This window comes from Phytophthora sojae, assembly GCF_000149755.1.
Source record: "Phytophthora sojae unplaced genomic scaffold PHYSOscaffold_3, whole genome shotgun sequence".
NCBI classification, from domain to species: Eukaryota; Oomycota; class Peronosporomycetes; order Peronosporales; family Peronosporaceae; genus Phytophthora; species Phytophthora sojae.
Genome location: NW_009258117.1, coordinates 4,096,755 through 4,166,425, shown reverse-complemented (window position 1 = coordinate 4,166,425; position 69,671 = coordinate 4,096,755). Strand labels below are relative to the sequence as shown.

Here is a 69,671-nt window from a genome sequence, read left to right as displayed (position 1 = left end):
GGTGGCTCAAAATGTTCATCTACGAGATGGAGGGAATCAACACCCCGCGAGACCACTGGTGCGAGCCGTTCCAACTCCTAATGGAGAGCGGAGCCAGCAACTGGGTTCGCCAACTCCCGAAAAAGACGCGCAACAAGTGGTCCCTGCTGTGCGAGGCGTTCATGGCGTACTACTGCTCGCAGCATGACCAATCTGCCGAAGACCGATATTACACCGCCACGCGGGACGAGGGGGGGGGCGCATCTGCGACTACCTGCTGCGCCTGAATGGGTACGCTCGCTTGGCGAAGATCTTGTACGAAGCGGACAGCACCGTCGGCGCGAGGCACGTGAAGCGTTTCCACGACACTTGTGACTATGAGATCGGGAAATGACTGCGGCCGGGCAGGTCCCGGCCGAAGTCTAACTGCCTTGAGCTTGCGAGTGATGGATGACTGAGGGCTCTGATTGGTCGGTCACATTCCCCGCGCTGTAGTGCCAGGAAGATTGATAGTGACAAGAGTGTCTCGGCGGGTCAAAATAAACCGCCTGCCGAGGCCTCCGAAGTTTCATAGTGGGTACACTTTATGCCCAGTAGGAGTTCGGATTTAGGACGAAGTTTCGATCAGCCCGAAAGCTCCGTCCACACTTGATATTTGTATAGACATTAGGGATTGGTTATAGGCGAGGCCTGACGGCCTCTAACCATTAAAGAGAGCAGTATTTCCCCCCAAGCCACACAAGGGTCAAGTCCGTCTACGGTAAGTCGCTAAGCTTAGCGTAGGGTCTGGAAACACTCGGCTGCACGGGGTATGTCTGCCGGTGAGCATAAGGTGCATTGACCTAGTGTTCATCCTGGTAAGGCCAAGAGTGAGTAGGTGGCCGAGTGTTGGGAGGTATTAGATACCTCTGTGTACAGTTGTACGTTTGACTGGGTGTTAGGCAAGCCCCCCCCCCCCCCCCCGTGTAGTTGACTTCTAGCCGAGGCTTCGCCCCGGCGCCCCTGTAAGAGGCTTCAATTGGCCTGGCACCCTTCCTTTCTGAGGGACCACAGAGGTTTAGTGCGAAAGCACGACATTGCACATTGCACCCTAGTCTTAGCTCGTGGCTAAGGGTGCTCTTATACTTTACGTAAGGGTAAACCTACCTGACCCGCAACACACAGGGAGGCACATTCCAGCCCGTATAAGGGATGGGGCCTGGTCTTCAGGTTTATTATCCCGACAATCTATCGCCGACCTTTCGGGGTAGGCGTGTGTTGTTGGTAGAGCTCGTCCTAAAGACTTCGGTTGATAGGGCGAGGACTCGTAAACTCGTGTTTTCCTACACGATAACTGGTGCTGCGACCCGGGACTGGTGTGACCGATTGTGTGGTCTGTGTAGGTTTTGTCCAACGAGCATTGAGGAGAAAAGAAGAAGAAGTGAAGAAGAGGAGAAGAAACAAGAACAAGAACAAGAACAAGATGGCGAAAGGGTCCAAGCCAGCGGTACCAGCTACGCCGGTGAAGTCGGGACGAGGATCGGCCGAAGGTTCGTCAACGATCGCGTGTGGCTTAACGTTTCGGTTGTCGACGATCTCCGAAAGGTCGGTCAGTTTCGAAGAGTCGGTCGACGAAGATTCGGACGCCAAGGATGACATGATGATGGACTATGATGACCTGGAGAAGAAGACTCCAGCGCCGACGCAGGAGTTCGGAGATGAAGATGCGATGCTGTCCGCGGGACGTAGCGGAGGCTCGCGTTCCTTGTCCCGGAACCTCGTCGAGGAATTTGATGAAGTGGCGAAACCCGACCATGCGGACGACGACTTTGAGGATGGCACCGATACCTCGGCTTCGAGGCTCTGGTGCAGGTTACTAAGGGTCCTCAAGAATCCCGCGGAAGTCGGTCCGCTATGAACAGCAGTCCTCCAGCTGCGAACAAGGTGTTCGGCAGAATGCTCGAGCAGATGATGGAGTCGAGCGAGTGGATCTGGCAGTTCAATCCCGAGATGACGCGTCAAGCGACTTGGGCTGAGCTGAAGGAGGAATTGCAACACCCCGTTGAGTCGACCTCGGTCACCCAGGTGGCCGAGGGCACGGTGTCCCTCCTACGAGCGATGGACTGTGAGCCAATAACTCGTCCGTCCAAGGTCTCGATCAAGGGTTGGACGCCGGGTCTCGCCGGCAAGTAGCTGCATAAGTGGTAAAGGAAGCTTCGTCTGAGCTTCGGTGAGTCAGACCTGACTTTGGGACCCCCCCGAGTCCTCGCCCCGCAAGAGAGCAAGCTGATCCTTCGAATATCCCACTGCCGCAGACACCCAAGAAGTCTGCCGAGCGGTCAAACCGAAGTCAAGCGACGGACGGAGTGTTCTCCGCCAAGACCGAAGGTTCGCCGTCCTTCCAAGACTCGCACATGGTGACTCCAAGGTCGGCGAGTCGAGCGGACCGCATTGCGCGTGAGTCCGAAGGTTCGCGACGCGAACAGAGCACGCAACGAAGCTCCACGCGACGCTCGAGCCGCCGGTTTACGCCGCGCGATGACTCCTCGTCCGACGAGGACGACAATGACAACACCGACTATGAGGATGGGTTTGACAACCCGAGCGATGAGTTGGCCCGTCAAGTGCGTGAAGTGAGTGAGATGGAGCGACTGAATTCGACTCCTCGGCTCGAGATCGCTACGCACCGGTCGCTCGCGCAGATCAAGAACTTCTCGGGAGCCCGCAATCGGAGTGAAAACTCTATGCAGTGGCTCCGAGCGTTCGTCTACGAGATGAAGGGAACGCACACTCCGCCAAACGAGGGGTGCATGGCTTTCGAGCTGAGCCTTCAGGACGGTGCCCTTCACTGGTACCGTCAACTCCCGAAGAGGACTAAGCGACAGTGGAAGCGACTCAGCGATGCGTTCATCAAGTATTACTGCTCGCAGGTTAGCCAGTCTGCGAAGGCTCGCTACTACTCTGCGAAGCGCGAGTCCTCGGAACACCTTTGTGACTACCTCAACCGACTGAATGGTTACGCTCGCAACGCTGGTCTTCAGTTCGAGAGCGGTGGTTGCGATGCGAAGGACCATGTGCAGCGGTTCCTCGAGACGTGTGGTCGAACGCCGGCTTTGCCACGTTCGGGTGAAGGACATTCACGAACTCGAGGACATAATCAACGACATCTTGAAGTCTGAAGAGCGTGGACGGTCGCGCGAGACCTCGTCTCACCACTTGCGCAGTCGAGACCAACCGCGCCGTCGTGATGACCGTCGCCACGAAGCTTCGCGTGACAGCTACCATCGCGACCGCGACCGCGACCGTGGTTGCGAACGTAGCCGCGAAGACTCTCGGCGCCGCGATGACTCGCGTTACGTTCCACGCATTTCGCTAGCTGAAGCTTCGTTGTCAGACCTGGTCGCTGAATTGCAGGTCCGAGATACCAAGGGTGGTAGAGCCGAGCGCTCGTCACCACGTCGTGCCTCGTACAGCGACAGCGATAGTGATGCCAGTGGTTACCCATAGTCTGAGAGTGATCGGAGTGAGGGTGGCTACAGTGACGTTAGCAGCTCGGGAGATGAAGGAGCTCATATTGCTGCTGCCAACGAGCGCGAACGACGTGAAGCAGCTGAAGGAACGTACGCACGACCTGACCAACGTCAACGCAGGGGTGGTGAGCCCGGCCGAGGATTCGACCGGAGTAACCACCACTCTGGCCGAGATAACCGGGATGGACGTCCGCGTCAGTACGGACCGATTCGGCTCACTACTGCTACCGCCGCTGCCGACTGTGCCAGCAGGTGCATGACATCGGCAAGTGCGAAGCACTTCAAGCCCTCACTTCGTTCATCAAAACGAAGGCCGAGAAGAAGGACCTCTCGCCAGAGCTCCAAAGCCTAGTCTTCGGTGGCAATTTAAACTAGGCAGGCCGCCAACTGAAACTGGGTTGGTCCCAATCGGGCTGCCACAGTTAGCTGAGCCCGCGAGAGATGCAGACTGTGGCTACGCATTCGTGGGCGAAAGCAAACGGCCGAACGACACGGACAAGGAATGTGTGAAAACGACGGAAAATGAAAAGGAGGGAGGGGTAACCCTCGTGTAACAAGTGAAATGAATGATGATGAAGATGATGAAGATGGCACCGAGGCTTGGTTCTTAAGTGCGGTGCAAGAAGGACGCCCTGGCCGAATGCCCAGTGGGGTGACGAAGTTACTCCCAGGCGAGAGGCTGGGGTGGTGGTCCGCGCAGAAGTTCGCCAAGAGGGCTCGAATGAGAGCTCTGGTCAAGGGCGCGGTGGATGACACGCGAACGAGGATTCTATTGGACACTGGCGCGAATGTTAGTGTGGTCTCCGAGAGGTTCGCGAAGCAGTTGCGTCTCCGTGATATCCAAGGTCACGGTCGCTGCATGGAAGTTAAGGGTTTTACGAAAGGAACCATGACAACCGAGAGACGAACCCTCGTGAAGGTAACCCTCGGCTGGAGCAGAGTGTACGAATTCGAATTGTGGATCATGGATCATGGTGCTGGCGTGAACGTAGTTCTTGGCACCGACTTCATGATTCCTGCAGGAGTGCGTTTCGATTCGTTCCATGCGACCGCGAGGTTGCCGGACGAGGTGAGCATTCCGCTCATCAAGACGCTGAACATGCTGAATGACCAAGGTGAAGGCCCACACGTCAACGGTGGTCCGTCCGAAGACTTAACCATTGAGAGCCGAGAGTTCGCGGAGAACAGAGTGCCGAGGCGTCAACCACCTCTAGATACACACGAGGTGCGGGTGCGCCGCACGAAGGCTCTGTTGCCTACGGTGACGAAGTTTCGGCGAGGCAAGGTCGATAGAGTGCGGCTGACGAACGTGTCAAAACGTTTTACGGTTTGCCGTGCTCACTCACCTATGATAATGTGGGTACCGATCGGGGATCTCCCGAAGACTGTAGGCTATGTTCGACTCAGTTCGGAACGATACGAGGACTGGAAGAAGCTAGCTTATGACGGAAGTCGGGATGAAACGGTGTTCAAGCGTGAATGCGATGCGTATGCCGATTGGCTGGCCTTCGGCTGTGGAGCGACCGGAATATGAGTCGCCGGCCGGAGTGCTACCCCAGCCACCCGACGCTTCCCGGACGCACGGCCGCCAGCTAAGCTGTGCCGAGCAGTGGGAATGTGAAATCGCTAAGCGTGAGGAGCAACTCACCACCGACGGCTCACCAGTGGGTGATGATCCGGTGGCGCTCCCTCCCGTGCTAGTAGAAGCCGATGACACTAGTACCGAAGATTCGATTGAGTCCGAGCGTAATGGAGATTCGACTGTCAGCATCGATGAAGACACCTCGGACCTAGAGGTGATAGCGAGCCAAGTGCCAGCCGAAGCGTCGGATGAAACAGAAGACGATTCAGACTGGGGTGACAGTGAACAGTTTCCCGGTTCCGAAGACTCAGTCTAAGATGAAGATTCGGCTGACATGCAATTACCTGTTGGCCGCTGCAGCTGTTGAAGTTGAGGATGGAGAAGTCGGCGTCGAGACTGACAACGGTCGAGCTGAACATTTGCCTAACGAGATCAACTTGGAGGATTACGCTCATGAACTAGCTTATCTGCCCGACCTTACAGAAGCATCGGTCACGGAACTGGACTACTCGGCTGAGAATGTCCGGCATACGGAGCTGAGTAGAGGACGGCAGGATCGCTTAGTGAAGGTTCTGAGGGAAAGCGAAAAGATCATGATCTCCAGTGGGAACGCGCTTCCACCGCCGGCATACGGCGTGGTGTGCGACACTGATGTACAGGGCCATGCGCCTATCAAGCAACGAGCACGGAGGATTCCCCTCCGACACCTCAAGAAGCTTGACGAGCTCTTGTGAGGCTTGCTCAAGGCCGGTCTGATCGCGTTCTCCAACAGCCCATGGTCGTCACCGATCGTGATTGTGCTGAAGAAGAATGGCGTAGATATCAGACTGTGCATTGATTACAAGATGATGAACGCAGTCACCGCTATCATGGAGTATGCAATGCCCATTGTGGATGATCTGCTCACAAACCTGGAGTAGTATCTGTGATACTGCTCGCTTGATGCGGCGAGTGGGTTCTGGGCGATCATGATGACGCAGAGGGCTCGCCAGATCTCTGCGTTCGTGTGTGCATTGGGTCACTTCGAGTGGCTCAGAATGCCCTTCGGGCTTAAAAGTGCACCTACGATATACCAACGAATGCTCGACAACGCTCTGTGGGGCTTTGTTCAACCGAAGGGTGGCTGGAAGCATTACGCGCAGCTAATGACAGAAGCTGAAACGTGCGACCGCGAACTCGCCAACGCCTCGACCGAACAGTCACCTGAAGAGTCGTCTGACCCGGATCAGTCGCCTACAAAGTTTGAGGCGGGACTTGAAATCGGATCGAGCGAAAGCTCGGTCTCAGAGCTGGTCAACAGTCCTATTGCGGACATGTTTGCGAATGGAGAGCCCGACGAGTCTTCGTTGGTGCCGGCCTTCGAACGGCGATCGTTCGTTGACGATATTTGCTTTGGTGGCGAGTCTTTCGATGCATGTCTTGCGACGATCGATCGACTCCTCGCCCGGTTCGAGGAATATCGGGGCAGCGTGAGTTTCACCAAAAGCATCTTCGTGCAGCTCAAGGTGGACTTCCTGTCCCACGAAGTGTCCCGGAGTGGCATTAGAGCGAACCCTAAGAAGTTGAAGGCTATCACCGAGCTGTCCTTCCCAAGGTCCAAGAAGGGAGTGCAAGCTTTCCTTGGCGCTCTGAACTACTACAGTCGCTTCATACAGGACTTTGCTGTCTATGATGCCGCGCTCTACCAGCTGCGAGACGAAGACTTCGCACCAGGGGTGACCTCTCTGCAGCCAAGCGAAGCTTCGCGGCATTGCAACGAAAGGTCGGTGAGGCACCTGTCCTCCGACACGTCGACCGTGACCGAGAGGTCCATGTGACGCTGTTTGCAAATGAATGGGCAGTGAGCACCACGCTCATGCAGGAGCACGATGGGCTGATCCACCCGGTCCGCTTCTGCGGCCGAGTGCTCAAGGACGCCGAGATGAACTACCACCCGGCGGAAAAGGAGGTACTGGCTTTGCTGCAGCTGTTGAAGGTGTGTTACACCCAGCTTGCAGGTCGGACCATACATGTCTACACGCGGTTTTCGACGCTCGACTGGGTCCACAAGTCGAAGACACTCTTCGGACGTGCAACACAATTTGCCGTCTTACTGTCCCCGTGGAGTCTAGTGGTGCAACGAGTCTAGGAAAAGGACTGCGCCTTCGCGCAGCTCTTGCAGTCGACGATACAAGTTTCGTTGACCTCGAAGACTCGTTGGCACCGGTGACCCCTCGAGCTAAAGGCTCGCCGAGTGTTCGGATGGATCCGCATTTGCTTTATGCACGATTGCCACGCACCTACAGTGGTTACGTACTTTCGTTTGATGATTCGGCGAAGACCGAGAAGCATGGTGGTTACGGCAGTTGCGCCTGGATATTATGGCGACTCCCTGAAGGGAGTGTAGTGATCGCTGCGAGTGCATATCTCGAGACCACGACTGTAAACCTCGCTGAGTACACCGGAATGGACAACGGGGTCTCTGCATCCCTAGAACATGGGGCCGAGGGCTTAGTCATCGTCGGGGAGGGGACTCGAGACTCGCAATCCAGCAATCCCTAGGGGTGATCGCTTGCCGTAAGGAGTCGCTGATGGCACAACTGAACAAGCACAAAGAACTGACCACGAGACTTCGGTCCGTGAAGTATCTACATGCCATCCGTGAGTTCAATGCAGCTGCAGACTCTTTGGCGAGCGAAACCTTGGAGAAGAAGGTGTCGATGGCAGTGATCAGCGAAGACCGGAAACGAGAGTTGATGAAATTGAATCGGATCCGAGAAGTGCTCTATGAACCGTCAGCCGAAGCCTCTGAAGCTTCTGGAGAGGTTGTAACGCGTCATGTGAACTCGATATGTGTGATGGATATGCGTGACAGTGACCGTAGTAAGAATTTTTTCGATTTTGTACGGGAAACGGGACATGTAGCCGCGGCAACGAGGCAACAATTCCGCGCGCGTGCGAAACATGTACGCTTTGCGATGAGACTTTGGGCGATGGGCCAGAAGAGAGAACCGGAGGAGACAAAGCTAATGACGTCGCAACGAAGAGTCTAACGAACTTCCAGGCCAACCGAGGCCTGACGCAACGGTGGTCCATGAGCCGAGTGCTGACGACATCGACCCGCTAGTTGTGCAGGAAGAATGGCGCAAGCGCATCAGCAAAGCTCAGGATGAGGAACTCCGGTGGTCGAACCTCAAGACGGTGCTAAAGAGAGAAGAAGCGAAGCTTGCCTACAAAGCTGCACGCGAAGCCTGGAAGATGGCTGACAAGTTCGTGTTAAGTAAGGATGGCTTGCTGTACTTCCTTGGTGGGAATCGTCGGTGGGGTCGCAACCGGACCGAGGAGACAACTCTACGCCTAGTGGTGCCAACGACGATGGTTCAGGAGATCCTACAGAACTGTCATGACTCGTTGGAAGGCGGTCACCACGGCATCGTCCGAACTTACCACCGAGTCAAGGCTGACTACTATTGGATTCGCTTATTCGCCGATGTCAAGAAGCACGTACGCTCGTGTCCGGACTGTAGCTCAAGCACGAGTCGCCCGCAACTACGTGTGTACTCGCTGGGCAACATCCTGGCCGAGCGTCCGCTACAAATTGTCTGGATGGATTTTGTGATACCCCTACCGAAGACTCGGTGGGGCAATACCGCACTGTTACTGTTTCAGTGGATTCGTCATGGGCAAGGCGATGACGGACACGTCTGCACTCTGTGTAGCGCAAGCGTTCGAGGAGTGCGTGTACCGAAGGTTCGGAGCGCCGTCTCTGATCAGGCATGACCGAGACCCGCGCTTATGAGTGAGGTCTTGCAAACCTGCGCCGAGATGATGCAGTCGAGATCTAGAGCTACGTTGACTATCGGCCGCAGGCTAATAGCCAGCAGGAACGCTCGGTCAAGATCGTAATGTGATTGGTGCGAGTGTACGCGGAGGACCCGCTGCAACAAGATTGTGGAGAAGTTGATCTTTGCGATTAACAACTCGCAGGACGCCACGAGGAAGGAGTCCAGCACTGGGTTGACCGTAATAGCAGACGCGACTTCACGAACAGTCATGGCACGCGGAACGAAGAGTGGAACCCTAGGGTTGCACGGAACGAAGGTTGTGTTGTACGGGTGCTCGAACGGCACATCCACCCAACAGTTGCGCCAAGGCTGGTGTCCATCCAGCTCCAGAGACTCCGAGACCCAACCATCCGACCGCGGCACCCACGTCAAGTTCTTGAGTACTGCAACACCGAAGGCTCGAGCATAGTCTCTGTCTCGCACGAAATGTGGCCAGCAAAGTCTGGGAAGCACCGCTGCCACCCGCGTTTCGGGATCTGCAGACGCAGGCGGTCTGTTGCGCTCGCTGTTGTACTTGACCCACGCCGCCAGGATCGCGCAATACTCAGGCGAGTCCTTACCGAAGGGCTCTGCCAGAACCTGGAGGAAACGCTCCACGGCAGTCGTTGAAATTCAGTGCCTCGCTCGAACAGTGAGAAGCCTAGGTCGTTCTTCTCGGTACGACCGACAGATCGACCTGTGAACTGTCGCCAGAGCTTTACCAACAGCGCTCGAACCTCGGCGCGAATTGAAATTGGAACGTCCGGCATGAACGCCTCAACCTCGAACAGGCAGGGCTCGTCCGGTATACTGGCGAGAACCCTCTGGAACGAGTGATTCGGATTTGTCCAGTCCGACCACTCCTCTATACATTTGACCGCACACTGCACCATCACGTCACCAGCAATAGGCCGAGGCATCCGAATATTCTGGATGATGCACCAGCACGGCTTGGCCCCATATGATTGGAAAGGCGGGTCAAGGAATGGAGTTGCAGTGTCCGGCAGCTTGCGAGACACCCGAACGAGGGGCTGCTACCCGTGGACTGGGGCCGGCGGTGTGGTAGCCCGAGCGAAGCTTGACATCTCGGCCGTACTTGCCGCTGAGAGGGTTGCTACGACTTGGACACGAGGGTTGCGCTGCCGGCATCGGCCAGCCGAACCTTGGGAACGCGAACGTGGAGGAGAAGCTGGAGCCGAAGGCTCGTTAGCACTTGGCGCAGTAGTGTCGCCGATAACCTCGTCGTCTGGTGCATTCTTACGCTCAAAATCTGACATGGAGTGGAGAGCCGACGTAGTCGAAGCCGGACGAACAGGACGCCCGTCACGACGCGGTGGAATCACGACAGAAGCCTCAAACGGCAAACTCTCAGCAGGACGTTTGGCTTCAAACAATTCGTCCCGATCCGAGGTCACGAACTCGACTTCTGCCTCAGAGGAATTGGAGAAGAGGGCAGTAGAAGCCCCGGAAGGGTGAGGAGAAGCCGGAGAAATTGTGCTGGAAGCAGCCGGGCGAGTAGCCGAAGTCTGAGAAATCTCCTGGCGGGCGGTAGACTCGACTGTGGCCGTGGGTGATGAAGGGCGAGGAGCCGATCCGAGGCGAGGCCGATGAAACCTTTATCGCCCAGGGGGGGGGTCGTATAGCGCAGCCCAAGACTGTTCCCCAGGGTGTAGACCCAGAGAATCGACTTGAGAGTCAACAGCAAGAAGATAGACCCAGAGATTCGCAGTCGCAAGCTTTAAACCCTGGAAATCACACTCCCTGGTTGGCGTGGGTACCTTGTGTAATCCCTGTCGGCTCATTTGTCTTCGACGGAACGGCACTCCACCGGTTGTAAATGTAGCCTCGAAGAAGTGCGGGAGTGCACGTCTAATCCAGAACGCACCTCCACACCAAAGGCAAACCCAGAGAATCAGACCCCCCGAAACCCAGAATATCACGAATTCAGGGTCCAGGATTTCAGTCAACTCCGGGACTTGGAGCTCAGAAGACACCTTACCCAAATGCCCTCCTAGCTCGATAAAACCAACAAATACAGAGTATACAAACACTACAACTAGCCGTCACTTATTCTTTTGGACCCTTAGGCTCACTCAAGTCTGAAATTCAGGGGCCTAGCTCCCCTGAGACTCACACAAACGCGCACCACTTCCAATAAAGGAGGAAAATGCAATCACTATCAGTTAGATTCCCTTCACACAAGCAGTCAATACAAAATCCTGGAGACGACTACCTAGCACCCCAGAATACCCTCTGGAATAATATCAAATGGGCTACCACGAGCACAGCAAGTGACCCAACTAGGATAGATGGATCACTCCAGGAAGCTCAAGGCCGTCGCTGGTCCCCCACTAACTGGACTTGAGTTGATGGAGTTCACACAGACGGCTGTCCTTCGCCGTTGATGTACCCTTAGCGTCCCGCGGTCGTAGTCTCGGGTCCTCCGGATTTCCGTCGGCAGGCTTGGCCGAAGTCACTTACGCAGTACAGGGAAAATTGAACTCTGTTTGTCTTTTATCAGCTACTTCTCTCTCTCTCTCTTACTTCTTTCATGCATTCTTCTTCGGGCAAATATCTTCTGTTCACTATGCTTGGGGTCAAATGTCTTGTCTTGAGTATATCTTGGGTTCAGTGGTCCAAACTTGCGATCGGCTTGCGATTCCATTGTCGCACGGCGTCCAAAGTGCCAATTGTGGGTCCTTGGACTTGGTTTAGTATGGTGCAGGACTCCCTCTCAACTCCTCGAAAGTATCCAGTCTGCGCATCCATAACGGTTCTTCAAGGTCACGCATCACTTTGATTGCAGACTGACTTCGAACTGACTCGAATCCCTGAAAATCAGGTGACACTCAGGGTCATCTTCTGAAATCCTGGGAATTCTGAGGAATCTTGGGGAACTGTGGGGATTGTTGGATGTTGGCTTGGGAAACACTTAAGTTCAGCATGGAGAGTCTGGGTTCTTGATCCAAATCCAGAGAATCATCTTGGAACTCTGGGTCACCTGTACTCAGGGAGGTGAACTCTGGGCCATCGTGCGGCACTCTGGGTTTCGGTGCACGCTGGGTAACAAGTCTGCTATATTGCAGGCTCGCGTGTATCTCCACAAAGCCAAGCTTTTAGCGGGTTTGGCGGCCTCCTGCGCATGATCATGGTGATAGCGGGTTGATTCTCAGGGTAATTTGATCCTCTGGGGCACTCTGAGCCACAGCAAGATGAGGTGTATTCTGGGAAACATTCGCCAGAGATACTTTCCGCCAGACTTTAGGCACTCATCGTAAGGTGAAGTCCGCGGCTGGACTGAGTGTTCTCTGAAATCCTGGGCGTGCACTCCCAGGATTCACACTTCCAGCCAGTTGGGCCCATCTGCGGTCCGGCGCTGGATTCATCCCGAGAAATCACTTCTCTCCCACAGTCGCCATCCATGTCACACGGGTACAGCCGCGCCATATCCAAGTCATCCACCAATCAGCATCCATACAAACTCCAAGTCACAGAGGTGACGGCACCTCGTCGGCAATTTCCTGGGGACCGCCTCGTGTCAACCGCTCCTGGTCCGGGTCCATCAAAGAGGAAATCGCTCCGAACTGGTGAACCATGGCCACGCCACAAAACCACAGAGGGCAATCCACTGTCCACTTCGATACGGCCGTTGCACTCTGTCGACTCCCAGGATTTCATTCACTTTGGCGGCACCCTGTCTCCCCAACGGTTGGTCAGGGCCTATCTTCAAGGTTCTCCTCTCAAACACAAAAACTCCAACGGGCAATGCGCGGTCACATCGCCATTTCACAGATCGTCAACATGGCGGAGAGCGCGCCTTTAGAGGCAAGCAAGCGACGGCGCCAGCTCAAGGCACGGCGTCCCCCGGCAGCGCGCCTCCTCCAACACAGCAGCGCGCCGGCGACGCCCCTGCGGACGCCGCACTGGTGGGTGGTGGCAGTGATCAGGCGGGGAACTCAGCGTCCGGCGACACTTCGTCGGGCAACGCCAAGACGGGCGCGACCAAGCACGTCTCCTTCTCCAGCGACGCGGGCAAGACCTCTGACGCGGACATGCGCGAGGCCGATGGCAATGCCTCTTCTGACATGAACATGGAGGGCGCTCCTGAGTTCAAAACGCCACGCCACGCGACGCTGGAGGACGTCAGGGGCTCATCTTCGCAGGCATGCTTCGGCAGGAGGAGGTCGACCTCCCTAGTTTCCTGGTCCCTGAACGCCCACCGCACTGGAAGCTGCCGGCTCCGCCGAATCTCAAGACCAACGCGTATCTCGTGGGAGTCTCCGGGATCGTGAACGACATTCGTGCGGTCGCGTTCGCCATGGAAGGCTACGGCGACGCGACTACGCTGGTCGGCATCGAGGAGCTCTCCGACGAGGATCTTCAGGGGTTGAAGGAAGTCTGTGGCGCCGACGCTGGGATCGATATCCTATGTCCACGTCGTTCGCCTCTTTCGGCATTCGAGCTGGACAACACCCTGAATTCCATCGGTATTCGACGCGAGATGGCTTCACTCCTGCGTCACTTCAACAGCAGAAGGCTCGCTGAACGCGTGTTCAAGATGACTGGTTACCTGCGTCGCGTCCTTGAAGCCTATAGGCACATGCGTTCCCTGGCTGATTCCCAGCAGGGTGCTTCCGCTGTCCAAGACACGGTCGACACGCGGCGCAAGTACAAGGAATGGAAGCGCTCCTGGAAATTCACATGTGACTGGAGGTTCAAGAGGCCCTGGGCAAGGCGGATTCCGCCGGGGACCAGCAAAAAGCTGCGTTGCAGGAGCAGAAGGCGCGATACCAGGACGAGATTGATTCCCTGGAATCCGAGAAGGCGCAGCTCAAGACGCGCCTGGCGGACTCTGAGGCTCAGGTGCGGATCCTGAAATCGCGACTCGAGTCTGCTGCTGTGGATCCCTGGAAGTTCTCTGACTTCTTGCAGGAACACACTGAATTCACGGGTAATTGGGAGCGTCTCCACGACCTCTTCAAGTTCTGCATCAATGACGCGAATCCTCCTGGATCCTGGGGCACAGTCATCAACGTCACGGCCATGGACAAGCGCAAGGCTGCGGTGGCCCCGTATCCAGAGAAAAGTACGCGTATGCCTCCGTCTTCAGGGTCTGGATCGTCCAGTCGTCCTGAAATTCTGGATCTCATGGGTCCTGCCAGCAAGTCTCGCAGCGGTTCGAAGACCGGGGGCAAAACTCAGGATTCCAAGAAGTCTCAGGGTTCCAAGAAGGGTCAAGGCTCCAGTAAATCACGGGACTCTGAAGCGCCAGACACACAGTCGAAGTCCGCAAGCTCCAAGGTTCACAAGGTCCAGCGTCGTCCCAAGAATCATCAGCCTGGCCGCGACTCTGTGCGTCGCGCCGGCGAGAAGACTGTGGTGCCCAAGGAGGCCGCACACACGATGCTCCCTGGGGGTGTCGTCTGGAAGGTAGTTCGGCCAGACGTGCGTCAGGCCATTCTTGCTGGGCTCAAGTACGACACAGCCATGGAGTGGGTCGGCAGCGACTAGGCGGCTCACGGGCATTTCCGGCAGCCGCAGCTGATCAAGATGCTCGTGAGCATGATGTACTGGCGTCGTCTCGACCAGACTCCCTGGAGCAAGTACGCCCTGAGGTCTACTACGAAATGGCGGACGAGCGTCTGGATCGGCGCCTTCGACGTGGTGACACTCCGCCACCCTGGGGAAACCTCGACGATCACTTGGTGTATCCTGACGAAGACGCAGACTCCACGGTGGACGACATTGAGAACGACCCCGACTACAAGCCTCCTGCTCAAGACCCAGAGGAAGACACCAGCAGAAGTTCCGAGGAGGAAGAGCCCCTGAAATTCAGGTGGCCGCCGATGCGGACGTCGAGGAGGAAGAGAAAAGGACGACGACGAAGAAGTCGAAAACCCCCTGGAATCCAAGCCTCCTGTCAAGCGTCCGCGTTCTGGGTCCAGCGGGAAATCCCAGAGTTCCAACCCAAAGCCTAAGAAGCAGCGTCGCAAGGAGTCCCAGAAACACACTTCTGGTACTCAGGGTTCCAGTGCAACTCAGGAGACCAAGGCCCCTACGCGTCCCAAGAAACCATCGACGCTCGCTCGCAAGTCATACGCAGAGCTCACCGTTGAAGACTTGAGGACAGCCGAGGTCCCCGAAGATGACGAGACCTCCTGGCGCATCCACGGTATCCTGGTGTTGTATCCAAGCTCGACCAAGAGTGCGTCCTGCCAGACTCCTGGGTTTCCAGAGTATGAAATCCACAAGTACTCATACGATGTCGTCCATGACCGCTGGAACCACAAGGCATACCAAGCAATTCTGGATTCCGCGCCGTGGGAGACGATGTTTCAGGGTATTCTACTTCCACGAGCGAAGCTTGCTCACAGCGAAGGCACTCAAACTGGTGGAGGACATCGTGGACGCCATGCGCAAGCACGCACAAGCAATCTGGGAACGGGGACACTGGGTGCCCATCCCAACCGAGGCCACGGCAGATATCCGCATGGAATCGCAGCGCAAGGCCCGTCGGAATGCACTTCGCGGAGCGTTCAAGACACTCATGGAGCGCTCTCACAACACCCCTGGATTCATACCCTCGTTACTGCACGAGCCAGGTCTCTGGAAGATTCCTGACAAGTGCTGCCACTGGATTTGGGAGGATCCCAGGGCCACGGTTCTCGAGGGGCCCATGTGCTATGACTTGGAGACCCAGCTTGCTGCGTTGGACATGCGCGAGCCGGCTCGGGTGCACTGGAACATGTCGCGTAGGAACACGCAGTAAATTATATAATAGCACACTTTCCCCACCAACAACACCCACCAAGTCCCGATGACTCAATGGGCTTGTTAGGGTTAGAACCTGAAGGTCCAGGAACTTTCCCTTGTATCGGGTTGATGTTTCCTCTGTGCACCGTGTTTCCGCTTAGTCAACTGACGGAACCCCAGCGTCCCCAGCCACGAGCAAAGGCTGGCACGCTCTCACACACAATATAAACCTCGCAGGCCCTCAGGAAGGAAGGGTCCCAGCCAGTCACGGCTTGATACGAGGGTGCCGGAGCTATACTCCGGCGGGAAGGATAAATGGAGTGCGCTCTCGCTCCTCCACTACACGGCGATGACTCGCCCTTCGTATACACGGCCACCTCTTCTCTTCTCTTGGCCTGACCACGGGTAAACACACGCTACGATACTAGCAGGCGCGTCCACCGACAGTCATAATCCTACCAACAGGTTTATCCAATTGCTACGGGAACTCACCGATAGCCCGAACGTCTTCCTTGAGTGGTTGGGAGGAAAGCTGTTCTGTTCTTGTTGCCCAAAGGGCTTATCTGTTCTATCTTCTCTTTCCTATGGTTCAATACAAATAACTAGTCTAGACGTGTCCGTTTTGGATCTTCCAGGTAACCACCCGACTCTTCAGAGCCCTCTTGAAAGATCGGACGGCCTCCCGATGACTCGAAGAGTCGCCGTAGGTGCGGAACTCAGGCCAAAGCTCGCCGTAGGTTCGAGTCGTCCTTGAAGTCCCGGTGTTGTGTGGACACACCACGGCTTGAGCTTGAGTGTCGACGAGTCTTCGTCATCTGTCCAGACTGCCCAATCAGCGGCCGTCGAACACCATCGAACGAATGGCGATGTGCCTCGATCCGCCAGTTGAGTTGACGCCGAATGCCGCGGGGCTGCCGTGAGCTTCACTCAACTTTCTCGACACCACAGCTGCCCACTCCGTGTCGCGAGCCACGACACTTGGTGAGCGTCAGGGTGCTCCCGGTGTCTTCGCGCTACCACGGCTGGGTCTTCTCGCGCCGCGAAGGCTGCGCTGGCCCGCGCGTTCCGAGCGCTCGGTGTCGATCCTGCTGACATGGTACGTGCTGCGTCTGGTCTTCTGCTCGTGCCGTCGACTGCTCACCCTCACGCGTGTGCGCTTGTTCTGCTGGCGGCAGGCTCCTGCCGCGTCGAGTTCAGGTGGCAGCCTCTTCGGTCAGGCTTCTGCTGCGCCTTCGCCTTCTCGGTCGTCGTCTTCTGCTCGCGCTGGGTCGACGACTGCCGGTACTCCGCGTCCATACGATGCCGCGCAGGTGCGTACCCCGTCTCTGCATGCGTCCTCCTTCTTTTCACTCATGCTGATGTTGTTCTCGTTGATGCGTCTGCTTATATCTGCAGTCGGCTGGTGGCGTCCCTCTGCAGCCACTTGTCGAGGCTGTGCGTGGCCACGAGTCTTCGGGAACCCCGGCAACATCTCGCCCTGGGTCTCCTGGTCTTCTCAGCCTGTCCCCGACAACTCGCGCGGCCGTGGTCAAGTTACGCGGTGCTGAGCTCGAAGCTGGAGTCTCTCGGCCGTCTCTCGGTGAATCTGCAGCTGGGACCGAGCATCCGTGGTGATCGCCGCGTGGGTTCTCGCCTGGCGTCGGCCCGGAACCTCGATGAAGTGGTTACTGCTGCGGAGCCGAATATGGATGTTGGCGAAGGCTCGACGCTGGACACGGCAACTATGCGCGCCCGGCTGCACTCTGCTGAGTCAGCGCAGGCTGCTGCCGAGAATCGGTTGCGGTCGCAGACGTACTCTTTGGAGAACCAGAAGGTATTCTTGAAGAACGCGAACGACGAGATCGCACAGCTGAAGAAGGAGGTCGCGCATCTTCGCCAGCTGGAGGCTCATTACATCGTCGAGCTCGAGTCGTCGAACGCCGCCGTGGATGGCTACAGAGAGTGTTCCAAGCGGCAGGAGAATCGTGTCAGGGTGGCCGAAGACTCGCAAGCTCGGACTCTAGCTCAGCTAAAGCGTGAGCAGGAGGTCTACAAGGCGGCCGTTGCTTCGTCGACTGCTCAAAGCAGGCGCTTGCACGATCTGCTAGCTCGCTCGGACGCCGCCGACGACACCGCACCAGCTCGCCTTCGCCGCCGCAATGAGGACCTCGAAGAGCAAGTGAAGCGGCTGACCCGTGCCAACAAGACGCTTCGCGCTCACGTGCAGCTGGAAGAAATGGACCCCGACGTCCTGGTCCTCGCTGTAGAAGGCTCGTAGTCGCCACTTGGTCGTCACTTGGTTTATGTTTGCTGACTTTGTTTCGATGACTCATCTTGCTTGCAGGTATCTCGACTGGTGAACTCAATTGGAGCTTGCTGGATCTTACTCCCGAGTCTCTCGCAAATTTGCAGAAGCAGTACCGTACAGCAGACCGCTCCAAGCCTGACAGAGATATCGCCGAAGACTTGGCTCGGACTGCCTTCTCACTGAATGACTCCATCGGGGATCCCTTGCGCAAGGACACTCCCGCTGGTGCCAACAAGACCACTCCGAGGACATCTGCCACTGCAGTCAAGAAATCCCGCGCGTCGTGTCGGTCATCGTCTTCTCCACGGTTCTCGTCCCGCAAGAGGTCTCGCGAAGACTCGGGCTACGTCAGTGCTGCTGCTTCCCCAGCTCGGCCGAGTCGCTCAGGATCGAAGGCTCGCAAGACTTATCATCGGCTGGGTCATCGGCGCCATCGTCTCCCGTGAGGAAGTCGTCGGAGAAGCCCAAGAAGTTGCTCAAGAAGAGGAAGGAGTCTCGCTGGGCACGAAGTCGTTCTGCGTCGGTGCCCCGCGGCTCTCCGGTCTACGCGCGTTTCAACGGTTCCAGCGTCTCTCCGCCCACGAGTCCTGCCCCAGTCGCGAAGGCTACCGCGCCCTCTGTTCCTGGTTCTGCGCCGCCTGCTGCTTCTGTGGAAGCTTCTGTCCAAGCTGCTGTCCCAGTCCCCGGTTCCGGTGACGATCCACAAGTTGGTGGCTTGAGTCATCAGGCTGACCGCGGAGAGACGGACCAGCAGTCAGCTTCAGTCGAGCAGTCACCGGCGGTGCCTCAGTGGTTCGGAGATGACTCGGATGCTGGATTGACGGAGGGTCTGGTTGACGACTCAGTGGTTGATGGCAGTGCTGCTTCTGCTGATGAGGAGGAACTCGACGAGTGGGAGGGAGAGCGCGTTGAGGTGGTTGCTGTAGTTCCAGCTCCGTCACCTCCGGTTGCTGGCGGTCTGTCGTCATCGGGTTCCACTGACCTCTCGTCATCAGCGCCAGCTCTGCCTCCCGCCAGCGCTGAGTCATCAGCTTCTCTTCCGGCTGTTTCTGCTGCTTCTGCTGAGTCGACGGACACCTCAGTCGCTGTCTCATCGGCTCACCGGTCTGCAAATGCAGCATCTCAGAAGGTTCCGACGACTCGTGCTCGAGGTAAGAAACCGGCTAAGCCTCGCCATAAGTCGTCAGCGCGCCAAGTAGTCACTACGCAGTCATCGGCCCCAGGACCAAGCTCAAGTTCTGCACGCTCTCTGTCTGCCTCGCCTGCAGCCCGAGATGTGCTGCCCACTGCTCGTTACTCCAAACACGTGTTGAACTGAGCCATTCCATACTTGGCTCCTGAATTCCGGTTTCCTGGCGCTTCCAAGTGCTGGATCCAGATTTTGAATTGCGAGTTGCCGACTCCTATTCCCGGGGATGCTCGGATTGCTGCCACGGCTGCTGGGATCAAGGCGTTTAAAAACTTCAAGAACCCGGACCACCCATGGCAGCAGCTTCGCCGGCGTCTCCCGGAGTACGCATGTTTGTTCGACATCCATGGATTTGATCCTTCTGTCAAGGTCTCCCAGCGAGCGCCCCCGACGACTCGAGTTAACGGGTATTGGAGCAACTTTCGAGGGTACGGGGATTGTAACAGGGTTACACGCACAAGTGGCTACAGTCACTTGTAACTCTAACAGACACGACGTCTGTTAGAGGTTCGAAAGACTTTCTCGACCTTGGTGTAAACACACCAAAGGCTACATACATTTACGACCACCACGACGGGTGGTCCATAGAGACTTAGGATTCCTATTGGCTGAGAGCAGCATCTCTTAGCCAATGAGCGACATGCATATCGTTGGAATTCTGCCAACCAGCCGTTGGCAGATTCCTATCTTAGAATATTACATTTCGAGGAAGTCAGAAACATAAAACAAAAATAGCAGTTCTCATTTTAACCCAAAAACATTATTTGGATCGTTTATTTAGATTAATCTATACACGGAGGCCCGAGTATAATTAACTCTAATTTAAACTAAGCTACGCTTCCTCACATACACGCGCACACGTGTAAGTTAAAGTAGTGAGCCAAAGTAGGCCCACTACACCTGGTAGCACTTTGTAGTCCGTCCAACGACCGACTACCTGAGTTCGTACGTCACCGCACGAACACGGAGCTGAGAACCTTCCCATGGATACAGAGGTGCCCATGGAAAGCTCCACTACGCCTGCAACTCACGTTGTACGCGCTGACTGTCCCCACCTGTCGGATCCAGAGTGGGAGGCCCTCCAACGACTGTCAACAGTCATTGGTGAGGCGGCTGTAGCTACGATGCTGCGTACGCTAACGCCGACAGAGCAACACGGTGTTGCTCTGGGTTTCATCCTGAAGGAGCAACGCGATGTTGCTGCTACTACCGCGGTGTCGTCCGGGACGACACCACGCGCGCAATCGCTGAAGCTCAATGTGAGCAACTATGTCGGAAGAGAGGGTGAACCTCTCCTCCGTTGGCTTGTCGAACTCGACACTGCCATTGCGGCTCGACGTATCGTCGACCCGTTGTCGAAGGTTGCGTTCGCCATGTCATGTCTTGGCGGACGTGCAAGAAGTTGGGCGTATGGACGCCGACTCTCGGATCCTACGTGCTTCAGCACGTACGAGGGTTTCAAGGAAGAGTTCAGACAAGCGCTTGAGCCACCGCAAAACGAGTTCCGGTCGAGGGCGGAGGTTCTCGACCTGCAGCAGGGCAAGCATGATGTCCATGCTTACGCTCAGAGAGCACGGTACTTGGTCTCGAACATCGTGACCAATCCGATCGACGAGACGACCAAGGTCGTCACGTTCATGAAGGGGCTGAGAGATGGGCCTGTGAAGACCTATCTCTTCCGTGAGTACCCGAGTACTCTCGAAGCTGCAATTACTCTCGCAATGCAGGAGGAGTTTAGTCTGTGGCAGGCTAAGCTGCATGCACATGTGCCGACGCCACAGCCACGCCCGGTAGTGAGGACCGGAGGCCCAGAACCCATGGACCTCTCGAGTGCTGCAACCGCTGGACCCCAGCAGTCGCAAGGAAACAATGTGCGATGCTACCGATGCGGTAGAATCGGTCACTTTGCTCGGGAGTGCACGGCCCCCGTGCACCAGCAGGGTGGCTATCGCGGCGGTGCCGGGCACCGTCGCAACCTACCAAAAAACGCTGGACGCCAGTAGGCGCGGGGCGCCCTACTGGTAATGCAGTTCCGCGTGTCGACCTTGGACACGCGACACTGAGGACTGCAGCCCCCAGTGAGGTTCATTCTCACTGTAAGAACCAAGATGACAAGCATGACCTTATCATCCTGAATGTGAACTCGATGAGAGCAAGCGGCTCTCTCCGTGCTTTGGTAGATTCTGGCGCGTCGAAGAACTTTGTTCGACTGCGAAGTCTATCAAGGCTTGACTTCGAGGATTTAAAGATACCTCGAAGTATGTTGGAAGTACGACTGACAACGGGTGCCGTCGTGAAGACCGAGAAGCGCATGGTACGCGTGCGCTTCACGTATGAAGATCAAGAGTTTGTCGAGACGTTTATCGTCCTGGATCTGGACGATAAGTTTGACATTGTATTGGGCATGCCATGGCTTTCACGGCATGATCCGGTCATCGATTGGGAGAAGCGCACTCTCGTGCGCTTCGGTCGCGACAGCGGAACAGTGAGCGATGGCCCTGTTGCCGCTACGCACGCACCGACAGGTGCGCGCGACTCCCCACTCGAGACAGCGCCTAATGCCGCTGTCCCGGAACACCCTGGGCGCGCGCGAGCACACGCGCAAGAGCAGCAAGCGTCGGCGTCGCCGCCGACGGCTGAAGGAGAAAATGTGTTGATCTCGGGGATCGACACCCGCTTTTCAGCGAATCAGGAAGAGTCTCCGACCTCAAGGGGCACGGATGACGCAGACGAGTCACACGCCTCAGCCGTGGAGGCTGATGCGAATCTGATTGGATCAGGTCTGGCCAATAATAAGAGCCAAGGTGACGTAACACCGTCGACTCCGGGAGTCGATGGCTTGGGTGAATTTGATTCGTCGGCTCGGGGAGCCGACGCACCCTCCGTAATGGGTGTCTCCGCCAATGGTTGGCGTCGAGGTATTGAAGTCGCATCGACTCCGGGAGTCGATAGCATGGACAAATTTGATTCGTCGGCTCGGGGAGCCGACGCACCCTGTGTAATGGAGGGCTCCGCCAATAACAGGCGTCGAGGTAAGGATGGCGTGTCGGCTCTGGGAGCCGACACTGCAGGCGGTGCGGACGGTTGCAAACGTCCCGTACCGGAAAAACTTGTGCAGCCGAGCTGCACGACGAAGCGCCGGGCGACCAAGCCGGGCTTGAAGTCGCTCGCCCGCGGGATGTACCCGCCGGCGGTATACAAGAAGAACACCCGGCCACGGCTGGGCCTGGACGAGGTCACGAACCAAGCGGAGCCGGGCTCCGCAAAACAAGAAGACGGCGCATGCGAAGGTCGATGCGCAAGTCTCGGCCTGGGGCCGAGACGCTACAGGAAATGTCTGCCGGGCAGACGGAGGCTGAGAAGCCGGACGTCGAGACGCTGAACGTCTTGACGCGTACCTGTGCCGGGTTCCGGTATAGGGAGATGACTCTCGCTAACCCTCCGACGCAAGCGTCGGAGTTGACTTCGCTTCCAGTCATGAGCTGGAAGCGCTTCGCGCGTGGCTTGCACGATGGACGCATCGAGCAAATATGCATTCTCTCGGACGCCGAGAAAACGAAGAGCGAGAGTGACGAACTGAGGCAGTTCTTCATGGAGAGCACCACTGAAAGCGAGGACACTCTCAGTGCGAAGACTAAGAAGGAGCGCTTTGAGGAGCAGAGCGGGGACTCGCTGAAGACGAGTCCCTTCTACGAGATTCTACGGGAGCACGCTGACGTGCTTCCGGAAGAGATCCCTGCGGAGCTTCCGCAGGACAAGGGCATCCAGCACGAGATTGATCTCGTGCCGGGGACAAAGTACTGTGTCACGCGGCAGTGGTCACTGCCGCGAGAGCAGGTCAAGGCGATCGACGGCTTTATTGAGAGTCGTCGCAAAGCTGGACAAGTGCGGGAATCGAAATCCCCGCACAGTGCTCCGACGTTCTGTGTCAAGAAGCCACAGGGCGGTTGGCGCATCGTTCATGCATACAACAAGCTGAACGATGCGACGATACCGGCGCAGACACCGATACCGCGAAAAGATGTCATCATCGATTCGATGGCCAGGAGCACTATCTACAGTGCTCTTGATCTGCGCGATGGGTTCTATCAGATCCTCATGCGTGAGAGCGATATCCCTCTCGCGGCTGTGAGCACGCCGAGCGGCATGCTCTGGGAGTGGCTAGTGATGCCGCAGGGTCTAAAGAACGCCCCTGCGACCTTCAACAGGTGCGTGACGCACTTGTTGCACTCGGTGCGCAACTTCGCACCGACATACTTCGACGATGTGTTCGTCCACAGCCGGGCTGCGGACGGGATGAGCGATGTTGAGATGCACAAGGTGCATCTCCGGAAGCTGCTTGCGCACATGCGCAAGCACAAGCTCTATGCGAACCTGAAGAAGTGCATCTTCGGGGCGAGCGAGATACCCGTGCTCGGGTGTCTCGTCGGGAAGAACGGTGTGCGCCCTGACCCTGAGAAGGTCAGAGTGATCAATGAGTGGCCGACGCCGTCGAACGTCAAGGAACTGCGGCAGTTCCTTGGCTTGGCCACGTACTTGTGCAAGTACGTGAAGGACTACGCGGGCATGATACGCCCGCTGTCACAGCTCCTGAAGAAGGACGCCGAGTGGGTTTGGACTGCTGAGTGTCAGCAGGCCTTCGATGCAGTCAAGCGGGACTTGACTGAGGCGCCGATCTTGGCGGTGGTCGACCAAGATCGCCCATTCCACGTTGTGTGTGACGCATCCGACTTCGCAATCGGATGTGCGTTGATGCAGCACGATCACGAGGGTCGTGATCGTGTCGTCTACTACCAATCGCGTCAGCTGAAGCCAGCTGAGCGCAACTATCCGGTACATGACAAGGAGCTCCTTGCCATGAAGTACGCACTCGCGAAGTTCCGAGTGTATCTACTCGGAAGCAAACCGTTCGTGGTCTATACGGACCACGCATCGTTGCGAACGGCTGTGAAGTCGCCGCACATCTCGCAACGGATGGCGAGATGGCTCTCATTCTTCGCAGAGTATAACTTCCGGGTTGAGTACAAACCCGGAAGACTCAATGTGGTGGCTGACGCGCTCTCGCGTCGACCTGACTACGCCACGACTGATGCCGACGTCAATGTCATTGACGCCATGCGATCGAGCACCCCGACATCGTCACTGCTGGACGACGTGAAGGTCGCGTGCACGCACGACGCGGACGCGAAGCTCTTGCTGGCCTACGTCTCAGCGCCTTCTGACCAAGCTTGTCAGAAGCTGCCGAAGCATCTTCGTGCTCGTGTACACCGTTATCGGGTGCACGACGGGTTATTACTCTACAGTGCAGTCGACGACAACGCGGTCCGCGTTGTCGTGCCCAATGACCATGACCTGCGACTCAGGATCATGTATGAGTATCACGATGCACCGACTGCGGGACATGAGGCACCCACGCCTCCCGAGTCTACTCGGGATGGTGGCTCCTTCCTTAAGTGGGGGAGGATCTCCGACTGCACCGCAGCAGCCGCAGAATGCCGCTGACACTTGCACAGTGTCAGCCGCGACTACGCGCAAAAAGAAGAAACACGCGTCTGTGCAGGACACAGACGCCGACAAGAGCAAGAAGAAGAAGAAGAAGAACGGGTCTGTGCAGCCCACAGACACCGCGAAGACGAAAGTAGAGGCCGGGCCTACTGCTAGAAACGAGCTGAACGAGTTCAGCTCGGACGCAATCAACTTCCTACAGCGCAGACAAGCCGTCATTCGGTTTGTCCAAGACACTATTGCAGCTTCTGTCGACCGACAGAAGCTGAACGCAGACAATGTTGGTAGGGGCAACACTAATGAATTCAAGAAGGGTTCATTGGTTTTGTTAGCTACTCAAAACCTGCCTAAACATGCAGTTTCCGACTTCGGGGCGAGCAAGCTCGCTCCGCGCTTCATCGGACCGTTCCCTGTGTTGGCACGACATGGCAACGCCTACACGCTAGACATTCCATCTAGCATGCGCCTCCATCCGACCTTTTACGTCGGGCGGCTGAAGCCATACCTGCAGCACGAGCCACCTAGCTCGGCTGGCCCGAAGCGGAAGCCCCAGCGGGAGCGAACCTCTGCTCCAGCGCGTTCACGCGCTGGACCAAGCGTGCGACGCGACCTCCCACGTCGACAGAGATGGATGCCCGATGCGGTCTGCGAACCCTGAGCGACTTGAGCCCTCAGGATCGCCACCTCCTGCTTCAGAGCGGCGAACTCCCGGCTCAGATGCTGTTCCACAGCAGCGACACGCTTCTCGAGCGTCGGACCAAGGTCAACCACAGGTTGACCATACCCGGGGCGTGTTCCCACCACCACCGCCTCCGATCCGCGACGCCCGCGGCTCAACACGCTGGATTATTGAGCGTATTGTGAACCATAGTATCCCGAAAACGAACCGGCAGCCGGTTCGTTATCGTATTCGTTAGAGAAAGTTTCCGCCCCACCAAGATACATGGGAGCCACCGGACGTCCTGCTGCAGGACGTTCCGGAAATGGTGAGGGCGTATGAAGCTCACCACGTACTGCCGACGCGAAGGTAGTGCGAGCGCTGTGGTCACCTACAGCGCCCGAAGTCCCACGATCGTCGCGTTCCTCACGTGCCAAGAACTTGGCACGGAGATCCTTGAGACTCGCAGGTACACGAATCGTCGTGTACCCGTTTAGGTCGCGGTCGCTCAAGCGCGCCGCACCCGGAAGACATAACGTGCACTGTTGGCCTTCGGGCACAGCGCATGGAATACCAGCGTCCACAGAAGATCTGTGGAGCTGCTCCAACCTCCCGCGCGTCGAGAATGTCTCGAAGCGTTCACGGGCGTGCTTTACCCGCTCACGGTAAGCAGCCGGCTTCTTGTTGAAGTTCTCAACAAAAGCATTCCAACTTTGACAAAGTGCCTGCCACTCAGGCACTTTGCTGCGAGAATAGGTCTTCTTGCTGGAGAAGTATCGGAGCTCGTGAAAGAGTCCGATATAGTAATCGCGCCTTTGATTCGTTAACGGATCAAAGTGCTGCTCCTCCGCCACAGCATCGCCGTGGATCCCGCTGCATACGTACAGCGGGATTTCGTTTGGAGGCACAGTGTTTCCAACACGGTCTGCGATCTCTGACGCAGACGGCATCCACGGATCGCGCGCTGCCTGAGCAGCGCGCGGAGAGCTTGAAGGTGCCACCTCACGCGGGGAGCTTAAGGCCCCAGCAGCAGAGAGCGGAGTGTCGCTCTCGCCGCGCGAACGCTTCGAGCTCGAAGCGTCCGAGTCGTCTCCTTCACGAGGGCGTCTCGACCCGGCATGCGGGTCGAGACTATCGCTGTCGATAGACTCCTTGCGCTTGCTACAAGAGGCCTCGCCCTCTTCCATCTCCACGTCGCCGTCCCCGTAGTCAACAGCGTCGTTGACTACAGATGAACCTTCGAGGACAATCTCCGGTTGAGTTGTCCCCGCCGCAGCCTTGGCAGCAAGAGCGTCATGCTTTGCTTTGTGACGCTCGAGGTACTCGGGTATAGAGAGAGTCTCTATCCCGGCGGAGGTATTCCCCTCTGTTTCGACGGCGGTCTTCTTCGGCGAGCTCATTCCGCAATGAGCTCGAGTTTTCTTTCTCTCAACGTGAAGAATTGACGAATGGTCAATTTCCTGATTGACGTGCCGTGACTCGGCGCGTCTAACCTTGAGGGGGGGATGGTGTAACAGGGTTACACGCACAAGTGGCTACAGTCACTTGTAACTCTAACAGACACGACGTCTGTTAGAGGTTCGAAAGACTTTCTCGACCTTGGTGTAAACACACCAAAGGCTACATACATTTACGACCACCACGACGGGTGGTCCATAGAGACTTAGGATTCCTATTGGCTGAGAGCAGCATCTCTTAGCCAATGAGCGACATGCATATCGTTGGAATTCTGCCAACCAGCCGTTGGCAGATTCCTATCTTAGAATATTACATTTCGAGGAAGTCAGAAACAAAACAAAAATAGCAGTTCTCATTTTAACCCAAAAACATTATTTGGATCGTTTATTTAGATTAATCTATACACGGAGGCCCGAGTATAATTAACTCTAATTTAAACTAAGCTACGCTTCCTCACATACACGCGCACACGTGTAAGCTAAAGTAGTGAGCCAAAGTAGGCCCACTACAGGGATCCTGACGATATTGATCTTGGGTTCTCGGATTGGGAGCGTTACCACTGGATTCCGGCTCCGGCCGTAAGGAATTGCTTCCGGATCGCTACCAAGGAGCTGGAAGGGAATAATTGGCCCCCTGAGGCGAAGGCCAAAGTTCGAGCTGAGCTGGACGAGACCAAGGCTGAGTGGTTGGCGTATGCTGCCGAGCGGAACAAGCGCTGGGATCGGTTCCGAGCCAAGATCATCTACCAGGTCTGGAGGTGGTTTGTCAGCAAGGAACCGAAGTTCGCTGCTCTCCACACCGAGTCTTTGTTTGAGCCTTCTATGCTGGGTTGTCCTTTCGACAACCTCACATGGCTGCCCAAGACGACTGACTGGGTCAGCGAGATTTCGGCGTTGGACGCGGCTGAGCCGTGGCGTAATGGCTGGGTGGATGTTCCTGCCCAGCATCCGTACAACACGACGTTCTTCCCCTGCAATCCAAGGTTCCCGCTGTTCGTCCCTGCAAACACGACGCGCGAGGAAGTCGGGCGCCAGATCGTCGTTTGTCCCGACCTCACGCCAAGCGAGATCGCGGCTGATTGGAAATCTGGTTTCCGTGAACCTGCCCAAGCTTCTGACGAGTCTTCGGGTCCTGAGCCAAGCGAGCCTCCGGTGTCTGCAGCTACCTCTCACGTGGCTCTCAACAACTCGGACCACCTCCGAGTGCTGGCACAGGCTGCAGCTTCTGCTGAGTTGCAGGGTGACGCTCGCGAGGATGGTGACGACTAGGAACGGTGGGTCTTCGGGTGCAGGTGTTTGTTCTACTCAAGCTGCTTGAGTTTTCACGGTTGTAGTCGTACGTGCGTTCCGCTTGGGGTATTTAGGTTTTCTTGATTCTTCTTCCAGATCGTCACGTCCAGTTTCAAAAAAATAAAAATCATGCAAGTCTTCTGCAGTAATCATCTTCGTCTGCGTTTCTGGGCTGCATTGCCCCAGGTGCAGGTCACCATCTTCCGCAGTAGTCATTTTCGTCTACCCTCCTGGGCTGCGTTGCCCCAGGCGTAGTTCATCATCCCTGAGTCGTCGCGAGCGAGCTCTAATCTTCGTCCGCGACCTGTACCATATGAAGGCGCTGCTCGCTTCGCTTGCGCCTGTCGTAATGCGGGTTGAAGGATTGTGAGGCGATGGACCCGGAGGTTACCCGAAGGTGACCCGAGAGTGAGCCACTTGAACTATGGGACACCCTAGCTCGGCGTCCCGTATAGAAGGCCGGCGACTGATTACGAAACCCGATGGCGTATTTACGGAGATCCAGAACGGGGAGGCCCGTAACAAGGACGATGACACCGCACGGAGACAGCAGATGACGTCATGAGGTAAAGGCGTGCAGCATACTGGTTGGTTGGTTGGCCGGCAGACGAGCCGCCGGTAGATAGGCAGTTCAGTTCAGAATTTCCAATGATGGAAGGTATGGATCTTGGACACGAAGCTCGGACGAAGCGGAGGGAGGGACGTCGCAGACGGCGGGACCGGAGCGAAGGCACTTGAGGGGTAGAATGAAGATTCGAAAGTGATTGAATTGTTGGAGCTTACACCCTACTGTTATAGACACGCGACCCTGCGTCCTATCACCTAGTGCATCTAATCAACCATCACTCACCGGTGTTCATCCAATCATCCTACTCGTCTAATCATCGGTGGCGTAAACAACTTACCGTAATCACCATAATCAACGTGGGTTCGGATTGGACCGGTTCGGGTTAACCGGTTAATGGGTACAACTGGTACACAGTACCCAAGACCAGCAACCCTCAATACGCCCCCTCAATGCGAAGTCCCACGAATGCCGAGAGCCACCGTCAGATCCGTGTGGCGTGGTCCCGCAAGCGCCTTCGTCATGATGTCCGCTAGCATCACAGAAGTCTCGCAGTACTGGAGCTTGACTTCGCCGCGCTTGACTTCATCGCGGATGTGGTGGTACTTGATGTCGATGTGCTTGGCGCGACCGTGGTTCACTGGGTTCTTCGTCATCTTGATGCACGACTGGTTGTCTTCGCGGATCATGAGTTCGGGTCCAGTCTCATTAGCGGCCGCCAGAATCTCGCATAGCAGGCGATGAATCCACTTGCCTTCTTGGATAGCCAGACTGAGCGCGATGTACTCCGCTTCGCTCGTGGACAGCGACACGCTTGATTGCTTCTTGCTTCCCCAGCTCACAGGCGCACTCATGAGCATGAACGTGTAGCCTGAAGTGGACTTGCGGTCGGCGAGGTCGCCGGTCCAGTCCGCGTCCGAGTAGCCACGAAAGTCGATCTTGTCGCCCGGCTTGAAGCAGATCCCATGCGTCTTGGTGCCTTGCAGGTAGCGAAAGATACGCTTGACCGCAACCCAGTGTTCCGCTTGGGGATTCTCCATGAAGCGCGATACATAGCCAACGGCGTACGTGATGTCTGGGCGCGTGGCGGTCATCAGGTGCATCAGAGCACCAACAGCTTCGCGAAACGGAGCGTTCACCTTGGTCGCCGCGTCGCTTGGAACCAGTCGAGTGCTCATGTCCACCGGACTCACCCCGGCCTTGCACTCGTCCATGGCGAAGCGCTTCAGGATGTCGTCCACGTATCGCCGCTGGCACATGGTCACGCTGCCGTCCGGGCCGTCCACCAACTCGATCCCAAGAACAAACGCGCACTTGCCGCTGTCGGTCATCTCGAAGCGCGTCTTCAGGTCGGTCTTCGTGCGTGCGATCAGCTCGGGCGAACTCCCGGTAATCAGTACGTCATCCACGTACACCAGTACAAGCACGCAGTGACCGTCCACCACCTTGATGTAGAGGCACGGATCGAAGGCCGACACTTGGAAGCCGATGGAGCACACGAACTCGTCGAAGGTCTCGTTCCACACTCGCGAAGCTTGCTTGAGACCGTAGATGGCCTTCACCAGTTCCAGGCAGTCGAAGTCACCATCCAGTTCGACGCCTTCCGGAACCACGCAGAAGACCACCTCCTTCATTATCCCGTACAGGAATGCTGTCACCACGTCGAGTTGGTCGAGGGGCCAGCCAAAATACTTAGCAATCGCGATCACCATGCGCAGCGTCACATACTTGACCACGGGCGAGAACGTCTCGGTGTAGTCAATGCCGTACTTCTGCTTGAAGCCCTTGGCCACGAGGCGCGCCTTGTACTTCTCGATCGAGCCGTCCGCTTTGCGCTTGATCTTGAACACCCACTTGGTATCGATGGCGCGTTATCCGTTAGGCAACTTGGCAGCTCGAAACACACCACGCAGTCGCATCGACTTGAGCTCCGCGCGGATCGCTTTGCGCCAGTGCACTTGATCAGGACCGTTCACAGCCTCTTGGAACGTCGTCGGCTCCGATAGATCGGCTGCTGCTTCCACAGCGTTGGCACTGGCACGCCAAAACACTGGAGGCGTCGAGTCGTCGTCTTCATCTTGGTCCCCAGACTTTTCTTCTTCGTCGGGGTCGGCTCGGCGCGAGGAGGATACGTCCGGCGCACTTGCTTCTTCTAAGCCAGCTCGGTGGCGAACGGGGCGCGATCTTCTGGCAGTGTTGTCGTCGCCACTCGGTCGGTACTTGCGCTTCCCCGCCTGCTTGAAGCTCGTTTGGCGCGGTCCATCGTTGTCGTCCAGGTCCAGCGCGTCCAAGTCCAGCACAGCATCATCGACGTCTTCATCCGAAGTATGTGTCGAAAGTCCAAAGGTCGACTCATCGAAGTTGACATCGCGACTGATAACCACCTGCCCCGCCTCGATGTCATAAACTCGATACGCCTTGGACACTTCTTCGTAGCCGAGGAACAGCCCGGCGCGAGCCTTGGGGTCCCACTTGCGCCGTCTTTCCTTCGGCGTCAGGATGTACGTCTGGCATCCGAACACACGCATGTGCTTCACACTCGGCTTGGACTTGTAAACGATCTCGAACGGAGTCTTGTGTTCGATCTTGGGTGATGGCAGACGATTCTTCACGTAGATGGCTGTCATGGCCGCCTCAGCCCAGAAGCTCTTGTCCAGCTTGGCGTGATGCAGCATGCTGCGGCCAATCGTGACGATGGTCCGGATGGCGCGTTCTGCCGTGCCGTTGGTCTGGTGCGCGTACGGAACCGTGGTTTGCTGCTCGATGCCTTCGACTTCGTAGAAGGCCTTGAGCGAGTTGGCCGCGAACTCACGGGCTCCGTCGTGCCGCACAAACTTGACCTTCTTGCCGAACTGCGTCTGCACCTTCGTGACGTACATCTTGATGCAGTCCTCGCTCTCCGACTTGGCACGCAGGCAGAACCCCTTCATGCATCCGCTGGCTTCGTCCACGATCAGCAGCAGATACTTGCTGCCACCCAGTGACTCTTCTTCCATGGGGCCGCACACGTCGAAGTGGAGCAGCTCGAACGTGTCGTAGTGACGCTTGTCACGGTTGCTTGGGAACGGCTTCTGGACCATTTTCCCTTGCTGGCAGCCGCGACACACGTTTGGTCCACTCGACTTGGAAGGTGCCTTCGCGTCCTTGATCATGTTGTTGTCGACCATCTTGCGAAGCACCTCCACCGGAGCGTGACCCATACGCGCGTGTAAGTCGACCGTCTTCCCACTGGTCGCCGCATTCGCCGATCGCTGAGGCGTCTGGAGCCAGTAGAGTCCATCCACGAGGTTTGCCGTCGCCACCACTTGCTTGGAGCCCTTGTGCGCAATCTGCATCTTGGTGCTGTCGAACACGACTTGGAACAGACCACTCTTGTTGATCTGTGGCACCGAAAGCAGATTCTTGCTCATGCTTGGGACGTACAGCGCGTTCTTGATCTCGATGTCGCGCTCGTCGCCGTTGGGCAGAACCACTCGTTCCACGATGGTCCCCACACCCATGATGGCCGCCTTGTTGCCGTCGGCCACCGAAAGTTCGCCTTCATTCCGCTCAATCAAATGAGCGAACTTGGCCTTGTCGTTGCAGATGCGGTGCGTTGCGCCGCTGTCGACCGCCCACAACCCGGACACATTCTTGCCCGTCGAAATGCCACACTCCAGTGAGACCGCGAACGCCACTCGATCATAGCCGTAGTCGTAGTTGTAGCTGGCGTCGTCGTTCCTCCACTGGGCATTGTTGGTCCCGCGTCCACGGCCATTGCCATTGCCGCCGCGTCTTGGGCCCCGATTCTCGTCCTTCTGCTTGGTCCAGCACTTGTCAATCGTGTGCCCCAATTTCCCGCAGTACGTACACTGGCGAGACTCTCGGTCGGTGTTGAACGCCTTGGCCGCATTCTCCGTCTTCACCGTCGCCGTCTTCTCGCCTTGTCTCTTGATGTGCTCATTCGTCAGCACCTTCACGACCTCTTGCGATCGTAGTTCAGCGCTGCTCATCTCCAAGTTCAGCACGACGTTCTCGTAGCTCTTGGGGAGGCTGCGCAACAGGCAGATCGCCACGTCCTCATCCTCCATCTTGGCGCCGATGCTGCTGAGCTTGGCGCTGATGTTGAGGACCTCGTTGCAATGATGCAAGACGTTGCCGCCTTCCGACATCTCCATGCTGAAGAGTTGGCGCTTCAGGTAGATGCGTCCAGCCTTCTGCGAACCACCGTACAGCGTCTTCAGGCACGTCCACGCAACCCACGCTTCCTCGCAGTCGTCGACCACATGGTGGTAGTCCGCGTCCATGTGGAGCAACATCAGTCCGAACGCGATGTTGCTCGATTTGACGTAGTCGTCCTTGGCCCGCGAGTCCGTGAAGCTCGGCGTCGTCTCGCGGTTCACGACATGCCACGTCGACTTGGTCAGGAACACGCCACGCATGTAGCGGTTCCACGTCGCGTAGTTGTCCCCGTTGAACTTGTCAATGGAGACCTTGGTCGAGGCGTCTTGGGCAGAGGACATGGTGCTTGGGCTCATAACCTGATGGAAGGTATGGATCTTGGACACGAAGCTCGGACGAAGCGGAGGGAGGGACGTCGCAGACGGCGGGACCGGAGCGAAGGCACTTGAGGGGTAGAATGAAGATTCGAAAGTGATTGAATTGTTGGAGCTTACACCCTACTGTTATAGACACGCGACCCTGCGTCCTATCACCTAGTGCATCTAATCAACCATCACTCACCGGTGTTCATCCAATCATCCTACTCGTCTAATCATCGGTGGCGTAAACAACTTACCGTAATCACCATAATCAACGTGGGTTCGGATTGGACCGGTTCGGGTTAACCGGTTAATGGGTACAACTGGTACACAGTACCCAAGACCAGCAACCCTCAATATCCAACAACGAGACAAGGTACTTCTTCATATTAGTCTTTGTGTTGTGCGGTTAGCGCCTACGTGTGTACTGTGACTGTTTCCTACCTACTTGCGAAGTGTACTCGGGGTTCTGGATTGATTCGGCCTCCCCGGTAACCTTCTAGTAGCGTAGTGTGTTGCATTGTCTGGACTCAGGAGATCAGCTCTCAGTGTTCGACAGTAGGACACTCTAAACGGTTTAGTAAGGTATTGGTGTGCGTCTCGCACTTTGGTTTGGACCCGCAGACTAGCTGCGGCAGGAGATCTCCAATAGATCTCGTACATATTGTACAACAAGTTGTCGTACAGTGGGAAGAGTTACCTCGCTGTACAAGTGCATCCGCGACAGAGTTAACCTAAGTCTCTGCCTGCGAGTGTAAGGAACCCCATATTCACCCTTTCATATTACACGTCTTCTAGGAATTACGCTAGATAAAGATCCGAGTCTTGCTACAAGGGTACACAAGGTGAGGCCTAGAGAACTCGGGACTTGTCTTTGGGTATTTGGCTTGCAGGGGTAACCCCCCTCGTAGTTGCGTGGCAGGACACGTGTGGGAGTTTATTAGTTTTTATCTGAGGGACTCCACCACACGCCTCAGGTAGTCGTAGAGAAGACCTCCACAGGAGAGGTGGGTGACTGGTTCCCACGTGGGCTCGTCCTGATCCGCCCACTTGATCTTAAATTCACGCACTGAGCGTCCCGTTCTTGTTGACATGGGCATCCGATCATCTAGAATCTCCAACACTTCGCTTTCGCCGGCCAGACTATCAGGTTCCCAGCTGTCTTCGGGAAGTAGTTCCACGTCGAAGTCCAGCCGTGAGTCTTCGGTGATGTCAGGCGCCAGTCGAGTCTTCGGCGGTCTTTGAATTCACTCACCGGCTTCAACCGCGAGACATGGACTACCGGGTAAAACCGATAGCCGCTCCGGTTCGGCAACTCGAGCTCGTAGGTGTACTCTTCGACCTTCTTCTTGATCCGTAACGGGCCGTGCCAGCGGTGGGCCAGCTTCTTGGTCAGCCCCGGCTTGACACGTTCCATGTACAGCCATACGCGACTGCCCGGCTCGAATAGAGACATCGGCGCGTTGCTTGAGGGGTCTGAGTCCGCGTCCTGATTGGTTGGCGATGCTGTCGACGACTTGTTCCTGCCAGTCGTCGGGATGGTTGATCTCTCCTTCCGGCTCAGTGCTTCGTTATGTTCGCGTGCTCGGCGGGCTTTTTCAGTCGCTTGGTATTCCTTGGCCATCTCGAGTGCAATCTGGTGTTGTCGGTTGACGGCTCGGCGCCACGCCAGCGCGTCGGACTGTCTGCCACTGCCCCTGCGGAGCGAGGACGACATCGCTTTCAACGTCGACTGAGCGTCCCATTCATGGACGAGGAAGAATGGAGTTTCCTTCCGGGTCATGTCTTGTGAGTTGTTGATCGCGAAGACCAACCGTTCCACGATCTCGTCCCAGTCCTGCTGAAGCGGGTCTTCGGCGTACACTCTCACGGATTGAATCACCGTCTTCACCGACCTCTCTTGCTGCCCGTTGGCTTGCGGCCGATAACTCAGCGTAGCCCGCGACCTTGACTGCATCATTTCGGCAAAGGCCTGGAACACCTCGCTCATAAAGCGAGGTGTCTAACCAACGAAGGTGCTCCGAATCGTCGGTATATACACTCTTCGAAAGCTTGGGCTACCTTGAGCGCTGTCGTGTCCGACATTGCCTTGGCTATCACAAATCCCGTGAAAGCACATTGGAACAGGAGGAGGGCAGTGTTGCCTCTCCGAGTCATCGGGAGCGGTATTACGAAGTTCATGGACATAATTTGGAGTGGTCGCTCTGCCAACACGTTGCCGGGAGAATACCCTCGCAACTGTGGTCGGCTTTTGCTGGTGCTGCAGTCCGGGCACGACTTCACATGCTTCTCGACGTCTGTATAGAGGCCGAACCAATAGTAATCCCGCTTGACTCGCTGGTAGGTCCGCACTACCCCTTGGTGCCCGCCTTCTAGCGAGTCATGGCAGTTCTGCAACACTTCTTGAATCATCGTGGTGGGTACCACGAGACGCAGCTTGATCTCCTCTTGCTCTCCAGACGTGTCTCGACGACTCGAATTCACATCGTAGAGTACTCCGTCATCGGACAGAACAAACTTGTCCGCAATTTTCCAGGCATCTCGTGTAGCCCTGTACCCGAGCTTCTCGACCTCGACTCGGAGGACTGTCTTCAGGTTTGCCCGCCGTAGTTCCTCGTCCTGAGCGGCCGCTATGCGCCGTCGCCTCTCCGCTTGGACTTCAACGGGGTCAATGTCTTCTGCGTTTGGCGCTGCGGGCGGTGCTTGAGCTGCTTCCGGTGGTCGTTCATCAGTGTGCTCTTTGTCGGTTTGAGTCATCGGCTTGGGTGACGTCTCGTTTGTACTGTCGTCCGCAAATCGGACTCACTTCGTCTTCAATCTAGCCTGTGAACGAGTCATCGCCATGATCCTGAAAGGTTAGTTGCGCACGAAATCAGCGAATGTCCTGGGTTTGGTGACCTCGTATCCGTCCGCAATTTGAATAGAGCCTCCAGGAACATGGTTTTGCACTGTCGCTTCATCTGGCGTCGGCTCATAGATCACTTCCTGGATGAGGTTCAGTTCGCAGAGCTCTGCCTTCCGAGTTTCACTCAGGACCACCTTCGACGTCTTGGACTCAAGTGTTTCTGACGCCAATGAGTCGGCAGCTGCGTTGAATTCTCGAACCACGTGCAGGTATTTTACAGACCGCAGTCGTGCCGTGATCTCCTTGTGGCGACTCAGCTAAGTCATCAGCGACTCCTTCCGGCATGCGATCACCCCTAGGGATTGCTGGATCGCGAGCCTCGAGTCCCCGACGATGACCAAGTCTTCGGCGCCATGGTCCAACGCTGCAAGCACTCCGTTGGTCATGCCAGTATACTCGGCGAGGTTGACGGTGGTCTTCTCGAGGTAAGCGCTCGCTGCAATCACTATTTTCCACTCTGGTAGGCGCCACACGATCCACGAACAACTGCCGTAACCGCCATACTTCTCTGTCTTCGCGGAGCCGTCAAAGGAGACCACAAACCCCGTGTGAGTCTTCGGGAGACGGGCGTACAGGAGGTTTGGATCCATTCGATGTTGTCAAGACTGATGTGACGACGCCCCGCCAAGCGACCGTGTGACGTGAACGCGTCATCAGTGAGGTCGGCGTGACCTTCACTGTGTGGTACCGAAATCATTCAGGTGATTACGGGACGATGATTACGTCACGGTGATTACGCCAAGATTGTGGGTACAAGATGGGCATCGACGTGGCGTTCTCTGATTGGATAAGGTAACTGTGTATCCAGTAGAGAATCCAGTAGGGTGTATCCAGTAAGAGGTATCCAGTAGCAGGCTTAGAGGTAGCACGCGGTTGCGAACTAAGGACCTGAATCGAATCACTTTGCATTTTGCCAACTACTGCTCAAGTGCTCTTCCTTTTGGTTATGAGCCCAAGCCCCGTCTTCCCTGACCAAGACCCCGACTACGCCTTCGCCATGGACGCCGCCCCGACCGCGACCGCCCGCATCAACAAGTTCGACGGAACCAACTTCCACACATGGAAGTTCAAGATGCAGATGGTGCTGGAGGAGCGCGAACTGTGGGAAGTGACGAGTGGGGAAGTGAAGCTCGAGCAGTGCACGACCGCGGCGGACCAAGCGACGTTTCGCAAGAAGTCGCGCAAGGCGCTGGCGATCGTCTGTCTCGCGTTGGAGGACTCGCAGCTGCCGCTGGTGCGGTCGGCGAAGGACGCGCATGATGCATGGTCAAGACTCGAGGGACACTTCGAGAAGAAGAGCCTGGCGAACAAGCTCTTTCTTCGTCGACGGTTCTTCACGACAACGATGGACGAAGGTGATGATGTGCTGGAGCACATTAACAAGCTCAAGACGCTGGCGGAACAACTCGACGCGGTCGGCGCTCCGGTCAGCGAGGACGACTTGGTGATCACGCTTCTTGCCAGTCTGAGCGAGTCGTACCAGTTCCTCATCACGGCGTTGGAATCGCGCTCCGACACGCTGACGTGGGAGCTCGTGACGTCTCGGCTCCTGCACGAGGACATGAAGCGCAAGGAACAAGGTGGCGGTGCTGACGGAACCGCGCACGCTCAAGGTCAAGCGTTCATGACAAGCGACAACGGGAAGCGCAAGGGACGGCAGGCGCAAGCGCAGAGGACGAGCGCCTGTCACTACTGCGGCGAGCACGGACATTGGATCGCCAAGTGTCCGGTGCGGATCCGCGAGAACGGGGAGCGGCAGAGGCCGCAACGAGCGAACGTCGCGCAGGTCGAAGATGACTCTGGCGACTTCCTCTTCTCGGTTGGTGGCGACACGGGTGCCTCCAAGCTGAGCGGCATGTGGCTGGTCGACTCGGGTGCGACGCAGCACATGACGTACTCGAAGGAGTACATGAAGAACTACAAGAAGATCTCTCCGGTGGACGTGCATCTGGCGGACGACGGCGTGGTTCAGGCGGTGGGGAGCGGCGACATCGTGATGTCGATGCAGACACCGCGCGGCATGAAGAAGGGTGTGCTCACGGGTGTGTGGCACATCCCGAAGCTGTCGCGCAACCTGTTCTCCGTCGGCCGCTTCACCAAGGACGTCGGGCCAGTGACCTTCGAGAGCGACGGGTGCTTCGCGGAAACGAAGGGTCTCAAGTGGAAGCTCGGCGCTCGCGAAGGCAAAGGACTGTTCAAGCTCTGCATGACGCCGAGGACGCCTGCTGACGAGGCCAATGCGGCAAGCTCGAAGAATCGCCAAGGGGACACCACGTCGTACCTCTGGCACCTTCGACTTGGTCACATCGGCCATGGTGGTCTCGACGCCATCGTCAAGAAGGGCTACGGCACTGGCATCCCAATGACGTCGGTGAAGCAGTGGGAGGTGTGCGACGGGTGCGCACTCGGCAAGCAAACGCGAGTAAGCTTCATGAAGTCGTCGCCGAACCGTGCGAAGCAAGTGCTGGAGGTGGTCCACAGCGATGTGTGCGGTCCGATGCAGACGGCGACGTTCGGAGGCAAGCGCTACTTCGTCACGTTCATCGACGACAAGTCGCACTTCTGCGTGGTGTACCTGCTACGGAACAAGTCGGAGGTGGCTGCCAAGTTCGCTGCGTTCGTCGCGTTGGCTGAGACGCAGACCGGCAAGCGAGTGAAGGTGCTTCGGAGCGACAACGGCGGCGAGTACACTTCGGGTGCGATGGCCAAGTTGTGTGCGGATCGCGGCATCGAGCAGAAGTTCACGCCACCATACACGCCTCAGCTCAACGGAGTGGCCGAGCGAATGAATCGGACGCTGGTGGAGTGTGCGCGCTGCATGCTGGAGCACGCCGGGTTGTCGAAGGAGTACTGGGGAGAAGCGGTGATGACGGCCACGTTCCTCCGCAACCGGTGTCCGACGCGCGCCATCAGTCACGACAAGTCGCCGCACCACGTTTGGACCGGCAAGAAGCCTTTGCTGGCCAACCTCAAGGTGTTCGGGTGCCACGCGTACGTGCACGTGCCGAAGGAGAAGCGGTCGAAGTTCGACGCTCGGTCGGTGCGCTGTCGTTTCCTCGGGTACTCGGAGCACGAGAAGGCGTATCGGTTCGAGGAGATCGAGAGCGGTCGCGTGTTGGTGAGCCGCGACGCGCAGTTCATGGAGGATGTCTTCGACGGTGGGAGACGCGACTACGCTTCGAAGGAGGTGTTGGTGGGTCTTCCGACAGATGATGATGAAGACACCACGGATGAAGAGACTCAGTCCGGATCAGACGAGAACAGAGAAGAAGCTGCGCGGAATCAAGACTTTGAACCCGGCAGCAAGCGACACCCGCGCACGCAGTCGCTCGAGGAAGCCGTGGAGGTTCCGAGTGCCAAGCGGTATGCGGTGCCAAGACGACAGCAACCGCTGGACGAGATGTCTGCCGCAGCACAAGAGAAGGAAGACTTCGAGGCTGCGTACGTCGTGGATTCAGTGGGAGAGATGCCGACAACGTTCAAGTCGGCGATGGAATCCAGCGACGCAGACAAGTGGAAAGAGGCGTGCGACTCGGAGGTGGAGTCGCTCCGCAAGAACGAGACGTGGACCCTGGTGCCACTGCCGAAGGGACGCAAGGCGATCGGCTGCAGATGGGTGTTCCGCGTGAAGGAGAACCAGTCTGGAGAGATCGAGCGGTTCAAGGCGCGACTGGTGGCGAAGGGGTTCTCGCAGAAGTACGGCATCGACTACGACGAGACGTTCGCGCCGGTGGCCAAGTTCACGTCGATTCGGGTGTTGCTGAGTCTGGCGGCCAAGTACAAGCTCACAGTGCACCAGATGGATGTGAAGACCGCGTTCCTCAACGGCTTGTTGGACGAGGACATCTACATGGCGCAGCCGGACGGATATGTGGACGGAGATCGACCCGACTACGTGTGCCGGCTCAAGCGTTCGCTGTACGGCCTGAAGCAGTCGCCGCGGATGTGGAACAAGACGATCGACGAGTTCATGTTGAAGCTGGGGTTCAAGAAGTGCGAGTCCGACCACTGCATCTACTTGAAGCGGGACAATCACGACATGATGTTCGTGGCACTGTACGTGGACGATCTGGTCCTCGCCAGCAGCAGCGACAGGATGCTGAAGGACACGAAGCAGGCGCTGAGTGACCGGTTCGAGATGACTGACATGGGCCAGCTCAAGTACTTTCTCGGTATGGAGATCGAGCAAGATGTGGCGACTGGGAAGGTGTCGGTGCGGCAGACCAAGTTCGCGAAGGACATTCTCGAGAAGTTCAAGATGGATGAGAGCAACCCTGTGAAGACACCGCAGGATCCGGGTCTGAAGCTGACCAAGGCCATGTGCGAGGGAGGCTGCAAGCACGACGAGACCATGGCGAATGTTCCGTACCGGAACGCCGTGGGCTGCCTCATGTATCTCATGGTGGGGACTCGTCCGGACCTCGCAGCGGCAGTGGGAGTGCTGAGCCAGTTCGCAGCGGACCCATGTCCGACACACTGGCAGGCGCTCAAGAGGGTCTTCCGCTACATCCGAGGCACGAAGACGCACGGCCTCGTGTTTCAAGCGAGCAGCGAGGACGGACTGCAAGGCTACTCGGACGCGGACTGGGCCGGCGACATCGAGTCTCGACGGAGTACGAGCGGCTACGCGTTCATGATGAACGGCGGATGCATCAGCTGGCGAAGCAAGAAGCAGCGCACGGTGGCGCTCTCGTCGACGGAAGCCGAGTACATGGCGCTGTCGGAGGCCACGCAGGAGGCGGTGTGGCTCAAGGTGTTTCTGTGCGAGCTGGGCGAGATGGCGAGCGATGAAGCGGTGAAGATCTACGAGGACAACCAAGGCTCCATCGCGTTGGCCAAGAACCCGGAGTTCCACAAGCGCACCAAGCACATCGACATTCGCTACCACTTCGTGCGCGAGAAGGTGGAAGACGGTCAAGTGGTGTTGCAGTATGTTTCGACACTCGACATGCTGGCGGACATCATGACGAAGCCGATCGCGGCGCCGCAGTTCGACGCGCTCAGGACGAAGCTGGGCATCGTGGTCGCTGACGAGTCGAGTGGGAGTGTTGTCAAGACTGATGTGACGACGCCCCGCCAAGCGACCGTGTGACGTGAACGCGTCATCAGTGAGGTCGGCGTGACCTTCACTGTGTGGTACCGAAATCATTCAGGTGATTACGGGACGATGATTACGTCACGGTGATTACGCCAAGATTGTGGGTACAAGATGGGCATCGACGTGGCGTTCTCTGATTGGATAAGGTAACTGTGTATCCAGTAGAGAATCCAGTAGGGTGTATCCAGTAAGAGGTATCCAGTAGCAGGCTTAGAGGTAGCACGCGGTTGCGAACTAAGGACCTGAATCGAATCACTTTGCATTTTGCCAACTACTGCTCAAGTGCTCTTCCTTTTTTCGAGTCGTCGGCGAGCCTTTTGTAGGTGGAGCAACCAGGTCCAGCGAGTCAGCAAGGTCCACAAAGTTGGTCACCGTCGACTGGAGAAGTTACGAAAACACGCAGTCCTTCTCCTTCACGCGTTGGACGACTAAGTGCCACGGGGAAAGCAACACGGCGAATTGCACCGCTCTCCCGAAGAGTGACTTGGACTTGGTAATCCATTCCAACGTAGAGAACCGCGTGTACACGCGAATAGTCCGTCCTGCTAGCTGTGTAAAGCAGGTCTTCAGGAGCTGGAGTAGAGCTAACACCTCCTTTTCGGCAGGGTGGTAATTCATTTCTGCGTCCTTCAAGACGCGACCACAGAAGCGCACGGGGTGCAGATTGTCGTCGTGTATCTGGAGCAATGTCGAGCTGAGTGCCCATTCGTTCGCGTAAAGCATCACGTGCACGTCCTTCTTCTTATCGAAGTGCCGAAGGATCGGCGCCGCCGCCACCTTCTGCTGAAGTGCTTGGAAGCTGCGGCGGGCTACAGCGAGGTCACCCCCGGGCGCGAAGTCGTCGTCCTTGTGCTGGTACAGCGCAGCTCCATAGACTGCGAAGTCTTGGATAAACCGGCTGTAGTAATTCAGCGCTCCGAGGAAGGACTGCATCCCCTTTTTTGTCCGAGGGAACGCCAGCTTCGTGATTGCGTCCAGTTTCTTGGGGTCTGCGCGCATCCCATCTCGCGAGATTTCGTGCGACAGGAAATCGACGCGTCCTTGCACGAATATGCCCTTGGTGAAGCTGACGCTGATCCGGCACTCCTCAAATCGGCTCAAGAGCCCGTCCAGCGTGGCGAGGCAGTCTTCGAAGCTCTCGCCTCCGAAGCATATGGCATCCACAAACGATCGGCGATCGAACACCGGAACCAGTGACGAGTCGTCGGGCTCGTTGGTCGCAAACATGTCCGCATCCGGGCTGTTGATCAGCAGCACGACAGGATCTAGTGCCTGCGAGTCGTCGTGAGCGGCTGCAAACTTCGTGCGGGACGCTGCGGAAGGGTTCTGCAGGTATCCCGACGACTCGAGTCGTCGGAGGCGTGCTGATTCGGCTTCGGCAGCTCCCATCCGCTCCGCAAAGGCCTTCCAACCTCCCTTCGGCTGGACATGACCCCACAACGCGTTGTCGATCATGCGCTGGTAGATCATTGGCGCGTTCTTAAGGCCGAATGGCATGCGAAGCCACTCGAAGTGCCCCAGCGGGCAGACGAAGGCCGAGATCTTGCGCGCTCGTAGCGTCATCATGATGGCCCAAAATCCACTCGCAGCGTCGAGTGAGCAGAACCAGAGGTATGCTTCTAGGTCGGTCAACAAGTCGTCGACGAGTGGCATGGCGTATTCCATGATCGCTGTGATGGCATTGACCAGCTTGTAGTCGATGCACAGTCGAATGTCGATCCCGTTCTTTTTCAGGACGATGACGATCGGCGATGCCCATGGGCTGTCAGAGGAAGACACGAGTCCAGCCTTGAGCAGCCCTCTCAGCAGCTCATACAGCTTCTTGAGATGCCGTAGTGGTATCCGCCGGGCTCGTTGCTTGATCGGCGCGTGCCCTTGCACGTCTATGTCACAGACCACCCCATATGCTGGTGGTGGTAACGCATTACCGCTTGCGATCATGATTGGCTCATGGCTCTTGAGCACCTTGATTAGATCGTCCTGTCGCGCCGCCGACAACTCAGGATTCCGCACATTGTCTGCGTCGTAGTCCAGAGTGGTCGTAGCGGCTTCGGACAAGTCAGGAAGGAACGTCAGCTCGTGCGCGTAGTCTTCCAACCCGATGTCAGCCGCGAGATGCTCGAACGAGACAACAGCGGCGTCATTCGCGGTCTCTGTACCTTCTGTGCTCAAGAATCGCGAGACACATATGAACGTTTGCTCGAGTCGTGTCAAACCGGCCTCGATATCCGGGTTCGAGCAGGATTGAGTCGTCGGGACTTAATCCTTAGCACTCTTTGACTCCGTAGGTTCGTCCATCCCGGTCCCCGACGACTCATCTCCCTCAGCAGGGCGCTCAGACGTCTCCAAGTCAGCCGCTTCCACTCGAGTATTGAGGGTCACCCCTGTCGAGTCGTCGACGGCTGCAACTATCCGTTGCGCAACTTCTTCTGGTGCGGATTCTGGATCATTGCCCACTGGCAAGCCGTCAGAATCTTCACCTCCATCACTGTCGGGCGACTCCGAGCTGTGCTCGTCTTGAGAGTCTTCGGGAGGCCGTCGGAGCAGCCCCGTTGGAGTGGGATAGTCGGGTCGATCCACTGCCGACGGCTGGGCGGCTAACCATTGAGCGTAAAGCTCGGCTTCCCACTTGAGCAGCGTCGTATCGCGGGCAGCCTCGTAGGCAATGACTTGCCATTCCCTATACTTGTCAGAGTCGAGCCGCACATATCCCTCAGACTTCGGCAACGACCCGATTGGTACCCACACCACGAAGGTTGTGTGAGCCGGACAGATCGTGAGCCGGTTGTCAAGGTTGGTCAGTCGGATCCGCTGCGGATGTCCCTTGTGGAACCGCTTCACCGTAGGGATGAGCTTGTCGGTCCGTCGGGTCCACGGCACGTGAGTCGTCGGGGATGGCCGCTTCCGTTGCAATCGGAAGTCCTTCCATTCTCGGCCGGGAATCTGCAGCACATCGACCGGGCCCCCGTTGACGTGGACTCCTTCGGCCTCGTCGACCATGTTCTGCGTCTTGATCAGCGGGATCATCACTTCGTCCGGGAGCTTGGCCGCCGCGTTGAAGATATCCAACCGGATCCCAGCCGGGATCATGAAGTCGGTGCCTAGCACCACGTCGACGCCTACGTTGTGGTCGATGATCCACATCTCAAAAACGTAAACAGGCTCCCATCCGAGCGTAATCGTCACAGACGCCCTCCGAGTCGTCGTCGCCTTGCCCTTTGTGGTACCCTGGACTTCCATACACCGACCATGGTCTGGAATGTCCTTGATCCTCAGCCGGTTGGCATACTTCTCGGAAATAACACTGACGTTCGCTCCAGTGTCCAGCAAGATCCGCGTCCGCGAGTCGTTGACCGCTCCGTTCACCAGTGTCCTCATACGTACTCGTCGGTCGAATTTCTGCGCCGACCACCATCCCATACGCTCTCCGGGTAGAAGGCGTACCTCCACGTCGAGGCGTCGGCGCGATGTTTCTTGCACTGCACTCGTCACCCAGTCTTCGGCAGTGTCTTCAATCACTTCTTCATCACTCTTCTCACTCAAATCACCTCCACCGAGGCTTTCGCCTCTCTCCTTTTCAAATTCCGTCGCGTTCACCCATGTACCTCGTCCTTCATCCGGCCATTCGCACTTGCCCACAAAAGCGTAGATGCACTCCGCTTCGACTGCAGGCTCGGCTAATGTGGCAGCCCGATTGGGACCAACCCAGTTTCAGTTGGCGGGCTGCCTAGTTTAAATGTTCCGTGAAGAGGAGGTTCTGGAGCTCAGGAGTGAGGTCCTTTGTGTCCACCTTGTTGCGGACAAGCTTGGTAAGTTCTTGGAAGACTTCGCACCGGCCTGCGTCGTGCACTTGTTTGCACAACTTGCAGCGCCGGTTGCAGAAGTGGGCCGAGTGGGATAGACCACCACAGGCAGCGCAGAGACCGTACTGGCGTCGTCGATTGTCACGGCCATCTCGGCTCTAGTATCGGTTGTCCCGGCTGGGTTCCCGACCATTCTGGTCGCGTCGGGAAGGCCGGTTGTCGGACCTGGTGTACGTGCCGTCGGCTGCCGCGCGTCGTTCATTCTCGTTCGCCGCAGCCACGTAGTGATCGCTGTCATCCGTTGAGTAACCATCGTGCCCGCCTTCATCCGAGTACCACGAGTCATCGGAGCCTTGATCGCTGGCGGCGTCGCTGTCATCGTTGAACTGCTGGCACGCACTGTCGCGTCCGGTCGAGGTGCTCCTGGCGTCCCGTCCTTGCAGCTCAGCGACTATGTCTTCCACTGATGCGTCAGCCAGGGTCACGCGAGGAACGTTCCTGGAGTCGTCGCGACGACGCTCATAATCTCGTTCGCGTCGATCCCCACGGCTGTGGCCAGTTCACGAGTCATCGCGGCGGTATCCGTCTCGGGTGTCTTGGCGGCGCCGGTCATCTCGGCGACGCGAGTCATCGGGACGCCTGTCATCACGTCGGCGGGACGGTTCCCGAGCCTTGGATCGCGACTGCAAAGACTCGCGCGAAATCTGTCGCTCTTCAACCTTCAGCATTTCGATGATCATCTCCTCCAGCTCATGGATGTCCTTGATCCGCAGAGGAGCGAGTCGTCTCTCCAGCTTACGGTCACCGTAAGTCTCCAGGAAGCGCTTGACGTGGTCTTTCGCCTTGCGGCCGCCGTTCTCGAACTGGGCGCCTGCGTTGCGGGCGTAGCCGTTGAGTCGGTTCAGGTAGTCGCAGACGTGTTCCTTGTCGTCGCGCTTGGCAGAGTAGTATCGGGTTTCCGCTGACTGGCTGAACTGGGAGCAGTAGTAGCGGATGAAGGCTTCGCTCAGCAGAGTCCAGGTTCGTTTGGTCTTCTTGGTCAGTTGTCGGTGCCAGTGTACCACGCCGTCTCTCAGGCGGAGCTCGAAGGGCATGCACCATTCATTGGGTGGCGCGTGTGTACCTTTCATCTCGTACACAAACGCGCGCAGCCACTGCATCGAGTTCTCGCTCCTGTTGCGAGCGCCCGAGAACGTCGGGATCTGCCCCAGTGGTCGGTGCATCGCTACCTCGAGCCTCGGCGTCGGGTTCACTGTCTCTGCGTCGCTCACTTCCCGGATCTGTCGCAGATATTCGTCCATTTGTGCACCTCCGTCTCCGGTGAAGTCATCGTCGTCATCAGATGAGTCGTCGGCGGAGCGGGACTTGCGACTTGAGCTCCGTCCGGAGCTTCGTAGACTGCTCCTGGTCACTCTCGAGTCTTCGGCACCACGCGCTACTCGTTCAGTACGAGTCGTCGCGGGTGGAGTGACCATGTGGGAGTCTTGAAAGTACGGCGATCGCTCGCCCGACGCACTGAACACTCCTCTAGTCCCAGCCTGGGCTGAGTAACTGCGCTCAGTCTTCTTCGGAGCTCGCGGGAGCGGGACGCGCGCTGGGTCACACCCCCTTGTTGGTGCGAGCCGCCTTCGGCTGTTCCAAAGAGAAGGGGGTCATGTACACAACTTCTTCTTCCATTGCCAGAGCTCGGCTCCGGCTTCCGCGGGCAGGAAACTCTCCAGAGTCGACGGCGACGGGGCAAGCGTGGGCCGGAGACCCAACGCTTTCAGGAACGTCACCGTGTCCTTCGCCACTTGCTCCACTGTGACCGCATTCACCGGTCGCGCCAACTCGTGGCTCAGGTCGGCCCACACCGCTTGGCGGATCATGCGCGGCTCGAAGAGTCGACCCCATTCGCTCGCACGCATTGCTTCAAAGCATCGGCCGAGTATGCTGGTGTGTCTTCATTCATCGGCGGCCGGTTGCCCGAGGTTTGCTCAGTCACTTGAGTCGTCAGCACCGGCGATCGTGAGTCGTCGGCGCTGTCTTCAAACTCTTCCATGTCATCATACGCTGGCTCAGGGCCGTCCACGTCATCCAGTTCGTCCGCGAGGTTGCGTGAGACGGGAGGCGCGTCGTCTTCCAACTCGCTCGCGAGACTGCGCGCCAGGGAGCGCGAGCCCCCGCTGCGCCCCGCGGACATCACTGCATCTTCCGGAGTCTCGGGTGTCACCACCGCTGGCGCAGGCGCCTTCTCCTCCAGATTATCGTCGTATTCATCATCCATTTCTTCGTCCTTGGCGTCGGATCCAGTCATCGACTCGTCGAAGCTGACGTGGCGCTCAGCAATCGGGTCGAGTTGCAGCATGATCAGGGCTGATGTTTCCTCTGTGCACCGTGTTTCCGCTTAGTCAACTGACGGAAACCCAGCGTCACTCGCCACGAGCAAAGGCTGGCACGCTCTCACACACAATATAAACCTCGCAGGCACTCAGGAAGGAAGGGTCCCAGCCAGTCACGGCTTGATACGAGGGTGCCGGAGCTATACTCCGGCGGGAAGGATAAATGGAGTGCGCTCTCGCTCCTCCACTACACGGTGATGACTCGCCCTTCGTATTCACGGCCACTTCTTCACTACTCTTGGCCTGACCACGGGTAAACGCACGCTACGATACTAGCAGGCGCGTCCACCGACAGTCATAATCCTACCAACAGGTTTATCCAATTGCTACGGGAACTCACCGATAGCCCGAACGTCTTCCTTGAGTGGTTGGGAGGAAAGCTGTTCTGTTCTTGTTGCCCAAAGGGCTTATCTGTTCTATCTTCTCTTTCCTATGGTTCAATACAAATATCTAGTCTAGACGTGTCCGTTTTGGATCTTCCAGGTAACCACCCGACTCTTCAGAGCCCTCTTGAAAGCTCGGACGGCCTCCCGATGACTCGAAGAGTCGCTATTAAGGGTTGCTGGTCTTGGGTACTGTGTACCAGTTGTACCCATTAACCGGTTAACCCGAACCGGTCCAATCCGAACCCACGTTGATTATGGTGATTACGGTAAGTTGTTTACGCCACCGATGATTAGACGAGTAGGATGATTGGATGAACACCGGTGAGTGATGGTTGATTAGATGCACTAGGTGATAGGACGCAGGGTCGCGTGTCTATAACAGTAGGGTGTAAGCTCCAACAATTCAATCACTTTCGAATCTTCATTCTACCCCTCAAGTGCCTTCGCTCCGGTCCCGCCGTCTGCGACGTCCCTCCCTCCGCTTCGTCCGAGCTTCGTGTCCAAGATCCATACCTTCCATCAGGTTATGAGCCCAAGCACCATGTCCTCTGCCCAAGACGCCTCGACCAAGGTCTCCATTGACAAGTTCAACGGGGACAACTACGCGACGTGGAACCGCTACATGCGTGGCGTGTTCCTGACCAAGTCGACGTGGCATGTCGTGAACCGCGAGACGACGCCGAGCTTCACGGACTCGCGGGCCAAGGACGACTACGTCAAGTCGAGCAACATCGCGTTCGGACTGATGTTGCTCCACATGGACGCGGACTACCACCATGTGGTCGACGACTGCGAGGAAGCGTGGGTTGCGTGGACGCGCCTGAGGACGCTGTACGGTGGTTCGCAGAAGGCTGGACGCATCTACCTGAAGCGCCAACTCTTCAGCATGGAGATGTCGGAAGGCGGCAACGTCTTGCATCATTGCAACGAGGTCCTCAACATCAGCGCCAAGCTCAGCAGCATCGGCGCCAAGATGGAGGATGAGGACGTGGCGATCTGCCTGTTGCGCAGCCTCCCCAAGAGCTACGAGAACGTCGTGCTGAACTTGGAGATGAGCAGCGCTGAACTACGATCGCAAGACGTCGTGAAGGTGCTGACGAATGAGCACATCAAGAGACAAGGCGAGAAGACGGCGACGGTGAAGACGGAGAATGCGGCCAAGGCGTTCAACACCGACCGAGAGTCTCGCCAGTGTACGTACTGCGGGAAATTGGGGCACACGATTGACAAGTGATGGACCAAGCAGAAGGACGAGAATCGGGGCCCAAGACGCGGCGGCAATGGCAATGGCCGTGGACGCGGGGCCAACAATGCCCAGTGGAGGAACGACGACGCCAGCTACAACTACGCCTACGGCTATGATCGAGTGGCGTTCGCGGTCTCACTGGAGTGTGGCATTTCGACGGGCAAGAATGTGTCCGGGTTGTGGGCGGTCGACAGCGGCGCAACGCACCACATCTGCAACGACAAGGCCAAGTTCGCTCATTTGATTGAGCGGAGTGAAGGCGAACTTTCGGTGGCCGACGGCAACAAGGCGGCCATCATGGGTGTGGGGACCATCGTGGAACGAGTGGTTCTGCCCAACGGCGACGAGCGCGACATCGAGATCAAGAACGCGCTGTACGTCCCAAGCATGAGCAAGAATCTGCTTTCGGTGCCACAGATCAACAAGAGTGGTCTGTTCCAAGTCGTGTTCGACAGCACCAAGATGCAGATTGCGCACAAGGGCTCCAAGCAAGTGGTGGCGACGGCAAACCTCGTGGATGGACTCTACTGGCTCCAGACGCCTCAGCGATCGGCGAATGCGGCGACCAGTGGGAAGACGGTCGACTTACACGCGCGTATGGGTCACGCTCCGGTGGAGGTGCTTCGCAAGATGGTCGACAACAACATGATCAAGGACGCGAAGGCACCTTCCAAGTCGAGTGGACCAAACGTGTGTCGCGGCTGCCAGCAAGGGAAAATGGTCCAGAAGCCGTTCCCAAGCAACCGTGACAAGCGTCACTACGACACGTTCGAGCTGCTCCACTTCGACGTGTGCGGCCCCATGGAAGAAGAGTCACTGGGTGGCAGCAAGTATCTGCTGCTGATCGTGGACGAAGCCAGCGGATGCATGAAGGGGTTCTGCCTGCGTGCCAAGTCGGAGAGCGAGGACTGCATCAAGATGTACGTCACGAAGGTGCAGACGCAGTTCGGCAAGAAGGTCAAGTTTGTGCGGCACGACGGAGCCCGTGAGTTCGCGACCAACTCGCTCAAGGCCTTCTACGAAGTCGAAGGCATCGAGCAGCAAACCACGGTTCCGTACGCGCACCAGACCAACGGCACGGCAGAACGCGCCATCCGGACCATCGTCACGATTGGCCGCAGCATGCTGCATCACGCCAAGCTGGACAAGAGCTTCTGGGCTGAGGCGGCCATGACAGCCATCTACGTGAAGAATCGTCTGCCATCACCCAAGATCGAACACAAGACTCCGTTCGAGATCGTTTACAAGTCCAAGCCGAGTGTGAAGCACATGCGTGTGTTCGGATGCCAGACGTACATCCTGACGCCGAAGGAAAGACGGCGCAAGTGGGACCCCAAGGCTCGCGCCGGGCTGTTCCTCGGCTACGAAGAAGTGTCCAAGGCGTATCGAGTTTATGACATCGAGGCGGGGCAGGTGGTTATCAGTCGCGATGTCAACTTCGATGAGTCGACCTTTGGACTTTCGACGCATACTTCGGATGAAGACGTCGATGATGCTGTGCTGGACTTGGACGCGCTGGACCTGGACGACAACGATGGACCGCGCCAAATGAGCTTCAAGCAGGCGGGGAAGCGCAAGTGGGACCAAGATGAAGACGACGACTCGACGCCTCCAGTGTTTTGGCGTGCCAGTGCCAACGCTGTGGAAGCAGCAGCCGATCTATCGGAGCCGACGACGTTCCAAGAGGCTGTGAACGGTCCTGATCAAGTGCACTGGCGCAAAGCGATCCGCGCGGAGCTCAAGTCGATGCGACTGCGTGGTGTGTTTCGAGCTGCCAAGTTGCCTAACGGACAACGCGCCATCGATACCAAGTGGGTGTTCAAGATCAAGCGCAAAGCGGACGGCTCGATCGAGAAGTACAAGGCGCGCCTCGTGGCCAAGGGCTTCAAGCAGAAGTACGGCATTGACTACACCGAGACCTTCTCGCCCGTGGTCAAGTATGTGACGCTGCGCATGGTGATCGCGATTGCTAAGTATTTTGGCTGGCCCCTCGACCAACTCGACGTGGTGACAGCATTCCTGTACGGGATAATGAAGGAGGTGGTCTTCTGCGTGGTTCCGGAAGGCGTCGAACTGGATGGTGACTTCGACTGCCTGGAACTGGTGAAGGCCATCTACGGTCTCAAGCAAGCTTCGCGAGTGTGGAACGAGACCTTCGACGAGTTCGTGTGCTCCATCGGCTTCCAAGTGTCGGCCTTCGATCCGTGCCTCTACATCAAGGTGGTGGACGGTCACTGCGTGCTTGTACTGGTGTACGTGGATGACGTACTGATTACCGGGAGTTCGCCCGAGCTGATCGCACGCACGAAGACCGACCTGAAGACGCGCTTCGAGATGACCGACAGCGGCAAGTGCGCGTTTGTTCTTGGGATCGAGTTGGTGGACGGCCCGGACGGCAGCGTGACCATGTGCCAGCGGCGATACGTGGACGACATCCTGAAGCGCTTCGCCATGGACGAGTGCAAGGCCGTGGTGAGTCCGGTGGACATGAGCACTCGACTGGTTCCAAGCGACGCGGCGACCAAGGTGAACGCTCCGTTTCGCGAAGCTGTTGGTGCTCTGATGCACCTGATGACCGCCACGCGCCCAGACATCGCGTACGCCGTTGGCTATGTATCGCGCTTCATGGAGAACCCCCAAGAGGAACACTGGGTTGCGGTCAAGCGTATCTTTCGATACCTGCAAGGCACCAAGACGCATGGGATCTGCTTCAAGCCGGGCGACAAGATCGACTTTCGTGGCTACTCGGACGCGGACTGGGCCGGCGACCTCGCCGACCGCAAGTCCACTTCAGGCTACACGTTCATGCTCATGAGTGCGCCTGTGAGCTGGGGAAGCAAGAAGCAATGAAGCGGAGTACATCGCGCTCAGTCTGGCTATCCAAGAAGGCAAGTGGATTCATCGCCTGCTATGCGAGATTCTGGCGGCCGCTAATGAGACTGGACCCGAACTCATGATCCGCGAAGACAACCAGTCGTGCATCAAGATGACGAAGAACCCAGTGAACCACGGTCGCGCCAAGCACATCGACATCAAGTACCACCACATCCGCGATGAAGTCAAGCGCGGCGAAGTCAAGCTCCAGTACTGCGAGACTTCTGTGATGCTAGCGGACATCATGACGAAGGCGCTTGCGGGACCACGCCACACGGATCTGACGGTGGCTCTCGGCATTCGTGGGACTTCGCATTGAGGGGGCGTATTGAGGGTTGCTGGTCTTGGGTACTGTGTACCAGTTGTACCCATTATCCGGTTAACCCGAACCGGTCCAATCCGAACCCACGTTGATTATGGTGATTACGGTAAGTTGTTTACGCCACCGATGATTAGACGAGTAGGATGATTGGATGAACACCGGTGAGTGATGGTTGATTAGATGCACTAGGTGATAGGACGCAGGGTCGCGTGTCTATAACAGTAGGGTGTAAGCTCCAACAATTCAATCACTTTCGAATCTTCATTCTACCCCTCAAGTGCCTTCGCTCCGGTCCCGCCGTCTGCGACGTCCCTCCCTCCGCTTCGTCCGAGCTTCGTGTCCAAGATCCATACCTTCCATCAGAGAACAAGTTCAGCCGATCGCGGATCGTTGGGTCTTGGGGGACCCCCTCCGTTAGTCGGTGTCTGGGCGCTGGTGGGAAGCTCGATCAGGCCTTAACCGGATTTTGGCCGATCCCGCTACACCACACGTGAAGCCGAATCCGTCCAAGCAGGCTCCGCTTCGACCTCTTCCAGTCGCCACGGACGTATGGACGTCTGTCAGCATGGACTTCGTCTTCGGGCTGCCCCGAGACACTCAAGGGTGCACTGGTGTGCTTGCCTTCGTCGACCGTTTCAGCAAAATGCTCCATCTTGCTCCTGTCTCCGCTAACATCACGGCGAAACAGACTGCCGCGATCTTCGTCGACATGGTGAATCGCCACCACGGGCTCCCGTCATCCATCGTATCGGATCGCGACCCGTGCTTCACGTCCGCCTTCTGGCGCGAGCTTTTCCATTTGTTGGGGACGCGGCTGAGCATGTCCACCGCGTCGCACCCGGAGACGGACGGCCAAACTGAGCGAGCCAACCGTGTCGTTGAAGATGTACTACGTAGCTTCGCTACGTTGTTCAAGTCGTGGAGCACCTTCCTGTCCCTGGTCGAATTCGCTCTCAATAACTGTTATGGGCCTACTTTGGCCCACTACTTTAGCTTACACGTGTACGCGTGTATGTGAGGAAGCGTAGCTTAGTTTAAATTAGAGTTAATTATACTCGGGCCTCCGAGTGTAGATTAATCTAAATAAACGATCCAAATAATGTTTTTGGGTTAAAATGAGAACTGCTATTTTTGTTTTATGTTTCTGACTTCCTCTAAATGTAATATTCTAAAATAGGAATCTGCCAACGGCTGGTTGGTAGAATTCCAATGCTATGCATGTCGCTCATTGGCTAAAAGTGCTGCTCTCAGCCATAGGAATCCTAAGTCTCTATGGACCACCCGTCGTGGTGGTCGTAAATGTATGTAGCCATTGGTGTACTTTACACCAAGGTCGAGGAAGTGTGCAAACCTCGAACAGACATCGCATCTGTTAGAGTAACAAGCTCTGTAGCCACTTGTGCATATAACCCTGTTACACGGTGGACGACCTGTGACCAAGGTAAACCTGGTTGGGCTCCATGGTTGCAGGGTGCGAACAGAGTGTTGTACGGATGCAGAGAGGGAACGTCGATCCAACAGTTGCGCCAAGGTTCATGGGCGTCGAGAGTCCTCAATCGACCGGATACGGCCTAACCGGCGATCGTTTCTCCTCTCGATCAACCTCGATGCCGCTATAGGAAGCGGCAAGCAACTCAGGAAAGGAAGGAACACAACCGGAAAGGCAACTACAGGCCTTGGCTCAGCTCCAGGCCGATCGATGGCAGCGAAGAACCCTCGATCGGAGCGAACATTCGGACGCAGAGCGAAGATTTCCGCGCTGCTCCACAAACTATCCCCGCGTCACGCCAAGACACTTGATCTTCACCAAGTGCTGCATCTCCGGAGCCCCGAGAGAGCAGATCCAGCCCGCCGATGGGTACACAAGGTGAGAACAAGTTCAGCCGATCGCGGATCGTTGGGTCTTGGGGGACCCCCTCCGTTAGTCGGTGTCTGGGCGCTGGTGGGAAGCTCGATCAGGCCTTAACCGGATTTTGGCCGATCCCGCTACACCACACGTGAAGCCGAATCCGTCCAAGCAGGCTCCGCTTCGACCTCTTCCAGTCGCCACGGACGTATGGACGTCTGTCAGCATGGACTTCGTCTTCGGGCTGCCCCGAGACACTCAAGGGTGCACTGGTGTGCTTGCCTTCGTCGACCGTTTCAGCAAAATGCTCCATCTTGCTCCTGTCTCCGCTAACATCACGGCGAAACAGACTGCCGCGATCTTCGTCGACATGGTGAATCGCCACCACGGGCTCCCGTCATCCATCGTATCGGATCGCGACCCGTGCTTCACGTCCGCCTTCTGGCGCGAGCTTTTCCATTTGTTGGGGACGCGGCTGAGCATGTCCACCGCGTCGCACCCGGAGACGGACGGCCAAACTGAGCGAGCCAACCGTGTCGTTGAAGATGTACTACGTAGCTTCGCTACGTTGTTCAAGTCGTGGAGCACCTTCCTGTCCCTGGTCGAATTCGCTCTCAATAACTGTTATGGGCCTACTTTGGCCCACTACTTTAGCTTACACGTGTACGCGTGTATGTGAGGAAGCGTAGCTTAGTTTAAATTAGAATTAATTATACTCGGGCCTCCGAGTGTAGATTAATCTAAATAAACGATCCAAATAATGTTTTTGGGTTAAAATGAGAACTGCTATTTTTGTTTTATGTTTCTGACTTCATCTAAATGTAATATTCTAAGATTGGAATCTGCCAACGGCTGGTTGGCAGAATTCCAATGCTATGCATGTCGCTCATTGGCTAAAAGTGCTGCTCTCAGCCATAGGAATCCTAAGTCTCTATGGACCACCCGTCGTGGTGGTCGTAAATGTATGTAGCCATTGGTGTACTTTACACCAAGGTCGAGGAAGTGTTCAAACCTCGAACAGACATCGCATCTGTTAGAGTAACAAGCTCTGTAGCCACTTGTGCGTGTAACCCTGTTACACGGTGGACGACCTGTGACCAAGGTAAACCTGGTTGGGCTCCATGGTTGCAGGGTGCGAACAGAGTGTTGTACGGATGCAGAGAGGGAACGTCGATCCAACAGTTGCGCCAAGGTTCATGGGCGTCGAGAGTCCTCAATCGACCGGATACGGCCTAACCGGCGATCGTTTCTCCTCTCGATCAACCTCGATGCCGCTATAGGAAGCGGCAAGCAACTCAGGAAAGGAAGGAACACAACCGGAAAGGCAACTACAGGCCTTGGCTCAGCTCCAGGCCGACCGATCGCAGCGAAGAACCCTCGATCGGAGCGAACATTCGGACGCAGAGCGAAGATTCCCGCGCTGCTCCACAAACTATCCCCGCGTCACACCAAGACACTTGATCTTCACCAAGTGCTGCATCTCCGGAGCCCCGAGAGAGCAGATCCAGCCCGCCGATGGGTACACAAGGTGAGAACAAGTTCAGCCGATCGCGGATCGTTGGGTCTTGGGGGACCCCCTCCGTTAGTCGGTGTCTGGGCGCTGGTGGGAAGCTCGATCAGGCCTTAACCGGATTTTGGCCGATCCCGCTACACCACACGTGAAGCCGAATCCGTCCAAGCAGGCTCCGCTTCGACCTCTTCCAGTCGCCACGGACGTATGGACGTCTGTCAGCATGGACTTCGTCTTCGGGCTGCCCCGAGACACTCAAGGGTGCACTGGTGTGCTTGCCTTCGTCGACCGTTTCAGCAAAATGCTCCATCTTGCTCCTGTCTCCGCTAACATCACGGCGAAACAGACTGCCGCGATCTTCGTCGACATGGTGAATCGCCACCACGGGCTCCCGTCATCCATCGTATCGGATCGCGACCCGTGCTTCACGTCCGCCTTCTGGCGCGAGCTTTTCCATTTGTTGGGGACGCGGCTGAGCATGTCCACCGCGTCGCACCCGGAGACGGACGGCCAAACTGAGCGAGCCAACCGTGTCGTTGAAGATGTACTACGTAGCTTCGCTACGTTGTTCAAGTCGTGGAGCACCTTCCTGTCCCTGGTCGAATTCGCTCTCAATAACTGTTATGGGCCTACTTTGGCCCACTACTTTAGCTTACACGTGTACGCGTGTATGTGAGGAAGCGTAGCTTAGTTTAAATTAGAGTTAATTATACTCGGGCCTCCGAGTGTAGATTAATCTAAATAAACGATCCAAATAATGTTTTTGGGTTAAAATGAGAACTTCTATTTTTGTTTTATGTTTCTGACTTCCTCTAAATGTAATATTCTAAAATAGGAATCTGCCAACGGCTGGTTGGCAGAATTCCAATGCTATGCATGTCGCTCATTGGCTAAAAGTGCTGCTCTCAGCCATAGGAATCCTAAGTCTCTATGGACCACCCGTCGTGGTGGTCGTAAATGTATGTAGCCATTGGTGTACTTTACACCAAGGTCGAGGAAGTGTTCAAACCTCGAACAGACATCGCATCTGTTAGAGTAACAAGCTCTGTAGCCACTTGTGCGTGTAACCCTGTTACACGGTGGACGACCTGTGACCAAGGTAAACCTGGTTGGGCTCCATGGTTGCAGGGTGCGAACAGAGTGTTGTACGGATGCAGAGAGGGAACGTCGATCCAACAGTTGCGCCAAGGTTCATGGGCGTCGAGAGTCCTCAATCGACCGGATACGGCCTAACCGGCGATCGTTTCTCCTCTCGATCAACCTCGATGCCGCTATAGGAAGCGGCAAGCAACTCAGGAAAGGAAGGAACACAACCGGAAAGGCAACTACAGGCCTTGGCTCAGCTCCAGGCCGACCGATCGCAGCGAAGAACCCTCGATCGGAGCGAACATTCGGACGCAGAGCGAAGATTCCCGCGCTGCTCCACAAACTATCCCCGCGTCACGCCAAGACACTTGATCTTCACCAAGTGCTGCATCTCCGGAGCCCCGAGAGAGCAGATCCAGCCCGCCGACGGGTACACAAGGTGAGAACAAGTTCAGCCGATCGCGGATCGTTGGGTCTTGGGGGACCCCCTCCGTTAGTCGGTGTCTGGGCGCTGGTGGGAAGCTTGATCAGGCCTTAACCAGATTTTGGCCGATCTCGTTACACCACACGTGAAGCCGAATCCGTCCAAGCAGGCTCCGCTTCGACCTCTTCCAGTCGCCACGGATGTATGAACGTCTGTCAGCATGGACTTCGTCTTCGGGCTGCCCCGAGACACTCAAGGGTGCACTGATGTGCTTGCCTTCGTCGACCGTTTCAGCAAAATGCTCCATCTTGCTCCTGTCTCCGCTAACATCACGGCGAAACAGACTGCCGCCATCTTCGTCGACATGGTGAATCGCCACCACGGGCTCCCGTCTTCCATCGTATCGGATCGCGACCCGTGCTTCACGTCCGCCTTCTGGCGCGAGCTTTTCCATTTGTTGGGGACGCGGCTAAGCATGTCCACCGCGTCGCACCCGGAGACGGACGGCCAAACTGAGCGAGCCAACCGTGTCGTTGAAGATGTACTACGTAGCTTCGCTACGTTGTTCAAGTCGTGGAGCACCTTCCTGCCCCTGGTCGAATTCGCTCTCAATAACTGTTATGGGCCTACTTTGGCTCACTACTTTAGCTTACACGTGTGCGCGTGTATGTGAGGAAGCGTAGCTTAGTTTAAATTAGAGTTAATTATACTCGGGCCTCCGAGTATAGATTAATCTAAATAAACGATCCAAATAATGTTTTTGGGTTAAAATGAGAACTGCTATTTTTGTTTTATGTTTCTGACTTCATCTAAATGTAATATTCTAAGATTGGAATCTGCCAACGGCTGGTTGGCAGAATTCCAATGCTATGCATGTCGCTCATTGGCTAAAAGTGCTGCTCTCAGCCAATAGGAATCCTAAGTCTCTATGGACCACCCGTCGTGGTGGTCGTAAATGTATGTAGCCATTGGTGTACCTTACACCAAGGTCGAGGAAGTGTTCAAACCTCGAACAGACATCGCATCTGTTAGAGTAACAAGTGACTGTAGCCACTTGTGCGTGTAACCCTGTTACACGGTGGACGACCTGTGACCAAGGTAAACCTGGTTGGGCTCCATGGTTGCAGGGTGCGAACAGAGTGTTGTACGGATGCAGAGAGGGAACGTCGATCCAACAGTTGCGCCAAGGTTCATGGGCGTCGAGAGTCCTCAATCGACCGGATACGGCCTAACCGGCGATCGTTTCTCCTCTCGATCAACCTCGATGCCGCTATAGGAAGCGGCAAGCAACTCAGGAAAGGAAGGAACACAACCGGAAAGGCAACTACAGGCCTTGGCTCAGCTCCAGGCCGACCGATCGCAGCGAAGAACCCTCGATCGGAGCGAACATTCGGACGCAGAGCGAAGATTCCCGCGCTGCTCCACAAACTATCCCCGCGTCACGCCAAGACACTTGATCTTCACCAAGTGCTGCATCTCCGGAGCCCCGAGAGAGCAGATCCAGCACACAAGGTGAGAACAAGTTCAGCCGATCGCGGATCGTTGGGTCTTGGGGGACCCCCTCCGTTAGTCGGTGTCTGGGCGCTGGTGGGAAGCTTGATCAGGCCTTAACCAGATTTTGGCCGATCTCGTTACACCACACGTGAAGCCGAATCCGTCCAAGCAGGCTCCGCTTCGACCTCTTCCAGTCGCCACGGACGTATGGACGTCTGTCAGCATGGACTTCGTCTTCGGGCTGCCCCGAGACACTCAAGGGTGCACTGATGTGCTTGCCTTCGTCGACCGTTTCAGCAAAATGCTCCATCTTGCTCCTGTCTCCGCTAACATCACGGCGAAACAGACTGCCGCGATCTTCGTCGACATGGTGAATCGCCACCACGGGCTCCCGTCATCCATCGTATCGGATCGCGACCCGTGCTTCACGTCCGCCTTCTGGCGCGAGCTTTTCCATTTGTTGGGGACGCGGCTAAGCATGTCCACCGCGTCGCACCCGGAGACGGACGGCCAAACTGAGCGAGCCAACCGTGTCGTTGAAGATGTACTACGTAGCTTCGCTACGTTGTTCAAGTCGTGGAGCACCTTCCTGCCCCTGGTCAAAATTCGCTCTCAATAACTGTTATGGGCCTACTTTGGCTCACTACTTTAGCTTACACGTGTGCGCGTGTATGTGAGGAAGCGTAGCTTAGTTTAAATTAGAGTTAATTATACTCGGGCCTCCGAGTATAGATTAATCTAAATAAACGATCCAAATAATGTTTTTGGGTTAAAATGAGAACTGCTATTTTTGTTTTATGTTTCTGACTTCATCTAAATGTAATATTCTAAGATTGGAATCTGCCAACGGCTGGTTGGCAGAATTCCAATGCTATGCATGTCGCTCATTGGCTAAAAGTGCTGCTCTCAGCCAATAGGAATCCTAAGTCTCTATGGACCACCCGTCGTGGTGGTCGTAAATGTATGTAGCCATTGGTGTACCTTACACCAAGGTCGAGGAAGTGTTCAAACCTCGAACAGACATCGCATCTGTTAGAGTAACAAGCTCTGTAGCCACTTGTGCATATAACCCTGTTACACGGTGGACGACCTGTGACCAAGGTAAACCTGGTTGGGCTCCATGGTTGCAGGGTGCGAACAGAGTGTTGTTCGGATGCAGAGAGGGAACGTCGATCCAACAGTTGCGCCAAGGTTCATGGGCGTCGAGAGTCCTCAATCGACCGGATACGGCCTAACCGGCGATCGTTTCTCCTCTCGATCAACCTCGATGCCGCTATAGGAAGCGGCAAGCAACTCAGGAAAGGAAGGAACACAACCGGAAAGGCAACTACAGGCCTTGGCTCAGCTCCAGGCCGACCGATCGCAGCGAAGAACCCTCGATCGGAGCGAACATTCGGACGCAGAGCGAAGATTCCCGCGCTGCTCCACAAACTATCCCCGCGTCACGCCAAGACACTTGATCTTCACCAAGTGCTGCATCTCCGGAGCCCCGGGAGAGCAGATCCAGCCCGCCGATGGGTACACAAGGTGAGAACAAGTTCAGCCGATCGCGGATCGTTGGGTCTTGGGGGACCCCCTCCGTTAGTCGGTGTCTGGGCGCTGGTGGGAAGCTTGATCAGGCCTTAACCAGATTTTGGCCGATCCCGTTACACCACACGTGAAGCCGAATCCGTCCAAGCAGGCTCCGCTTCGACCTCTTCCAGTCGCCACGGACGTATGGACGTCTGTCAGCATGGACTTCGTCTTCGGGCTGCCCCGAGACACTCAAGGGTGCACTGGTGTGCTTGCCTTCGTCGACCGCTTCAGCAAAATGCTCCATCTTGCTCCTGTCTCCGCTAACATCACGGCGAAACAGACTGCCGCGATCTTCGTCGACATGGTGAATCGCCACCACGGGCTCCCGTCTTCCATCGTATCGGATCGCGACCCGTGCTTCACGTCCGCCTTCTGGCGCGAGCTTTTCCATTTGTTGGGGACGCGGCTAAGCATGTCCACCGCGTCGCACCCGGAGACGGACGGCCAAACTGAGCGAGCCAACCGTGTCGTTGAAGATGTACTACGTAGCTTCGCTACGTTGTTCAAGTCGTGGAGCACCTTCCTGCCCCTGATCGAATTCGCTCTCAATAACTGTTATGGGCCTACTTTGGCTCACTACTTTAGCTTACACGTGTGCGCGTGTATGTGAGGAAGCGTAGCTTAGTTTAAATTAGAGTTAATTATACTCGGGCCTCCGAGTATAGATTAATCTAAATAAACGATCCAAATAATGTTTTTGGGTTAAAATGAGAACTGCTATTTTTGTTTTATGTTTCTGACTTCATCTAAATGTAATATTCTAAGATTGGAATCTGCCAACGGCTGGTTGGCAGAATTCCAATGCTATGCATGTCGCTCATTGGCTAAAAGTGCTGCTCTCAGCCAATAGGAATCCTAAGTCTCTATGGACCACCCGTCGTGGTGGTCGTAAATGTATGTAGCCATTGGTGTACTTTACACCAAGGTCGAGGAAGTGTGCAAACCTCGAACAGACATCGCATCTGTTAGAGTAACAAGCTCTGTAGCCACTTGTGCATATAACCCTGTTACACGGTGGACGACCTGTGACCAAGGTAAACCTGGTTGGGCTCCATGGTTGCAGGGTGCGAACAGAGTGCTGTACGGATGCAGAGAGGGAACGTCGATCCAACAGTTGCGCCAAGGTTCATGGGCGTCGAGAGTCCTCAATCGACCGGATACGGCCTAACCGGCGATCGTTTCTCCTCTCGATCAACCTCGATGCCGCTATAGGAAGTGGCAAGCAACTCAGGAAAGGAAGGAACACAACCGGAAAGGCAACTACAGGCCTTGGCTCAGCTCCAGGCCGACCGATCGCAGCGAAGAACCCTCGATCGGAGCGAACATTCGGACGCAGAGCGAAGATTCCCGCGCTGCTCCACAAACTATCCCCGCGTCACGCCAAGACACTTGATCTTCACCAAGTGCTGCATCTCCGGAGCCCCGAGAGAGCAGATCCAGCCGCCGACGGGTACACAAGGTGAGAACAAGTTCAGCCGATCGCGGATCGTTGGGTCTTGGGGGACCCCCTCCGTTAGTCGGTGTCTGGGCGCTGGTGGGAAGCTTGATCAGGCCTTAACCAGATTTTGGCCGATCCCGTTACACCACACGTGAAGCCGAATCCGTCCAAGCAGGCTCCGCTTCGACCTCTTCCAGTCGCCACGGACGTATGGACGTCTGTCAGCATGGACTTCGTCTTCGGGCTGCCCCGAGACACTCAAGGGTGCACTGGTGTGCTTGCCTTCGTCGACCGCTTCAGCAAAATGCTCCATCTTGCTCCTGTCTCCGCTAACATCACGGCGAAACAGACTGCCGCGATCTTCGTCGACATGGTGAATCGCCACCACGGGCTCCCGTCTTCCATCGTATCGGATCGCGACCCGTGCTTCACGTCCGCCTTCTGGCGCGAGCTTTTCCATTTGTTGGGGACGCGGCTAAGCATGTCCACCGCGTCGCACCCGGAGACGGACGGCCAAACTGAGCGAGCCAACCGTGTCGTTGAAGATGTACTACGTAGCTTCGCTACGTTGTTCAAGTCATGGAGCACCTTCCTGCTCCTGATCGAATTCGCTCTCAATAACTGTTATGGGCCTACTTTGGCTCACTACTTTAGCTTACACGTGTGCGCGTGTATGTGAGGAAGCGTAGCTTAGTTTAAATTAGAGTTAATTATACTCGGGCCTCCGAGTATAGATTAATCTAAATAAACGATCCAAATAATGTTTTTGGGTTAAAATGAGAACTGCTATTTTTGTTTTATGTTTCTGACTTCATCTAAATGTAATATTCTAAGATTGGAATCTGCCAACGGCTGGTTGGCAGAATTCCAATGCTATGCATGTCGCTCATTGGCTAAAAGTGCTGCTCTCAGCCAATAGGAATCCTAAGTCTCTATGGACCACCCGTCGTGGTGGTCGTAAATGTATGTAGCCATTGGTGTACTTTACACCAAGGTCGAGGAAGTGTGCAAACCTCGAACAGACATCGCATCTGTTAGAGTAACAAGCTCTGTAGCCACTTGTGCATATAACCCTGTTACACGGTGGACGACCTGTGACCAAGGTAAACCTGGTTGGGCTCCATGGTTGCAGAGTGCGAACAGAGTGTTGTACGGATGCAGAGAGGGAACGTCGATCCAACAGTTGCGCCAAGGTTCATGGGCGTCGAGAGTCCTCAATCGACCGGATACGGCCTAACCGACGATCGTTTCTCCTCTCGATCAACCTCGATGCCGCTATAGGAAGCGGCAAGCAACTCAGGAAAGGAAGGAACACAACCGGAAAGGCAACTACAGGCCTTGGCTCAGCTCCAGGCCGACCGATCGCAGCGAAGAACCCTCGATCGGAGCGAACATTCGGACGCAGAGCGAACATTCCCGCGCTGCTCCACAAACTATCCCCGCGTCACGCCAAGACACTTGATCTTCACCAAGTGCTGCATCTCCGGAGCCCCGAGAGAGCAGATCCAGCCGCCGACGGGTACACAAGGTGAGAACAAGTTCAGCCGATCGCGGATCGTTGGGTCTTGGGGGACCCCCTCCGTTAGTCGGTGTCTGGGCGCTGGTGGGAAGCTCGATCAGGCCTTAACCAGATTTTGGCCGATCCCGTTACACCACACGTGAAGCCGAATCCGTCCAAGCAGGCTCCGCTTCGACCTCTTCCAGTCACCACGGACGTATGGACGTCTGTCAGCATGGACTTCGTCTTCGGGCTGCCCCGAGACACTCAAGGGTGCACTGGTGTGCTTGCCTTCGTCGACCGTTTCAGCAAAATGCTCCATCTTGCTCCTGTCTCCGCTAACATCACGGCGAAACAGACTGCCGCGATCTTCGTCGACATGGTGAATCGCCACCACGGGCTCCCGTCATCCATCGTATCGGATCGCGACCCGTGCTTCACGTCCGCCTTCTGGCGCGAGCTTTTCCATTTGTTGGGGACGCGGCTGAGCATGTCCACCGCGTCGCACCCGGAGACGGACGGCCAAACTGAGCGAGCCAACCGTGTCGTTGAAGATGTACTACGTAGCTTCGCTACGTTGTTCAAGTCGTGGAGCACCTTCCTGTCCCTGGTCGAATTCGCTCTCAATAACTGTTATGGGCCTACTTTGGCCCACTACTTTAGCTTACACGTGTACGCGTGTATGTGAGGAAGCGTAGCTTAGTTTAAATTAGAGTTAATTATACTCGGGCCTCCGAGTGTAGATTAATCTAAATAAACGATCCAAATAATGTTTTTGGGTTAAAATGAGAACTTCTATTTTTGTTTTATGTTTCTGACTTCCTCTAAATGTAATATTCTAAAATAGGAATCTGCCAACGGCTGGTTGGCAGAATTCCAATGCTATGCATGTCGCTCATTGGCTAAAAGTGCTGCTCTCAGCCATAGGAATCCTAAGTCTCTATGGACCACCCGTCGTGGTGGTCGTAAATGTATGTAGCCATTGGTGTACTTTACACCAAGGTCGAGGAAGTGTGCAAACCTCGAACAGACATCGCATCTGTTAGAGTAACAAGCTCTGTAGCCACTTGTGCATATAACCCTGTTACACGGTGGACGACCTGTGACCAAGGTAAACCTGGTTGGGCTCCATGGTTGCAGGGTGCGAACAGAGTGTTGTACGGATGCAGAGAGGGAACGTCGATCCAACAGTTGCGCCAAGGTTCATGGGCGTCGAGAGTCCTCAATCGACCGGATACGGCCTAACCGGCGATCGTTTCTCCTCTCGATCAACCTCGATGCCGCTATAGGAAGCGGCAAGCAACTCAGGAAAGGAAGGAACACAACCGGAAAGGCAACTACAGGCCTTGGCTCAGCTCCAGGCCGATCGATGGCAGCGAAGAACCCTCGATCGTTGCGAACATTCGGACGCAGAGCGAAGATTCCCGCGCTGCTCCACAAACTATCCCCGCGTCACGCCAAGACACTTGATCTTCACCAAGTGCTGCATCTCCGGAGCCCCGAGAGAGCAGATCCAGCCCGCCGATGGGTACACAAGGTGAGAACAAGTTCAGCCGATCGCGGATCGTTGGGTCTTGGGGGACCCCCTCCGTTAGTCGGTGTCTGGGCGCTGGTGGGAAGCTCGATCAGGCCTTAACCGGATTTTGGCCGATCCCGCTACACCACACGTGAAGCCGAATCCGTCCAAGCAGGCTCCGCTTCGACCTCTTCCAGTCGCCACGGACGTATGGACGTCTGTCAGCATGGACTTCGTCTTCGGGCTGCCCCGAGACACTCAAGGGTGCACTGGTGTGCTTGCCTTCGTCGACCGTTTCAGCAAAATGCTCGATCTTGCTCCTGTCTCCGCTAACATCACGGCGAAACAGACTGCCGCGATCTTCGTCGACATGGTGAATCGCCACCACGGGCTCCCGTCATCCATCGTATCGGATCGCGACCCGTGCTTCACGTCCGCCTTCTGGCGCGAGCTTTTCCATTTGTTGGGGACGCGGCTGAGCATGTCCACCGCGTCGCACCCGGAGACGGACGGCCAAACTGAGCGAGCCAACCGTGTCGTTGAAGATGTACTACGTAGCTTCGCTACGTTGTTCAAGTCGTGGAGCACCTTCCTGTCCCTGGTCGAATTCGCTCTCAATAACTGTTATGGGCCTACTTTGGCCCACTACTTTAGCTTACACGTGTACGCGTGTATGTGAGGAAGCGTAGCTTAGTTTAAATTAGAGTTAATTATACTCGGGCCTCCGAGTGTAGATTAATCTAAATAAACGATCCAAATAATGTTTTTGGGTTAAAATGAGAACTTCTATTTTTGTTTTATGTTTCTGACTTCATCTAAATGTAATATTCTAAAATAGGAATCTGCCAACGGCTGGTTGGCAGAATTCCAATGCTATGCATGTCGCTCATTGGCTAAAAGTGCTGCTCTCAGCCATAGGAATCCTAAGTCTCTATGGACCACCCGTCGTGGTGGTCGTAAATGTATGTAGCCATTGGTGTACTTTACACCAAGGTCGAGGAAGTGTGCAAACCTCGAACAGACATCGCATCTGTTAGAGTAACAAGCTCTGTAGCCACTTGTGCATATAACCCTGTTACACGGTGGACGACCTGTGACCAAGGTAAACCTGGTTGGGCTCCATGGTTGCAGGGTGCGAACAGAGTGTTGTACGGATGCAGAGAGGGAACGTCGATCCAACAGTTGCGCCAAGGTTCATGGGCGTCGAGAGTCCTCAATCGACCGGATACGGCCTAACCGGCGATCGTTTCTCCTCTTGATCAACCTCGATGCCGCTATAGGAAGCGGCAAGCAACTCAGGAAAGGAAGGAACACAACCGGAAAGGCAACTACAGGCCTTGGCTCAGCTCCAGGCCGACCGATCGCAGCGAAGAACCCTCGATCGGAGCGAACATTCGGACGCAGAGCGAAGATTCCCGCGCTGCTCCACAAACTATCCCCGCGTCACGCCAAGACACTTGATCTTCACCAAGTGCTGCATCTCCGGAGCCCCGAGAGAGCAGATCCAGCCCGCCGATGGGTACACAAGGTGAGAACAAGTTCAGCCGATCGCGGATCGTTGGGTCTTGGGGGACCCCCTCCGTTAGTCGGTGTCTGGGCGCTGGTGGGAAGCTCGATCAGGCCTTAACCGGATTTTGGCCGATCCCGCTACACCACACGTGAAGCCGAATCCGTCCAAGCAGGCTCCGCTTCGACCTCTTCCAGTCGCCACGGACGTATGGACGTCTGTCAGCATGGACTTCGTCTTCGGGCTGCCCCGAAACACTCAAGGGTGCACTGGTGTGCTTGCCTTCGTCGACCGTTTCAGCAAAATGCTCGATCTTGCTCCTGTCTCCGCTAACATCACGGCGAAACAGACTGCCGCGATCTTCGTCGACATGGTGAATCGCCACCACGGGCTCCCGTCATCCATCGTATCGGATCGCGACCCGTGCTTCACGTCCGCCTTCTGGCGCGAGCTTTTCCATTTGTTGGGGACGCGGCTGAGCATGTCCACCGCGTCGCACCCGGAGACGGACGGCCAAACTGAGCGAGCCAACCGTGTCGTTGAAGATGTACTACGTAGCTTCGCTACGTTGTTCAAGTCGTGGAGCACCTTCCTGTCCCTGGTCGAATTCGCTCTCAATAACTGTTATGGGCCTACTTTGGCCCACTACTTTAGCTTACACGTGTACGCGTGTATGTGAGGAAGCGTAGCTTAGTTTAAATTAGAGTTAATTATACTCGGGCCTCCGAGTGTAGATTAATCTAAATAAACGATCCAAATAATGTTTTTGGGTTAAAATGAGAACTGCTATTTTTGTTTTATGTTTCTGACTTCATCTAAATGTAATATTCTAAGATTGGAATCTGCCAACGGCTGGTTGGCAGAATTCCAATGCTATGCATGTCGCTCATTGGCTAAAAGTGCTGCTCTCAGCCATAGGAATCCTAAGTCTCTATGGACCACCCGTCGTGGTGGTCGTAAATGTATGTAGCCATTGGTGTACTTTACACCAAGGTCGAGGAAGTGTTCAAACCTCGAACAGACATCGCATCTGTTAGAGTAACAAGCTCTGTAGCCACTTGTGCGTGTAACCCTGTTACACGGTGGACGACCTGTGACCAAGGTAAACCTGGTTGGGCTCCATGGTTGCAGGGTGCGAACAGAGTGTTGTACGGATGCAGAGAGGGAACGTCGATCCAACAGTTGCGCCAAGGTTCATGGGCGTCGAGAGTCCTCAATCGACCGGATACGGCCTAACCGACGATCGTTTCTCCTCTCGATCAACCTCGATGCCGCTATAGGAAGCGGCAAGCAACTCAGGAAAGGAAGGAACACAACCGGAAAGGCAACTACAGGCCTTGGCTCAGCTCCAGGCCGACCGATCGCAGCGAAGAACCCTCGATCGGAGCGAACATTCGGACGCAGAGCGAAGATTCCCGCGCTGCTCCACAAACTATCCCCGCGTCACACCAAGACACTTGATCTTCACCAAGTGCTGCATCTCCGGAGCCCCGAGAGAGCAGATCCAGCCCGCCGATGGGTACACAAGGTGAGAACAAGTTCAGCCGATCGCGGATCGTTGGGTCTTGGGAGACCCCCTCCGTTAGTCGGTGTCTGGGCGCTGGTGGGAAGCTCGATCAGGCCTTAACCGGATTTTGGCCGATCCCGCTACACCACACGTGAAGCCGAATCCGTCCAAGCAGGCTCCGCTTCGACCTCTTCCAGTCGCCACGGACGTATGGACGTCTGTCAGCATGGACTTCGTCTTCGGGCTGCCCCGAGACACTCAAGGGTGCACTGGTGTGCTTGCCTTCGTCGACCGTTTCAGCAAAATGCTCCATCTTGCTCCTGTCTCCGCTAACATCACGGCGAAACAGACTGCCGCGATCTTCGTCGACATGGTGAATCGCCACCACGGGCTCCCGTCATCCATCGTATCGGATCGCGACCCGTGCTTCACGTCCGCCTTCTGGCGCGAGCTTTTCCATTTGTTGGGGACGCGGCTGAGCATGTCCACCGCGTCGCACCCGGAGACGGACGGCCAAACTGAGCGAGCCAACCGTGTCGTTGAAGATGTACTACGTAGCTTCGCTACGTTGTTCAAGTCGTGGAGCACCTTCCTGTCCCTGGTCGAATTCGCTCTCAATAACTGTTATGGGCCTACTTTGGCCCACTACTTTAGCTTACACGTGTACGCGTGTATGTGAGGAAGCGTAGCTTAGTTTAAATTAGAGTTAATTATACTCGGGCCTCCGAGTGTAGATTAATCTAAATAAACGATCCAAATAATGTTTTTGGGTTAAAATGAGAACTGCTATTTTTGTTTTATGTTTCTGACTTCATCTAAATGTAATATTCTAAGATTGGAATCTGCCAACGGCTGGTTGGCAGAATTCCAATGCTATGCATGTCGCTCATTGGCTAAAAGTGCTGCTCTCAGCCATAGGAATCCTAAGTCTCTATGGACCACCCGTCGTGGTGGTCGTAAATGTATGTAGCCATTGGTGTACTTTACACCAAGGTCGAGGAAGTGTTCAAACCTCGAACAGACATCGCATCTGTTAGAGTAACAAGTGACTGTAGCCACTTGTGCGTGTAACCCTGTTACACGGTGGACGACCTGTGACCAAGGTAAACCTGGTTGGGCTCCATGGTTGCAGGGTGCGAACAGAGTGTTGTACGGATGCAGAGAGGGAACGTCGATCCAACAGTTGCGCCAAGGTTCATGGGCGTCGAGAGTCCTCAATCGACCGGATACGGCCTAACCGGCGATCGTTTCTCCTCTCGATCAACCTCGATGCCGCTATAGGAAGCGGCAAGCAACTCAGGAAAGGAAGGAACACAACCGGAAAGGCAACTACAGGCCTTGGCTCAGCTCCAGGCCGACCGATCGCAGCGAAGAACCCTCGATCGGAGCGAACATTCGGACGCAGAGCGAAGATTCCCGCGCTGCTCCACAAACTATCCCCGCGTCACGCCAAGACACTTGATCTTCACCAAGTGCTGCATCTCCGGAGCCCCGGGAGAGCAGATCCAGCCCGCCGATGGGTACACAAGGTGAGAACAAGTTCAGCCGATCGCGGATCGTTGGGTCTTGGGGGACCCCCTCCGTTAGTCGGTGTCTGGGCGCTGGTGGGAAGCTTGATCAGGCCTTAACCAGATTTTGGCCGATCCCGTTACACCACACGTGAAGCCGAATCCGTCCAAGCAGGCTCCGCTTCGACCTCTTCCAGTCGCCACGGACGTATGGACGTCTGTCAGCATGGACTTCGTCTTCGGGCTGCCCCGAGACACTCAAGGGTGCACTGGTGTGCTTGCCTTCGTCGACCGTTTCAGCAAAATGCTCCATCTTGCTCCTGTCTCCGCTAACATCACGGCGAAACAGACTGCCGCGATCTTCGTCGACATGGTGAATCGCCACCACGGGCTCCCGTCATCCATCGTATCGGATCGCGACCCGTGCTTCACGTCCGCCTTCTGGCGCGAGCTTTTCCATTTGTTGGGGACGCGGCTGAGCATGTCCACCGCGTCGCACCCGGAGACGGACGGCCAAACTGAGCGAGCCAACCGTGTCGTTGAAGATGTACTACGTAGCTTCGCTACGTTGTTCAAGTCGTGGAGCACCTTCCTGCCCCTGGTCGAATTCGCTCTCAATAACTGTTATGGGCCTACTTTGGCTCACTACT

General features: G+C 56.2%; 8 protein-coding genes across 8 annotated transcripts in view; 4 read left to right on the top strand and 4 right to left on the bottom strand.

Moving 5' to 3' along the window:
• The window catches only part of PHYSODRAFT_328675 (hypothetical protein), a gene marked incomplete at both ends in the record, with an annotated part of 1,320 nt that extends 1,054 nt beyond the window's left edge, over nt 1-266 (top strand). Inside the window, one exon of the mRNA XM_009524988.1 lies at nt 1-266. This exon is cut by the window's left edge and continues 186 nt beyond it. Within this exon, the coding sequence (XP_009523283.1) occupies nt 1-266 (266 nt within the window).
• Nucleotides 267-1,441: 1,175 nt separating this feature from the next.
• On the top strand, nt 1,442-3,748 carry PHYSODRAFT_259658 (hypothetical protein; the record flags this gene model as incomplete). The annotated part of the gene is made up of 4 exons (XM_009524987.1): nt 1,442-1,830; nt 1,884-2,058; nt 2,274-3,057; nt 3,507-3,748. 4 exons carry the CDS (start codon nt 1,442-1,444, stop codon nt 3,746-3,748), a joined length of 1,590 nt encoding a protein of 529 aa, XP_009523282.1.
• An 8,926-nt stretch (nt 3,749-12,674) lies between these two features.
• Nucleotides 12,675-15,642, top strand: PHYSODRAFT_259380 (hypothetical protein; the record flags this gene model as incomplete). The annotated part of the gene is made up of 8 exons (XM_009524986.1): nt 12,675-12,799; nt 12,898-13,015; nt 13,051-13,576; nt 13,636-14,347; nt 14,463-14,476; nt 14,601-14,709; nt 14,906-15,109; nt 15,213-15,642. The coding sequence occupies 8 exons, from the start codon at nt 12,675-12,677 to the stop codon at nt 15,640-15,642; spliced, it is 2,238 nt and encodes a 745-aa protein (XP_009523281.1).
• A 1,283-nt stretch (nt 15,643-16,925) lies between these two features.
• On the top strand, nt 16,926-19,231 carry PHYSODRAFT_259675 (hypothetical protein; the record flags this gene model as incomplete). Its single annotated transcript, XM_009524985.1, has 5 exons — nt 16,926-16,936; nt 17,022-17,879; nt 17,978-18,260; nt 18,365-19,064; nt 19,182-19,231. 5 exons carry the CDS (start codon nt 16,926-16,928, stop codon nt 19,229-19,231), a joined length of 1,902 nt encoding a protein of 633 aa, XP_009523280.1.
• Nucleotides 19,232-37,154: 17,923 nt separating this feature from the next.
• On the bottom strand, nt 37,155-37,562 carry PHYSODRAFT_415649 (hypothetical protein; the record flags this gene model as incomplete). Its single annotated transcript, XM_009524984.1, has 2 exons — nt 37,155-37,233; nt 37,312-37,562. Coding segments are annotated over 2 exons (330 nt in total), but the record flags the coding sequence as incomplete, so codon positions are not given.
• A 1,200-nt stretch (nt 37,563-38,762) lies between these two features.
• PHYSODRAFT_490428 (hypothetical protein) lies at nt 38,763-39,143 on the bottom strand (the record flags this gene model as incomplete). The annotated part of the gene is made up of 2 exons (XM_009524983.1): nt 38,763-38,883; nt 38,920-39,143. The coding sequence occupies 2 exons, from the start codon at nt 39,141-39,143 to the stop codon at nt 38,763-38,765; spliced, it is 345 nt and encodes a 114-aa protein (XP_009523278.1).
• A 141-nt stretch (nt 39,144-39,284) lies between these two features.
• PHYSODRAFT_497209 (hypothetical protein) lies at nt 39,285-39,707 on the bottom strand (the record flags this gene model as incomplete). Its single annotated transcript, XM_009524982.1, has 2 exons — nt 39,285-39,393; nt 39,448-39,707. 2 exons carry the CDS (start codon nt 39,705-39,707, stop codon nt 39,285-39,287), a joined length of 369 nt encoding a protein of 122 aa, XP_009523277.1.
• Nucleotides 39,708-43,359: 3,652 nt separating this feature from the next.
• PHYSODRAFT_491597 (hypothetical protein) lies at nt 43,360-44,340 on the bottom strand (the record flags this gene model as incomplete). The annotated part of the gene is made up of 1 exon (XM_009524981.1): nt 43,360-44,340. The coding sequence occupies one exon, from the start codon at nt 44,338-44,340 to the stop codon at nt 43,360-43,362; it is 981 nt and encodes a 326-aa protein (XP_009523276.1).
• Nucleotides 44,341-69,671: the final 25,331 nt, after the last annotated feature.